Raw genomic sequence first — 72,089 nt, 5'->3', positions numbered from 1 at the left:
GTGCTTATAATCTCATCCGCATCAGAGAGGGGGATGAATGGAAAACGGCATTTAACACCAGAGATGGACACTTTGAGTATCTGGTCATGCCCTTTGGTCTATGCAACGCCCCTGCCGTCTTCCAAGACTTTGTTAATGAAATTTTTCGTGATCTCCTATACTCCTGTGTTGTTGTATATCTGGACGATATCCTGATTTTTTCTGCCAATCTTGAAGAACACCGCCAGCATGTCCGTATGGTTCTTCAGAGACTTCGTGATAATCAACTCTATGCCAAAATAGAGAAATGTCTGTTTGAATGCCAATCTCTTCCTTTTCTAGGTTACTTGGTCTCTGGCCAGGGACTACAAATGGACCCAGATAAACTCTCTGCCGTCTTAGATTGGCCACGCCCCTCCGGACTCCGTGCCATCCAACGTTTTTTGGGGTTCGCCAATTATTACAGGCAATTTATTCCACATTTTTCTACCATTGTGGCTCCTATTGTGGCTTTAACAAAAAAAAATGCCGATCCCAAGTCTTGGCCTCCTCAAGCGGAAGACGCCTTTAAACGACTCAAGTCTGCCTTTTCTTCGGCTCCCGTGCTCTCCAGACCTGACCCATCTAAACCCTTCCTATTGGAGGTTGATGCCTCCTCAGTGGGAGCTGGAGCTGTCCTTCTACAAAAAAACTCTTCCGGGCATGCTGTTACTTGTGGTTTTTTTTCCAGGACCTTCTCTCCGGCGGAGAGGAACTACTCCATCGGGGATCGAGAGCTTCTAGCCATTAAATTAGCACTTGAGGAATGGAGGCATCTGCTGGAGGGATCAAGATTTCCAGTTATTATTTACACCGATCACAAGAACCTCTCCTACCTCCAGTCTGCCCAACGGCTGAATCCTCGTCAGGCCAGGTGGTCTCTGTTCTTTGCCCGATTTAATTTTGAAATTCACTTTCGGCCTGCTGATAAGAACATTAGGGCCGATGCTCTCTCTCGTTCCTCAGATGCCTCTGAAATTGAACTCTCTCCTCAACACATCATTCCTCCTGACTGCCTGATTTCCACTTCTCCAGCCTCCATCAGACAAACTCCTCCAGGAAAGACCTTTGTTTCTCCACGCCAACGCCTTGGGATCCTCAAATGGGGTCACTCCTCCCATCTCGCAGGTCATGCGGGCATTAAGAAATCTGTGCAACTCATCTCTCGCTTCTATTGGTGGCCGACTCTAGAGACTGATGTGGTGGACTTTGTGCAAGCCTGCACTATCTGTGCCCGGGATAAGACTCCTCGCCAGAAGCCCGCTGGTTTTCTTCATCCTCTACCTGTCCCCGAACAACCTTGGTCTCTGATTGGTATGGATTTTATTACTGACTTACCCCCATCCCATGGCAACACTGTTATTTGGGTGGTCGTTGATCGATTCTCCAAAATGGCACATTTCATCCCTCTTCCTGGTCTTCCTTCTGCGCCTCAGTTGGCTAAACAATTTTTTGTACACATTTTTCGTCTTCACGGGTTGCCTACACAGATCGTCTCGGATAGAGGCGTCCAATTTGTGTCTAAATTCTGGAGGGCTCTCTGTAAACAACTCAAGATTAAATTAAATTTTTCTTCTGCATACCATCCTCAATCCAATGGACAAGTAGAGAGAATTAACCAGATCTTGGGTGACTATTTACGACATTTTGTTTCCTCCCGCCAGGATGACTGGGCAGATCTTCTACCTTGGGCCGAATTCTCGTATAATTTCAGAATCTCTGAATCTTCCTCCAAATCTCCGTTTTTCGTGGTGTACGGCCGTCACCCTCTTCCCCCCCTCCCTACCCCCTTGCCCTCTGGTCTGCCCGCTGTGGATGAAATTTCTCGTGATCTTTCCACCATATGGAAAGAGACCCAAAATTCTCTCTTACAGGCTTCTTCTCGCATGAAGAGATTCGCAGATAAGAAAAGAAGAGCTCCTCCCATTTTTTCCCCTGGAGACAAGGTATGGCTCTCCGCTAAATATGTCCGTTTCCGTGTCCCGAGCTATAAGTTGGGACCACGCTATCTTGGTCCTTTTAAAGTTTTGTCTCAAATTAATCCTGTCTCTTACAAACTTCTTCTTCCTCCTTCTCTTCGTATCCCTAATGCCTTTCACGTCTCTCTTCTTAAACCTCTCATCCTCAACCGTTTTTCTCCTAAATCTGTTCCTCCCACTCCTGTTTCCGGCTCCTCGGACATCTTCTCTGTCAAAGAAATCTTGGCCTCTAAAAAAGTCAGAGGAAAGACTTTTTTTTTAGTGGATTGGGAGGGTTGTGGTCCAGAAGAGAGGTCCTGGGAACCTGAGGACAATATCCTGGACAAAAGTCTGATCCTCAGGTTCTCAGGCCCCAAGAAGAGGGGGAGACCCAAGGGGGGGGGTACTGTTACGCCGAGCGCTCCGGGTCCCCGCTCCTCCCCGGAGCGCTCGCTACACTTCCCTCACTGCAGCGCCCCGGTCGGTTCCACGGACCCGGGGCGCTGCGTTACCACCTCCGGCCGGGATGCGATTCGCGATGCGGGTAGCGCCCGCTCGCGATGCGCACCCCGGCTCCCGTACCTGACTCGCTCCCCGTCAGTTCTGTCCCGGCGCGCGCGGCCCCGCTCCCTAGGGCGCGCGCGCGCCGGGTCTTTGCGATTTAAAGGGCCACTGCACCGCTGATTGGTGCAGTGGTTCCAATTAGTGTTTTCACCTGTGCACTTCCCTATATCACCTCACTTCCCCTTCACTCCCTCGCCGGATCTTGTTGCCCTAGTGCCAGTGAAAGCGTTCCTTGTGTGTTCCTTGCCTGTGATTCCAGACCTTCTGCCGTTGCCCCTGACTACGATCCTTGCTGCCTGCCCCGACCTTCTGCTACGTCCGACCTTGCTTCTGTCTACTCCCTTGTACCGCGCCTATCTTCAGCAGCCAGAGAGGTTGAGCCGTTGCTAGGGGATACGACCTGGTCACTACCGCCGCAGCAAGACCATCCCGCTTTGCGGCGGGCTCTGGTGAAAACCAGTAGTGACTTAGAACCGATCCTCTAGCACGGTCCACGCCAATCCCTCTCTGGCACAGAGGATCCACCACCTGCCAGCCGGCATCGTGACAGTATTATTATCATTATTTTGAAAGAGGTCTGAATACCTTTCTTGTAAGACATAATATTCCAAGAAGTTTCTGTAGTAGATTGCTTGAGATGACAAATGGAACTAGTGACCAGTTTTTATGGGATTGGACTACTATGTAATGTAGGGCTCAAGGATGTGGAAGAACAGAAAACCTATGATTTCCCTAACTAGGCCATATATAATTGCTGACCAGTATACAAGATAGACTAAGACCCTTAATGTTGGATGACCCTAATTTCAATCTTCTGTTATATCACGTCCAGTGATAACCCTCTTGCTTTGAACTTGAGGTCCACTTGGTAAATATTATTGAGGTTTGTACCTAAATACATTTGTAAATATAAAAATGTAAGCATATATAACTTCACCACGGCTGTCCTGAATTTGACCTTTCGGAAAAAAAAGGATCTGTGGAATTCAAGGGAAACAAGAAGCAATGAAAGGAGGAAGTGTGTCTGTTATCTGTGCAGGAGTTTATGTATGTTTGTGTATACCACAGCTGAAAGCCAACACCACTTACAAAAGACCATGTTCCCTTGACATAATAAAAACCAAAGCACCAAAATCAAGGCAGAAAAGTGAATGAGGAAAAAATATGAACTGTGCACACAACAGATATTACACCAAAAAAAACACTGATCACAGTAATTTATAACGAAACATTAAATCCTTTATTGAAAAAATCTATTAAAATACAACATGCAATAAAATACAGCTCCCCACCCACCCCCACAAAATAAACACGGCACCATGAGGGGAGAAAAGAGAAGACACAGAATCACTACAGGACTCCGTTCCAGTTACCCAGCGCATGGCCCAGATCACCACTGGGAACTGTAAGTGGACCTGAGGAAGGCATCAGTGGATGCCGAAACGCGTTGTCCCCAATACATCATTAAAGTTTTTATTGTCCTGTGCTACTCGAGTCCTTATTTATCGACCGCACACTGAGCAGCGCCTTGCCGAACCGTTTTTTTTCCCCCTATCTATACTCCCATTACCTTTCTATCGGACACCACTTTGGGCAATCCAATACCAGTAAGAGTGAAGCAGCCAGCAAACCTCACACACCGCCGCCTTACCTAGCGCAGCCAAATCCAGCGCAAGTATATACAAGGTTGGTATATCACCCGGGGCACACACCAGTGGATACACCTTACCAGGGAGCACCCCTGTATTTTTCATCCCTTCTCTCAAGCAACAGTAAAAACAGTAAGAAGTGTGAGTACACATCATATGCTATATAACAGCATCTAGGACATGGAAGAAAAAAAAAAACTATGCAGAGTCAGCAAGAAAATCCACACACCTCTGGGTGAGAATCCTTCATGACAGATTTTGTGGTTGACTCTACATACTGGGTTCTATAGGGCACATAGATAGAAAAAACCTTGACAGACATTATATACAAGAAAAAACAATATCAGAATAGCTAACAAATAAATATATAATCTTAGTTTGTAGGAAACGGCCTGTTGGCCATTGTCTGTATCAGCGACCTGACGGTTTTAATAAAGCCTTCACTGCTGAGAACAAGTAAGTGCCATCATATAATTTCTACATTTGCAATATATTGCATGTGGCACTGAGCACCACGAAGATTACAGCAAGGCTGCGTTGTATAGGTGAGCTGGCTATGGACATTTGAACTCTGAGTATGCGGCAGTGTCGACTTGTCTTTTTCTTATGTAGGGTCTCATTTTGTCTTCTTATTTCTCCACTCATGGTGCCGTGTTTTCTCTGTGGGGATGAGAGGGGTGCTGTATTTTAAAGTATGCTGTATTTTAATAGATTTTTTTTCAATACAAGGATTTCTTGTTTTGTTATAAATTACTATGATCAGTGCTTTTTGGTTTTATAACAATAATAAAGAAAGAAAGAAAGAATGTATCTGTGACTGTAGAGATGCATGAAGGAATTGAAATGTGAATTAGAACCTGGATTTGGGTAAAATCACTCAGCAGGAAACCAGGTCAGGAGTCTGTACAGTTAATGCAAAGAAGAACGTTATTAAGGATGAGAGAATCGACTCTAATGAATCCAAATTTGTTGCGAATTTCAGGAAAATTTGGATTCACAATGAATGCGAATATCGGCACGATTCGATCGCGCAAATCGCTTCATTAAACTCCATTTAGTGCTGTCCAGGCTCCAGGGCATCTAAAATGGCAGATCCACATGTGAGGACATGGGGCAAGGAATCCTGGGAAGGTGGGAACAAGGGTAGGCGGCATGACCCTGAATCACATTCAGCATGCAGCCTATCAGCAGCCAGTCACCCCTGTGATGTCACAGCCCTATAAAATCGGCAGCCATATTGCGGCCAGTCACTTTAGCCTTTCATTGCAGAGATATAGATAGGGACAGACAACGCTGTGTGTTGGCCAGAAAATCTTTTTTCCAGCAGCGATTCACCTCCTAGTCACATCAGTGTTCTGTTGCACAGAGGGACAGAGAGCAGTGTGTTGCACAGGGCAGCAGCAATTCAGCTCAAGGCCAAATCCTTCCTAGAAGCACTGATAGGTAAGGGAGTGAGATTGAGAGAGATTGCAATTTTGGGTGTAGTAGACAGTGTGCTGCAGCACTGGTGTGTACTGCTGGTGTTGTACACAAATACTTTTTTAAGCATACTGGAGCGCATTGTACTCCCCTCACGTACATCTCAGTGGTGTACTATTTTGTTCCTTTTAAAGTCTCAAGGGCCTAGATACTATGAAAGGCCCGGCATAAGTACACACCGGCTGGTGTTGCACACAAATTATTTTTTAAGCGTACTGGAGCGCATTGTACTCCCCTCATAGGTGTATACCACATAGGTACATCTCAGTGGTGTACTATTTTGTTCCTGTTAAAGTCTCAAGGGCCTAGATACTGTGAAAGGCCAGGCAAAAGTACACACTGGCTTGAGTTGTACAGAGATACTTTTTTAAGCGTACTGGAGTGCATTGTACTCCCCTTATAAGTGCATATCACATATGTACATCTAAATGGTGTACTATTTTGTTACTGTTAAAGTCTTAAGGGCCTAGATACTGTGAAAGGCCAGCCAAGAGTACACACCGGCTGGTGTTGTACACAAATACTGTTTTAAGCGTAATGGAGCGTATTATACTCCCCTCATATACGCACTAAGTATGTTAGGCAGAGAAGTGCCACGAAATGAACAGAGGAGTGGAGGAGATCTAAATTCATCAGGCAGAGGTTGCAGCAGACGAGGGGCGAGTGGCAGAAGGAGTCGCAGCGAGAGGCCGGAGTTCTCGGTTTCAGCTAGCGGTCGTGTCTCGACCAGCAACCGATCTGCCGTCATCGATTGCTTAACACGGTAATCCACTTCATCACAGGTGTCATCTGACACCCCCAGTCAAGAGTCAGTGGATTCCTCAAACATAACCCTCAGTTGGCATGGCCCGGGAGCAGTCCCTGTCCTCTCATTGCCTCTGTCCTATGCTATTCCCTTCCCCCACAGAAGTATCTTATTGTCAGGATCTGGACTGGTATGCGGGGAGGACACTGGTAGTGGATCCTCTGTGCCAGAGAGGCGATGGCGTGGGCCGTACCAGGGGAACGGAATCTAAGGGGTTACTGGTTTTCACCAGAGCCCGCCGCAAAGCGGGATGGACTTGCTGCGGCAGGTATCCCCCAGGTCGTTCCACGCAGTAGCGACTCAACCCCTCTGGCGGCTGACACTGGCGCGGGATACAAGGACAAGGCAAAGGCAAGGTCAGGCGTAGCAGAAGGTCAGGGCAGGTGGCAACGGTTCGTAGTCAGGGGCCACAGCAAGGGTCTGGATACACAGACAAAGGGCTCACAAAAACGCTTTCACTGGCACAAAGGCAACAAGATCCGGCAAGGACAGGAAGGGGAAGTGGGTTTTTATAGGAATGGGAGTGATTACACTTGATTGGGCCAGGCACAAATTAGTGGTGCACTGGCCCTTTAAATTGCAGAGAGCCGGCGAGCAGAAGGAGGACGGGGCAGGTGAGAGGATTAGGATGCGACCCGCGGACGGGCGTGTCCTGCCACGCGGATCGCATCCCTGCTGGGGATAATAGAGCAGCGCTCCCGGTCAGCGGGTCTGACCGGGGCGCTGTACACAGAAGAACGCCGCGAGTGCTCCGGGTCCCTGTTCCTCCCCGGAGCGCTCGTGGCTTTCTTCTGTGTACAGCACCCCGGTCAGACCCGCTGACCGGGAGCGCTGCTCTAGTATCCCCAGCGGGGATGCGATCCGCGTGGCGGGACGCATCCCAATCCTCAGCGTAACACTTATGCTGTTGGTTCAGCTCCATTATTTAGTGAGAACAATCTAGAGGACATTCAGGAGCTACTGTCCAGCCAAGAAGTGGAGGAGACATCTGCCGCTTCCTTTGCTAGGCGGGCAAATAGTGATGAGGAGAGGTGTGGGTGGGAGGTGGTGTTGCGAGTGTTCAGGCTCCTGAAGCAGACACTGTCGAGGAACCTGAGGAGGACATCAATGACGTGCAGACGCAACTCGATTATGATGAAGCCGATCGCACTTGGGAGCTGGGTGCAGAAGGGTCTTCATCATCAGGAGAAGAGAGTTTCAGGATGCCCGTGGGGCAGCAGCTAAACCAGCAAGGTGGTAGCATGGTTTGCAGTCAGCAATGTGGCAGAAGTGGAAAGTCTGGAGCCAAACTTGCCCGGGGTAGACCACCTGCTTCATGGCAGCCTACCTTCCTGGGAGGTAGTGAAACAGGGGTTCCTGGAGTCATAAGCAGTAGCAGTCAATCAGTGCAGACTGTTGGTGGGAAAATCTGCTACTCGGCAGTGTGGCAGTTTTTCATTAAGCATCCAGAGGAGGATAACATGGCCGACGTCTGGAGCTGTAACTATGGTCAGGGACAATACGTGTCCTTTTCGGCCCACTGGGTGAATGTGGTTCCTGCACAGCCACAACAGCAACTTGGACAGGTCACGCCGCTTCCGCCTCCACGCTCTCAGGCCGTTGGTCCTGTGACAGTGTGCGACTCCACCTCCTCATTCTCCACCGTGTCCTCAGCCTCCACTGCATGGACAAGTTTCAGTGCCCCTCCACCATGTGTGCAGGGCATGGCGGTGTCATGCTATTCTTCACATGGTTTGCCTAGGCGAACGGAGTCACATAGTGGAGGAACTGCTAAAAATAATTTATGAAGAAATTGAATCATGTCTTACTCCATGAAAACTGGAAATGGGAACCATGGTGACTGACTACGGGATGAACATCTTGTCTGCACTGCGACAAGGAACCCTGAGCCATATGCCCTGCAAGGCACACATGTTCAATCTGATTGTCAAACAATCTGGCTGTTTCTGAAGTGTTTCTTCCATCTGCAAGACATCCTAACAATGGGAAGTAAACTTTGCATGCACTTCAACCACTCGTACACCGCAAAGCACACCCTCTTGAACTGCAATGTCAGAACGGCACACATAGTCTGATCTGCGACGTTTCCACTCATTGGAATTCCACCCTCCAGAGAAAAGCTATCACTGATTTCTTGATGATCCAAGCGGATAGGGGGACTCCCCTGAGTAACGTCAATGTCAAACAGTGGAAGCTCATATGTGATACCTGCCATTTGCTCAGGCCCTTTGAGGAAGCCACATAATTAGTCAGTCACCAGGATTACGGGATGAACGAGGTCATTCCACTGCTTCATCTACTACAACACGTGTTGGAAACAATGGCTGGTCTGGGCACTGGAGACATGGCACCTACATCTCATGGCCACATGAGCCCTGTGGGGGCTGAACTGGAGGAGGGGGAGGGGCACAGTGGAGCGCAGTTTAGGTTTTGTGAGATGGCTGCTTTTCTAGTCATCTGACAGGAGAGGAGGAGCAGGAGCAGCTAGAAGGTTATGAGGAAGGCAAGACAGAGGACCCAGACACATGGTGAAAGTATGCAGTGGAGATTGAGGCAGGATGTCCTTCCGAGTCACTTCACAAATGGCATGATGCATGCTCACTTGCTTGCGTAGTGACTGCGGAATTGTCACCATTCGGCAGCCGGATGACTTCTGGCTCTCCACTGTATTGGACCCTCGCTACCAGCACAAAATGGTGGCCTTTTTATTTCTTTACTTTATATTAAACAATTTTGAGATACAACAATACGAACATACAACAGAACCAGTGTATGGCCATGGCCGCAATATCAAGAGGTATATCTCTTACTAGGCAAGTACATAGGTAAAAGCAGGGGTACACACCCTCTCAGGTACAATGACAATGTAACAGTAAAACAAGAAAGAGTCAGACATGTGAGATCAGAGAAGTACAGTTAATAGAAAAACAATAAAAACGAATGGTCAGATGAATCCAAGGGAGGTACAGTAGGGTGTGTGACCAAGTCCATAGAAGTGGCATGAGAGAGAGAATGATTCCCTCAACTCTGAGAGGTACGGTACTTCATAAGAGACCGTGAGGAGAGGGATAAGCCATGACTGTAACTGTTGCAAGGGCAAACATAGGGAACGGGGGGGGGGGAGGGGGGGAGGGCATGGGGTGAGGAAGGTATATGGGCGAGAGGGAGGGGGGGAGCAGTTCAGGGAAAAAGGCAAGACAAATAAAGAAAAAGAGGGTAAGAAGAGAAGGGGCAGAAAAAGAAGAGGGGGGGGGAAGAAAGGAAGGGAGGGGAGGAGCGGTGGCCAGAGAGAGAAAGAGAGGAGCTGTGGAGTACAACATCTCGGGCTGTAGAAAAGGAGTGGGTAAGTCACCTCACATGGGGCGCCGACCAAGAACCAGCAAGCACACCTCGATCATCAGAGTGTTGAGTCCAGAACTCAGGAGAGGACAGGTATGTTAGCCAAGGGGCCCAGATCATGTGAAATCTGGCGTGTTGTTTTCTGGAGTCCGCTAGGAGTTCCTCCATCCTGCATATGTAGGAAACCTCAGTGAGCCAGGTCGAGAAGGTAGGAGGCACGGGGGACTTCCAAAGTCTAGGTATGACAGCCCTGGCTGATAATAGGAGAAAGTGCGCAAGTTTCTGGGCCAATTTGGGAGAGTCACATGGCAGTATTGAAAGCAGTATGGTGGAAGGGTTTTTCTGGAGGGGGATTGAAGTGAGCGTATGTATCATTTCAATAATGGACACATCTATCAAGTGATGGACACATCAGCCATATGTGGGACATTGTCCCCCCCAGGTCCTCTGCATCTCCAACAAATATCGGGAACAGAGGGATAAATGCGAGAGAGCAAGGAGGGTACTCTATACCACCTGGTAAGTATTTTGTAATTCGTCTCATGTGTCCTGCAGGAGACAGATGATTTATGACAATGGGTCAGGGTTCTATCCTAGTCGGCGTCCGAGATCTGATGACCAATTTCTCTTTCCCATGCTGTACGGAAGGGAGGGGGCGCTGCGGAGTCCATTTCCAACAGCAAGGAATACAGCAAACTTACTGCATGAGAAATGGGCTCCGTCCCTATACAGAGGGTCTCAAACGCAGTTAAAGCCCTGTGTATGTTGAGTTTGTTTTTTTGCGAGTGGTAGAAATGTCATAACTGATTGTATTCGAAGGGGTGTAGTATATACCTGGGGGAGTCACCCAGTATATCAGGGAGAGGTTTTAATCCCGTATCAGTTATCAGGGAACGCAGGGTAGTGCCTTCCGACCTACGGAAAGAAAGGAATGTCTTGGAGGAGAGGGCTTGGTGGAATGCTTCATTCTCAATTATGGGAATTAGAGGGCCATTAGGGTGCAATAATGGTAACCTTATTAGGTATTTCAAATATGTTTTTGCAATAGAGTCCATTACCGGAGGTAGAGACTGCAAAGATCGCAGGGTAGCTGAGGATTTAAGTGTCCACAGTAGGTTCATCTAGAAAAAGAAAGGAAGGCGCCTCATGTGCGGGATCAGTAGATCTTGCAGGTGGGGATAGGGGACGGTGATTCCCAAGCCGCTTACCGAAGTTGGTTGTGCGCCCACACACAACAAGGTTAAGAGCAGAAGAGATATGAAAGAAGGTCCACTGCAGCCCTCCTGGGTGAGAGTAAAATCAAAAACGAATGACTAGGGAGTCAGGAGTTTGTCTGGCGCAGAGAGGAACCATCAGGCAGCCAAGTAAAATCAATGGATTTATTAGATGCAACGCGTTTCGCTGCGCATGCCTGATGAAGCTGCGCATGCGCAGCGAAACGCGTTGCATCTAATAAATCCATTGATTTTACTTGGCTGCCTGATGGTTCCTCTCTGCGCCAGACAAACTCCTGACTCCCTGGTCATTCGTTTTTGATTTTACAGTAGGTTCATGGGTGCTTGCCCACTAGTTCCGCCTTCAAGCTTGACCCATAATTTATCTAACCTGCTACGATAGCTGTCAAGGACTCTAACAAGGACCGCCGCTAGATAGTATGTCAAACAATCAGGCATGGCCAGACCCCCTTTCGTTTTACGCCTATACAGGAGCCTTTTAGCTATGTGGGGTCTCCTATGGGCCCAGACAAAACCCGACTGAAGCGCAGAGATCTCCTTGAAAAAAGAGCGTGGAATATGCGTCGGTACACTAGCAAACAAATAAAGGAGTCTGGGGAGCACATTCATCTTAAATATGTTTTTCCGCCCCAGCCATGAAAAATCTCTGCGCTCCCATCTGGCCAAGTCCGAGCGTAGTATCTGTAATAACAGGGGAAAGTTCGCCCTGAAGGCATCTGAGAGATCAGAGGGAACATTAACTCCCAGGTATTTAAGAGACACTGGTTGCCACTTGAAAGGGTATGAGGATTATAACAGTTGTACCATCTGGGGGGTTAGAGTAACATTCAGAGCCTCACTTTTCGATGGGTTTAATTTATAGTTACTATAATTAGAGAAGGCGTTCAAAGTCGACAGAAGGGTCGGAAGGGAGATGAGTGGGGAGGAGATCTACAGGAGCACATCGTCTGCAAGGGACTGTACAGACGGGGAACGAGTCTGGTAAGCGGGCTGGGATGCTAGGGACACTATCGCAGCACTCCCGGTCAACGGGTCTGATGGGGGCGCTGCGAACAGTAAAACGCTGCGAGCGCTCCGGGGAGGAGCGGGGACCCGGAGCGCTCGGCGTAACAGTGGGGAGGTGGCCCTCTTTGAAATGGGTTTCCTGTAGGGCAATAATATGAGCCCTTTGTTTGTGTAGGGAGTATAAGATCTGGGCTCTTTTTTCCGGTATATTAAGTCCCTTAACATTAAGGGAGGTGACATTTATGTTAGCAGCCATGTGTGTGTTTGTGTATGGCAGTTATCTTACCCAGGGTGTGTTGGACATAGGCGCTGGTCGGTCCGAGAGGGTTGCACCATTCCAAATTCAAGAGCCTGTTAGTCAAAGAAAGAAAAAAGGGATGTAAGGACAAAAGAAAAGGAACAAAAAGTATCCGAGGGAAAGCGGATAGACAGGTACTAAGGAGAAAGGTCATAAGGACCTGGGACCTAGTCGGATCCAGTCCGACGTCCTCGCTATTGTGGGTAACGCTGTAGACAAGCCAGAGCACAGTATAAACAAAAACAAACATCATTATATAAGCCAAAAAATGACCGATTGGTAATGAAAGGAATCGCATCCACAAAAGAAAGAGGAGAATAGGAGCCAATGAAAAACAGGCAATGAATGAATCATGAGGGGTGTGTCGGTGTGTAACACCGCCCCGAAGATACCTATAAGTTCGGGAGGCATAATAACATGTAAACGCTTAAGATATACTAACTTCCCCAATCAACATTGTGAAAGGAGAGTAAATGGTATAACGGGAAGCAATAAAACTAATGTCACTAGAGTGAACAAGAAAAGCCCCAGGGTGAGCAGAGCTATAAATCAGCAATACACGGGGCTTAGATTGGATAGTCCCAAAAGGAGTAGAGGACTGAATACCACAGCAGTTCAGGCAGCACGATTCCGGCATTGAGGTTGGGGAGCCAGAGTCGATCCTCCCTGTCTTGTGGTGTCGGGAGGTTTACCCGTCAGGACCTCTGAAGGACCCAGCGGTGGAGCAATGAATAGACGGTCCTAGTCCGGCAGACAAATCGGAGGGAGCTTGAATTTAGAAAGAAAAGCAGGAAGATCTGCAGGACACCTGAGGATGGCCGTCGTCGCACCATGCTTGGTATCCCCACTTGTAGATGATCCATGCGTTCTGTAGGACTTGGAGTAAAGGCTTCAGAGAGGCCCGCAACCTCAAGGTACGAAGTGACAGGTCAGGGTACAGGGAGATCTGGGTGCCATTATTGGTGATGTTCCGGAGAGTACGAGCCTTGCGCATGATCTCGTCTTTTAGGAGGAAATGATGCACTCTGCAGATTACATCTCTGGGCTTTTTGGGATCAGGGCTTTTGGCCTTCGGAGCTCTATGAGCTCGGTCAAATTCGAAGGGCGAGTCCGCAGGTTTCTGAAGAATTTCATTGAAGAGCCTCTGGAGAGCGCCTGAGAGGTCTTGTGGCTGTACTGTTTCCGGCAACCCCTTTATCCTGATGTTATTTCTGCGGCTTCTATTGTCCATGTCATCCAGATGGTCCACTGTTAGAGCAGTCTGTATGGTCAAATTTGCCGTGGTCTCCTGTAGTTGTTGTATTTGAGAGGTGGCTGCCGAGTGCAATTCCTCCAGTTTATGAACTCTGTCTTGGAGCTTGGATACAGCTGTTTTAACTGGTTTTAGGTCATTCTTCCATGCTGAGCGTAGTTCTGCGGAGAGTGCCTGCATGTCTGCTTTAGTCGGTATTAGAGCCAGTAAGGCCTCCACCTCCGGATAGTGCTTGAGGGTGTTAACTGCCATTTCAGGTGTAGGCAGAGTGTGAGCAGGTGCGGCTGATAACGTATCTTCAGGAGCTGACAGGTTGGTCTCCGGGCAGGCAGGAGTCTGTCCGCTTGGCGTGTCACCTCGCGGAGTGTGCGACTCGTCAGATGAGGAGCATTCAGAGGCACGGCAACGTAGTCTGTGCAGTTTTGATGGCGTCTTAAATAGCTTTTTCTTGGCAGGTGGGCTTTCACCCCAGTAATCCAGTGCATCATTATCAGCAGAAGAGTCATGGGAGCCTGTGCCTGAATTAGAAGTATCTAAGTCCATTTTGCCTGCCCAATCAGTGACATCCCTGGCAGGGGATCCCGGGACTGGGATAAGGGACACCTGAGTAGAGGGTAGTGGGACAGGGTTAATAGGCAGTGTCCTGTGTTGAGAAGAGTTGGATCTTGATTTGCGTTTGACTGTCTGCCATTGTTCAGCGTCAGCAGAAGAGAGAGTATGGCAGTTAGGCAAGTCAGTGCAGGTAGGTACATGGGAGCTCTTATTAGCAGGTAGGACTTCTGGGCCTTTCACTGAGTGAGAATGTGAGGCATCCATAGCAGGGTTAATTATCTGCTTTGCAGTGCTGTGGAGAGGGTACTTAGGTTGCAAGTGTATTTGTGCCCCAGTGACTACAGCATATTTGTGTTCTGGTGGAGGTGCCATCCCCTGGGTCTGTGCTGGGGATCCCGTGTGGGAGAGGGGCTGAGAAGCAGAGGCGGCAGGAGGACCCGTCTGGGCCGCTTTCCCCAGGGTCGGGGATTCAGGTATGGCATCTGGCGGGATACTCCTTACTTGTGCTGGAGCAGAGTCCTTAGAAGAGCCGCTCTCCTCCATTGCTGTGTGCCCTGACAGCAGCGGCGTGCTGTCACGGCCTCGGTCTCCCTGCGCAGCGATCGGCGCCATTACATGCAGCGCAGAGCCCGAAAGCTGTGTGGTCACGTGGGACGGAGCTTGCTGTTCCTCAGCTGAGCGGCGCACCGTCTTCGCCGGTATCAGAGTGGCCGAGAGGGGCTTAAAGAAGTGAGTAATATGGCTTGGGGGAGTCCTGGGATGTTTAGGCTTCTGTTTCTTCCCTTTTCGGCGAGCTGCTCCTCCCATGAGTTTGGCTATCGCCTTTTGAATAGCCGGTCAGGACGGTGCTCACAGATTAGGCAGCCATACTCTAGCGTGCCTGGCCACGCCCCCATGGTGGCCTTTTTAACACCCACTGAGAGGGAGGACAAACTGACCTACTACAGAGACATCCTACATAGTCAGTTGGACGATGCCTATCTGCGCTATCGTCCATCCTCTTGCAGGTCTGACTCGGGGGTCCCTTTGCGCTCACCTTCCACTGCCATGGCTGCTGGGGAGGGGTGGGGTTGCAGGAGCACTACAGAGTCTACAGTTGCTGATGAGTAGCTTTCTTCACCTTCATAGTAAAGCAACTCATCAGCAGCAGGCCGACCTGGAGCAACACCTTAACCAGCAGGTGATGGCATACCTTTACATGACCATGCCAACACACCTTGAAGATCAGCTGGACTTCTGAGCAGCCAAACTTGATTTGTGGCCGCAACTAGCAGAGTTTGCCCTGGAAAAGCCGTCCTGCCCGGCCAGTAGTGAACCAACAGAGCAGATGTTTAGTGCCATGGGGGCCAAAGTAACCCCAAGGAGAACTCGTCTGTCCACAAAAAATGTGGAGAAACTGACCTCTGTGAAGATGAATCAGGCATGGATCCACCAGGATTTCAACCCACCAATGCCTGATGCATCAGAGTAGATTGACTATGGGGCCACACCAACACTTCACAAATATGGATAGTGCAAAACATATTTAAGGTGCTGCTCCCCAGTTTCAGACATTCCTCGCTCTCAGACCACAAGTATTGAGGATATGCATTAGCTAAAACTTTTCTTAGGATAAATATATGTACTCAAACTTTTTTTAAATTAAACAAAAAGAAAGGTGTGCAAAAAACACCATGTGCCACCTACACAACCAAGTATTGATGTGATGCAAAGACCTCTAAAAGGTGGAAGGGAACAACGTATTGTCCATTTTAACTGGTGGGGGTAAAAACCTCCCCTTTAAGGCCCTACTTTTGCATTATTAATTACCTTCTTTGCAAGTGTTACTCACCCTAAAGTGGAACCTCTCCCTATTTCCCCCTACAAACACTGCATTTTCCCAGGGTTTTTAGGTGGAAATAGAGAGAGTTTCCTGTGTGGGGCAGCTCTTTTTAGGGTAACACTTGCCAAGAAGGGAAGTAATAGGGCGAGAGTTGGGTCTTACAGGGGAAGTTTTTACCCCCACCTGCTACAATTGACAATACACTGTTCCCTTCCACCTTTTGGATGAAAGTGTTACTCGTCTTAAACAGGGCGGCCCCACACAGGAACCTATTCCTATTGCCACCTAAAAACCTTGGGAAATGGCAGTGTTTGCAAGCAGAAATAGGGAGAGGTTCCTGTGTGGGGCCACCCTTTTTAGGGCGTGTAACACTTGCCAAGAAGGGAATTAATAATACAAGAGCAGGGCCTTACAGGGGATGTGTTTAACCCCACCGGTTACAAAAAAAGGTTTGAGTACATATATTTTATTGTAAACATATTATTAAAAGTTAAGTTTTACATAATGCATATCCTCAATACTTACTTGTGCACACTAACACTTATACAAAAGACATCATTTTCTTCTGCCTACCTGCCTCAGCTACTATTCTGATCCTGCAACCCGCCTGATGCCACAAATCTGATGCCAAGTTCTCCTTTCACCCACCTACATCACCGGGTACTGGTCATCCACCGCACCACTCTGTCACTTTCAGGACTCCTGATGCTTCTAATGCAAACTCCAGGCTGTGTCATTCTGCCACTATTTGGTCTACTCATACTGCCGCCACCTCCAGGCTGAGTCATTCTGCCACCATATGTTCTCCTCATGCTGATGACACCTCCAGGCTGTGTGATTCAGCCACTATACGGTCTCCTTATGCTGCCAGCACCTCCAGGTTGTGTCATTCCACCACTAAATGGTCTCTTCATGCTTCTGCAACCTCCAGAATGTGTCAGTCAGCCACTATATGGTCTCCTCATGCTGCCGCCACCTCAAGGCTGTGTCATTCAGCCACTATATGGTCTCCTCATGCTTTCGCCACCTCCACGCTGTGATATTCAGCCACTATATGGTGTCCTCATGCTTTTGCCACCTCCAGGCTGTGTCATTCAGCCACTATGGGGGAGATTTATGAAAACTAGTGCTGAGAAAAAGTTGCACAGTTGCCCATAGCAACCAATCAGATTGCTTCTTTAATTTTTCAGAAGCCTTGTTAAAAGTGAATGCAACCACTATATGGCCTCCTCATGTTTCTGCCACCTCCATGCTGTGTCATTCAGCCACTTGATGGTCTCCTCATGCTTCTGCCACCTCCAGGCTTTGTCATTCAGCCACTATATGGTTTCCTCATGCTGCTGCCACCTCCAGGCTGTGTAATTCAGCCTCTTTATGGTCTCCTCATGCTTCTGCCATCTCCAGGCTGTGTCATTCAGCCACTTTATGGTCTCCTCATACTGCTGCCACCTCCAGGCTGTGTCATTCTGCCACCATGTGGTCTCCTCATGCTGCTGGTACATTAAATATAAAAATGTAAGTTAATCATCTATTTAAAATCTTCAATTTACATTTTTAAAAATATCTTTAATCTTTTCAATTGTGTGGCCCCATTGTCTCATCAGGCTGCTGCCACCTCTAGGCTCTGTCATTGTGCCGCCATGGGATATCCTTGTTATATTGATCTTGTAGTGGTAATTATACACTATTGGAGCTGGAATTACCGCGACTGCTGCTGCCACTTCTAGGCTCTGTCATTGTGCTGCCATGTGATATCCTTGTTGTAATGATCTTGTAGTAGTAATTATAAACTATAGGAGCTGGAATTACTGCGACTGCTGCTGCCACCCCCCAGGCTGTGTCATTCTGCAGCCATTTGGTCTCCACTGGCTCATGTCAGTTTTTTTTTATAGCTATTCCACTCAAATAAATTCATATCGGACTAAATTTTTTCCAAAAATTCTGCAAATGGGACGAATGAAATTTTTAATAAAATTGGATCATCGCTAGTCTACATATTTTATTTCTGGAATTACCACAAGAATCCAAAGAAACAGGTTGGAGCGAGAAAATGAAACCATAACTGATTAAATAAAACATTCAAAGTTTCATGCGGTGTTTCGCAGTACCAGCCGTGTTTACTTACACGTGCTTGGCTTGATATCTATCGACAAGCATTTTAAACTGGCAGGATCTACCCAGTAGTCCTCCCGGGTCAGGCCTGCACCGCTGAAAGGAAGTACAAACTGACACACTACTCTAAAATTGTGCTGCTCTGCTACCTACATAGGCTGCAGCCACCTCCAGACTGTGTGATTGTGCAGCCATATGATCTGCTCATGCTGCTGCCACCTCTAGGCTGTCATTGTGCCACCATGTGACTCCTTGTTAGATTGGGTTTTGTGGTCATATAGTATTAGTTTAAAGTAAACGCCAGGACATTAAACTTGGGTGACTTATATAAATCTTAAATTTTAACAAAAAAAAATCTATGTAATCTTTTCAAGACTGAGGCCCTTTGGTCGTCATCATATACTGTATTACCTGTGGAATTACCACAAGAATCCAATGAAACAGGTTGGAGCAATAATAATGAACCATAACTGATTAAATGAAACATTCACATTTTCACAGTCAGGGGGCCACTGAGAGGCAGGGGCTGGACCAGGTGGTATCTCGCCTGGCGGAGGACCGCCAGCTCGATACTCACCAGAATGGATACTCAAAAAATGTTAATAAATTCAAATTAAATTAAATTAAAATTACAAAAAACAAACAAACAAAAAATCTGTTTATTCTCTTTAATTTTGACACCAGATGCCTGTAATCTGCATGTCATACTGAATAACAGTATTAATTTACTAACACAGCACACTCACTATGCGTGTTAGGACAAGACAAAGTGTTCTACACCCCTATTGAGGCTATTTGGTCTCCTTGTGCTTCTGCCACCTCCAGGCTCTGTCATTCAGCCACTATATAGTCTCCTCATGCTGCCGCAAACTCCAGGCTGTGTCATTCAGCCACTATATGCTGCCGCCAACTCCAGGCTGTGTCATTTAGTCACTATGTGGTCTCCTAATGCTGCTGCCACCTCCACGCTGTGTCATTCAGCCACCATATGGTCTCCTCATGCTTCTGCCACCTCCAGGCTGTCATTCAGCCACTATGTGGTCTCCTCATGCTGCTGCCTCCTCCACGCTGTGTCATTCAGCCACTTTATGTTCTCCTCATGCTGCCGCCACCTCCACGATGTGTCATTCAGCCACTATATGGTCTCCTCATGCTTCCACCACCTCCACACTGTGTCATCCAGCCACTATATGGTCTCCTCATACTGATACCACCTCCAGGCTCTGTCATTGTGCCGCTCTGTGACAGTGATTCTAAAAACAACGCCTCTGATCTGTATGTCATACTGAATAACAGTATTATTTCAGTAACCCAGCACACATGAATAGCGATTCGCCGCAAATAAATTTGGAATTAACCACATTTTTTGGGAAAATTGGGCAAATCGGCTGAATTGAATTTTTCTAAAATTCGCTCATCTATAAATGTTATCATTGTTCAAAATTGTTATGCAATTAATAAAATACTTCATAAAACCTTACATACCATAAGTTATTAGCTAAAAATAAGTATAAACCATAGCTGTCACAACGAAAACCACAAAAAGTTCGTAAAATAAATTACATAAAAACACTGGGGCAGGTTTACTATTGAAATTTATCCAGATTTTTAGTACAGTTCATGATAAAATACTGGAATTCATGGCTCGCACCACAAGGAGAGGTAGAATGCAGATTGACAGAGAATGAGAGAGTATCCGAATGATAGGGTGGATAGGGAGAGGTATTAGCAGTAGAAAAGGGAAGTGCTCATGCCACTTTACAGAGCACTGGCAGAACCTCACTCTGAGTATTACATGCTGTACTGGAGGCCGTATCTCCAGAAGGATATAGATACCTGTGAGAGAGTTAGGAGAAAACCCATTGGGTTATGGTTCACCATAGAGAGGATAATAGTTTTCTTTACCTGTTGGCCAAAATCTCTTCTAGAATCAGTTTTCAATACTGGTATGGGTCTATACAAGTTGCCTTTTTTTGCACCCTTCCAAGGCTTAGGGATGACAACAATCACAACATTACATAAGGATGGAGGAAGGCAGCCCTGCTACTTTAAAGCAGCAAACATCCCTGCAGTTGGGGTTCGTAAGGAGGGAAATTAATTTCTTTTCAGGAGCCCACCAGGACCCAGGAATTTGTAAGGAAAGCTGTAGCCTCTCAGTGATGTCACTACTCATAAACGATCCTTTTCCATTCTTCTTATTAATTGTGAATGACTATTCCATGTGTATAACTGTCAATACACGACAATTATTATTACATTTGTACTTTTTAGACCAAACTCATTATCCTACCGAGTGATATTTCCGTATTTACATATGATCAATGTATATTTTCTTTTGTGTTTTATTCTTCTATAGTTTCTTGTAGGGCCATGAAGTTGTAATGGCCTGTGTTATATGTTTGTAAATTCCTGAAAAATTCAATAAAAAACATTTGAACACACACATAAACGTATGCTGGAGAGTCAAGGAGAGTCAGAGTAAGCAAATATGAGGTAAATATAAATTGTCCTCATAGGTGTATGAGGTATGCATACTATATAAAACGTTATATAATGCAGTGAAGGCACCTAGGATATCCTTGGGCTCATGGAGCAAGGTACAATATGGAGACAGAATCTCTATGACAACAGACTGGGATCTGTGTCCCAGGGGGCAGGAATGCTTACAGGGTTTCCTCTTAGCATTCTCCCAGCCCTCTGTCAGGGAGCACATGATTGGTGTTCACACTGGTGTGATGCTCTGTGGCGGCCATTGTTAATGTGATGCTTTGTCTGTGGGGTGGTGTGGCCTGGAGTCGGGGGCTTGGTCGGGCAGCAGTGGGGCTGCCCGGCCACTGGGTCATTACCCCTGTGGGCTTGGTGTTTCTGGGGCAGTGGTTGCCGCCTGGCGCTACGCCAGTGTTAGGTTAGGGACCCACTCTGACTAGGTAGCCTTGATGTGGCGAGTGGGCTTGTACTTTTTGATAAAAATGTATACTAACATCCTGTTAGTTTTTGAAATTATGCTGAGAAGCAAGTAGATCAAAATACAAATGGTGAATGTGCAGCAATGTTTCTGTTTCTCTATTTTTGTGTTAGATTTATAGTTTACTTTAGCAATCACCATGTTCAACCACAGATTTTTTTAAGAAAAAAATGTTTTGCGTGGAGTTGGAGTCGGTTGTTGGTGATAGCGGTAGGTAAAGGAATCCCAGCACCCACAATAGATGCTTGAATCACAAGTGTTTATTTGCATAATTCACATAAATAGCATAGATGTAGCATGGTAGCGACACACAGGACGCGCTTCGGCCAGCTTGTGGCCTTCATTAACTGATCTACCTGAACAGTGAGACATGCATATTTAAATTGAGGAAGCCATCCCCTTCCGGGTGATAGGTGAATACACCTATCAAAGTCAGAAGGTATCTTTGCTTTACAATTTAAGCATATGTACAGGTGAAAAACACTACACCACAACCATAATGTAATGAAAATATGTAGAGCATCAAATAAAAGAGGCAACAATGCATGTACTGTCATAGCATACAACCTGTACTGAGGCTATATAGAGATTCATGAGGAATCATTCTGACCGTGCTCTACACTTGCAGAAGTGGATAAATAGTCATCTCAGCAGTGTATCTAAAAAGAAATATAAATAGAAGAGATTAAAATACAATAATTAATAGAGACATGCTCACAGAATTTGACTCAATTCATAGTCCTGGTTGAGACCCCTGGGTTCTCTAGTGTTTAACCCCTTAAGGACTCAGGGTTTTTCCGTTTTTGCACTTTTGTTTTTTCCTCCTTACCTTTTAAAAATCATAACCCTTTCAATTTTCCACCTAAAAATCCATATTATGGCTTATTTTTTGCGTCGCCAATTCTACTTTGCAATGACATTAGTAATTTTACCCCAAAATGCACGGCGAAACGGAAAAAAAATCATTGTGCGACAAAATCGAAAAAAAAACCCCATTTTGTAACTTTTGGGGGCTTCCGTTTCTACACAGTGCATATTTCGGTAAAAATTACACTTTATCATTATTCTGTAGGTCCATACGGTTAAAATGATACCCTACTTATATAGGTTTGATTTTGTCGCACTTCTGGAAAAAATCATTACTACATGCAGGAAAATTTATACGTTTAAAAATGTCATCTTCTGACCCCTATAACTTTTTTATTTTTCCACATACGGGGCGGTATGAGGACTAATTTTTTGCGCCGTGATCTGAAGTTTCTATTGGTATGATTTTTGTTTTGATCTGACTTTTTGATCACTTTTTATTCATTTTTTAATGTTATAAAAAGTTACCAAAATACGCTTTTTTGGACTATGGAATTTTTTTGCGCGTATGCCATTGACCGTACGGCTTAATTAATGATATATTTTTATAGTTCGGACATTTACGCGCGATACCACATATGTTTATTTTTTTTTTTTTTTTTACACTGTTTTATTTTTTTTATGGGAAAAGGGGGGTGATTCAAACTTTTATTAGGGAAGGGGTTAAATGACCTTTATTAACACTTTTTTTTTACTTTTTTTTTGCAGTGTTATAGGTCCCATAGGGACCTATAACACTGCACACACTGATCTCTCATCCTGATCACAGGCGTGTATTAACACGCCTGTGATCAGTGTTATCGGCGCTTGACTGCTCCTGCCTGGATCTCAGGCACGGAGCAGTCATTCGTCGATCGGACACCGAGGAGGCAGGTAAGAGCCCTCCCGGTGTCCGATCAGCTGTTCGGGACGCCGCGATTTCACCGCGGCGGTCCCGAACAGCCCGACTGAGCAGCCGGGATACTTTCAGTTTCACTTTAGAAGCGGCGGTCAGCTTTGACCGCCGCTTCTAAAGGGTTAATACCGCACATCGCCGCGATCGGCGATGTGTGGTATTAGCCGCGGGTACCGGCCGTTGATTAGTGCCGGGACCCACGCGATATGATGCGGGATCGCGGCGCGATCCCGCTTCATATCGCGGGTGCCGGCGCAGGACGTAAATATACGTCCTGCGTCGTTAAGGGGTTAAGCGATTGATCCAAAATGCCTCCTTTTTAAAGGGGTTCTCCGGTGCTTAAACATCTTATCCCCTATCCAATGGGTAGGGGATAAGATGCCTGATTGGCGTGTGACGTCACGCTCTGCCCCTCAATGCAAGCCTACGGGAGGGGGCGTGATAGCTATCATGCCCCCTCCCGTAGGCTTGCATTGCGGGGCGGAGCGTGACGTCACACGCCAGCGCAGGCGTGACGTCACACGCCGCCCGCCCTGTAGTCGCCCGTAATCAGTCCTGGAGCGAACACGCTCCGGGGACTGATCACAAACGGGGTGCCGCGTGCATGATCCCAGGGATCCCCAGCGGTGGGACTCCCGCGATCAGGCATCTTATCCCCTATCCTTTGGATAGGGGATAAGATGTTTAAGCACCGGAGAACCCCTTTAAGAAGTAATTTTTAATATCACCTCCCCTGCGTGGTTTCTGTATATGATCGATTATTTGGAGCCTTAATTGGGAAATATTATGGCCCATTCTATCCAAGTGGTACAGGATGGGAAAGAGTAAGTTCTTGCAGCGAATTGTGGACTTGTGTCGATTGATGCGGTCTCACCAACCTACAGGAGACCGCATGAACACTTGATGGAATACACAACGTTTTTCAAGTCACATGTGTGACTTGATATTTTCTCCATTCTGGTGATGTTGGAGGATGTCTCCCTTGATTATGTGTCTACATTGAGCGCAGTGGAGACACGGGTAAGTCCTGTTCTTCCTACTCTGTTGAAAGGTCTGGTGTGGAATGGTAAGATTGGAATCTATGTTCGTGTGTTCGCCCTAACAAGTTTATCCCTTAAGTTGGGAGATCTTTTATTGCAGGGGGGGGGTTGTTAAACTCAGCAATTTTAGGGTACCCCAACTTACGGGATAAACTTGTTAGGGCGGACATAGGTTCCACTCTCACCATTCCACACCCGACCTTTCTACAGAGTAGGAAGAACAGGACTTACCCGTGTCTCCAATGCGCCCAATGTAGCCACATAATCAAGGAAGACATCCTCCAACATCACCAGAGTTGAGAAAATATCAAGATTAAATCTTTTTTCACATGTGACTCAAAAAACATTGTGTATTCCATCAAGTGTCCATGCGGTCTCCTGTATGTTGGTGAGACTACCCAATGTGTGGGAGACCACATCAATCCACACAAGTCCACGATCCACTGCAAGAACTTACTCTTTCCCATCCCATACCACTTCGATAGAATGGGCCATAATATATTCAACCTGGACTATTGTCAAGGATGGGTTAATCTGTGTGAGACTACTGCTATACTAATTTCCGACATAAGAGAATTCACACCAGGCCAGGTTGGTATGGGTTCCCTCCTCGGTACACCGGGGAGCTTTGCTTTAATTCATGAAGAAACTGTTGGTTTTAACATTGTGCAAAGTAGGAGGATTGATTGATTATGACATCACAATTAATATGTTACAGTTTGGTTGGTTGTTCAAATATTGTGTCCGTATATTTTAGCATATCTAGTGTCCATTAATTTCTTGGAAAAAGTTCTCTGCTCATCTCATCAGATGTTTAGTCTTTCCATGGCGTCATGGCAAGGCCTCGGTCCAGAGTCACAAACATGAGATAATATTCTGAGTATAGGTTTGAAGGTTAAAACTATGCATCATCCTATATGCTGATAAGTCATTTGTTGTAGCATAAGTCTTATCTTGCAAGGCTTCTAGCTTGAGATTTCTTCATCTTTCCCAAAGTCCGATGTTTAGACGTCCTGTATTCAGAGTCTCCATCTCAAGGCTCTAGTCTTAGTGAAAGGGGAAAGCAATAAGATGAAATGTTTTGTATTAAGCATTCTGATCAATCTGGGTTAAAGGGTGAGGGAACAGATATTTTTCCAGCAGCAATGGCATTTTAATATTAATATATTGATCAGTCATTTGAAAAATAAGGGTCATCCCTATCACTATGAATTGAGTCAAATTCTGTGAACATGTGTGGTAGCCCTTGGGGGATATAGTATAGTTGGTGTGTTGCTGTGTTGGAATATGAGGGGTTAATTTAACCCTTGTCACTTGTGATGCCAGGGTGAGGGTTAATACGCTGAGGTAGTTGCTGGGCCCATCGCCACCCTTCCCAGAAACGATAGGTGTGTGCAGAAATAAACGATTGTCCACGGCAGTGCTGAACTTGAACTTGCATGAACTTTACTGATGAATTGCGGTACATTCAGTAACGGTAACAGTTTTAGTAACAGAGTCTATTATCAGCACGGCAGTGACTGACAAATGCTTAGGACCGATAAGTTATCCTGAGATTAGTAGAATTAGGTTTTGCAGAGATCCGCTGGATTTACAGGTCTGTTTAGGTCCAGTGATTTTGCGGAGTAATAGGGAATTGAAGTAACTCACAGTTCTGGAATGATGGCCATTCGAAAAGTAACAGAAATCAAAATTTGCATATGCGAAAATTTACATAAATCAAAATTTGCATATGCGAAAATTAACAAATGCGAAAATTAACATAAACCAAAATTAGCATATGCGAAAATTCGCACGCCAGTCTCACACAGTAGTATTAGAACCTTCTTTACACCACACAAGCTGGAAGCAGAGAGGGATGATCACTGTGATGTTTACTGTGAACAAAAAAAAAAAAAAAAAATGAATATTCGTAATTACGAATAAATAGTGCTATATTCGCGAATATGCGATATTCGCGAATAAAATTTGCATTGCGAATATTCGCGAGCAACACTACTCCTCAGCAGCCCATGAGGAAAGAGAAAAATTAATGGCCACCGCTCCCTTATATGGGCAGGGGCAGGGCCGTTTTGGATTGGTCCATGTCAGCTGTCACTCACCGTTACAAAGCATGGTGGGTGATCACCTGACTACCTCCAAAGGTCCTTGAGTAAAAACCATAGAGTTCTGGAACGCTTCACGTGACCCGCAGGTCCTGTGACACTACAACAAGGTAAGTACACTTTATATACATATAGACAATTAGAATTTTAATAATTTTAATTATTAAAGTGGTGACTAGGGGCTAACTATAGATGAGGATCCCACTGGTACCTAGGGACTCTGACTTTGGGGACCTCACCACTAGGTAACGGATGCAATCCGGTACCGGGACACCACAAACCCCCTTACTTAAAACAAGTCGACCCCGACGCCTGTCCCCTAAGGCAGAGGAACTAGGGCAGGCACAACAGGATTGCTAACTAGACAGAATCTATATCCTGACAAAACTTTTATACACATTAGGTACTTTTAAACCTACTAGACATTTTCTAGACATTTGAAACATTTGAAGACTAGTAATCATACTAGACACTTATAAGGCTTCCTAGACAATTATGAAGCTATCTAGACAATTATGAAGCTTTAGTTTCTAGCTTTTTAATTAATCTTACTATACATTTTAAACTTACTATGCAATTAGGCAGCTATCTGACGTTTAGTTGCTAGCTCCTAAAACATTTTGTTTTAGCTCTCTTACACATTTTATGAGGCTAACTAGACATTTGTACATCCAATTGGTATAGGTCACAGCAAAAAGTATGCAGACTCCCAATTTCAAAAAAGGCTGTGGTCTTTATTTAGGTCATCAGCAGTGCAACGTTTCGGCTATAGTGTAGCCTTTGTCAAGCAACATTTGTACAGCTCTCTATACATTTAGCTTCAAGCTGACTAAACATTTTGGAATCTCACACATTTTTTCCTTTTTTGACAACAATGAGTTACCTGTTAGTACATGAAAGGTATACTGGCTAGCCGGAAGCTAGGTCACAGTAAGATTGGCTGCTAGGGTCTATCGGCTACACGCTACTTATCCCTAGAGCACATCAAAATAACCTTCCTAGGTTACCTTTAGAACAACGTGTTCAATTCCATACCCGCAAGAGCACCTACTGGTCAGGAGAGAAATATGAGAGTACCTAACAGTGGCAAAAATTGGATATCAATAGGCTACAATTCCCAAGTGCTTGTTTGAATGTGAGATACATTTTGTTTTTGTGTCTGTACTGAAATAGATTGAAGTAGTACATTTAAGTGAGTAGTCTAGAGTACTATGTGTGCAAGTACTATCCTAAGGGTTAGTTACCCTATCATTTTTGTTGAGACAGGTGCTGTATAGACACTAGGTTATTTTTCTATGCACAACCTTTACCTGTTTTCTATGTACACAGATACGAGGATACCTTCCTGTGTACAAGAACCATGTACATCTTTACTATACAAACTTACACAATTATCAACACTCCAACAGGGTTCAGGCGCATTCACATGAAAAGTGCAACATTTAGCATAAGAGTTCTTATGAAGCTGCTGGTAGATACATAAAACAGACGTGTAAGGATCAGCAGTCCACCTACACTAAGAGTCCATGGAAAATATACAAATTGGCGTGTAAGGATCAGCAGTCCACCTACACTAAGAGTTCATGGGAAGGGAAAGGAAACACGGGTTTACCACAAATCAGCCGGGTACAGTCCTTATGAATCTCCTACTGGCTAGGAGTCTCTTGACTTAATAGTCAGGCACAAAGCTTGATGGTTACGTTGCTGAACTTTGAACTGGAACAATCTTAGCACAGTCCTGCTAGGCACAATTCTTGAACTCAGTTGCTGTAAAACAAAAGTGGTTAATAAAACAACAAGACATTACTTTAGAGTATCGTTAGAGAATATTCTTCCTCACTCTTGTTGTGCCTCTCCTGGTTCCTCTGTACCTCCCAACATCAGGGGCAAGTCTGGAATTAACATAGCTCTGCCACACCACACTGGTGAGGGTGGAGTGGTTGATGGTAGGATTCAAAGAGGCCATAGGCTTGCTAGCTGGAATGTAAGTGGGGCAATAGGGCTTGAGCACCATCTCCAAACTAGGATGGACCCATGACCTTTTCGTCAGTACCTCAGGAACAGGCAAACTCTCATGGCTCAGAGAGGGCCTAGGTACATATGTTGGTACCTTGGGGACAGACAAACTCTCACTGCTCCGATAGGGTCTAGGTACTGACTTTGGTGGCCGCAACTTTGGCCTACTTTCCTGATCCTGCGCACGACTTGGCTCTTGGCAGGACACAGAAGATGATGAACTTGACTCTTTGCTGTACACAGAAGATGATGAACTTGACTCTTTGCTGTACACAAAAGATGATCCTTGCTGTTGAGGCTCCTCCTCCTTGGGTACATTGAAGGAGGCTTTAGGAGCGGACCATTTTGGCCTCAAGTTGAAGGGGTTGGACTCCCAATCAGTTGAGGGGAAATACTTGAAAGAAAGCTGTGTTGGGGCAGTTGGTCTTGTGACCGCAGCAGCCCATTCCCCTCAAAGGCTCTGGATGGGGGTGTACTCCACAATTTCACCCACCTCCATGGAGTAAAACTTTTTGTGTAGATATGACCTTTGTACTGCTCGCCGGTTTACGAGGATGGTCTGCACAGTGTGGCAGTCAAGAAGTGTCCCATAACCTCTGACCTTGTCGAACTTGGCCACAGTTGCTCTTCTTCTTTCTAATGACTCCTCCCCTTCTGGGGGATGATCCCATTTGCGTATGTACAATGCCTCCATTTCTCTGGTATTTTCTAGATACCGCACTTTTTCTTCATGAGGCAAATGCACGTGCTTAGGGGCATACAATTCTTTGTGTCGGGCCGTTAACTTTTCCATCAATTCGGCCAGCTCGGCTTCTTGATGGGCCCTTTCTCTTTGTGCAGTTGGGATTTGTGGGAGTGGCTTCCCAGGTATTGGCTGAAGTACCTTGTGCATATATTCGATCAGCTCCGGCTCATCTCCAAACACCCATTGCGGCAATATCGGTGAGCACGATCGTGCACTTGGCAAGCTTGATCGGGGTATGGCCTCAGGGCTGGAGGAGGAAGAGAAGTCCACCTCCAGCGGGGTACTCACTGCAGACTCCTCCGATGGGATCTCGGCCCATGAGCCCCAAGTTCTGTGGTGAGGGGACAGTCTCACCAGCGATGCACCTCCAGGTTTCCCTGCTCTCTCCACTGGAGGTGTCTCTGGCCAATCGTCATCATCATTAGGCAGTGGGGGAAGATTGCAGGCCCCCTCTTCGTCTAATGACAACCGCTGCAGACGGTCAGCAATTTCTTGGAATAGTCGGGCTGCGACTGCCACAACTTTCCACTGTTCCGGCGCCATTTTGCCATCTTCACCACGTGGAATGCTGCTCTCCGCCATGTCTGTACTCTCCGGCTCCCTGTGCAGACTGAAGAGGTCGCTCTGCGTGGTGTCTTTTATAGTGGGCTTCCCCAAAATGGCGGCCGGCAAGAAGGACGTCAATGGTGCAGCCCCGACTTCCGGTCCCTCCAAAGACGACTCCTGTATCTCCAAGTTCCCTTTTGGCTGTGATACAGCGACTTGGCAGGCACGCCCAGGGGCGTGGCGCAGCGCAGGCCTTATTTGCGCGCTTTTCTGGCAGCAGTTCAGCTCCGCCTGTGCTGACCGGACCAGAGGATCGCAGCATGAACTCATTGCGCAGTTTACACATCTTAGTTGTAGATGAATTTTCGCCTCCCCCTTACTTTCCTCGTGGCCCCCACCACAAGCACCGCTCCCATACACAGCAACACGGTTTACAGCACATGAATAAAGTTTGTTTTCTGGGGGGAGTACACTTTCACTAGTGGCGACTGTAGTAGGCACACACCCTACTGTTCGTGCGACGCCAAAAAGGCTTTGTGATAGGCCTCTGGGGTAGTGGTAGTGTAGTCAGGGTTTTGCTTTAGTATATCAGGGGTTAAGGTTAACCCTATTGTTCGTGATGCCAGGCTGAGGGCTATAATGCTGAGGTAATTCTCTGGCCTATTGCCGCCCTTCCCAGTAACGATAGGTGCATGAATAAAATGACTGAAGGTCTACAAGGTAGTTGAACTTGAACTTGGATAAACTTTACTTAAAGGCTTGCGGTACATCCAATGAACAGTAAGAGTCTCATTCAAACAGTCTCTATACACTTCAATGACTGACAGTTGTTGCGGACCTTGACTTTTGTTACAAGTTTCTGAATTTAGGGTAATTTGCGAAGATCCGTCCGGATTTAGGGGTTAGATAAGGTCCGGTGATCTTGCAGATTGCTTAGGGATTTATACACTCACGGTTTTGTGAAGATCAGCCGTTGCCGCAAAGCTCGGGCCTAACTCTCACTGATGACAGCAGCACAGATCCTTCCCTGCCAACAGCCCAGGAACTTTTTGGGGTTGGAATTGCAAAAAACAGCATTTTCACTATTTAATATTGCCTTTAAAGGAAATCTGTCACCAGTGTCACCTGCACTAACCTGTCGGTACCAACAGGTAGTGCAGGTGACACTGATGACAACGGTACTTACCTTGTCCCGTTCCGTGCAGGGGATTTCGGGTAATCTTCTCCGTTAGCTTGGGCTCTGGGCTCGGCTTGGGGCACGGGCAGAGCTTAGTGATGTCACTGCTGCTGTTCTCTAGCAGCGGGACCCAACAGAGAGCAGCAGCGGCTTGGGGCATGGGCGGAGCTTAGTGACGTCACCGCTGCTGCTCTCTGCTGGGTTCCGCTGCTAGAGAACAGCAGCAGTGACGTCACTAAGCTCTGGCCATGCCCTAAGCCTGGCCCGGAAATGAAGCTTATGGAGAAGATTACCGGAGATCCCCTGCATACATTATGACAAGGTAAGTACCGTTGTCATCAGTATCACCTGCACGACATGTCAGTACTGACAGGTTAGTGCAGGTGACACTGGTGACAGATTTCCTTTAAAATTAAGACATTAACTTTATTATATGGGTAGCTGCGGGCTTTTATATGTTAATGTATATATATATAAATATATTATTTTTTTATTTTTTTTAATTAAACTTCTTAAACTCCTCAAGGATAAAAGGCGTCATATACGCTGTATGAAGCTCAGCCCCCAAGTCCTGATTAATTAAAAGCATTATGGCTATTAGAAGGTGAGGAGGAAGATAGAGTAAGACACTTTCCCACACACCACATACCATGGTAAGAGCTGGCAAAAGTTTTCGCACGGAGAAACTACCCTCTCCTAATTAGAGGACAGCAAATAGGCACCTATAGGTATCCTCATCCCAGGGCAGGAAACAAACAAAGCATGATGGGAAGTTCCAGCTCTTTATACCTGCTGGTTTAAAAGTTACATAGTTCATAAGGTTGAAAAAACAACCAGAGTCCATCAAGATCAACCTATATCCCTCTTGTGTTCCTACTTAGTTGATCCAGAGAAAGGCAAAAAACCCTTATGAGGCTAATGCCAATTGCCACAAATTCAACTTCCCGATTTCAATATATCAGAACAAATATCGGATCAACTTCTTATCTCTATAAATCTAGTATCCATAACCTGTAATATTACTACTCTCCAGAAATGTATCCAGGCCTCTTTTGAACTCTTTTATTAAGTTCACCATGACCACTTCCTCTGGGAGAGAGTTTCCTAGTCTCACTGCTCTTACAGTAAAAAGTCTCATCCGTAATGGTGTAGACGTAGAGCAGTGGTTCTCAACCTTTTTTCGCGACTGTACCCCCCAAAGGGTGAAAGTGTGTCTGCGGGTACCCCTCGCGTTTAAGGTCGCATGTAACAAAACCAGCTGACAAAAAATTGTCATAAAAGTACTTAATTTCATAATGGCGTGTGCTTACCTTTCTAATGCGATACTTAATATCCTTGTGCCATTATTCCCCCCACCATCTTAATCCCCTTGTGCCATTATTCCCCCTCCCTCTGATCCCCTTTTGCCGTAATCGGATAATGGCAAAAGGTAATCAGAGGGAGGGTAGAATAATGGCACAAGGGGATTAAGATTGAGGGGGGGGGGGAGATAATGTTTACCCCCCTCCATTTTAATCCCCTTTTGATCCCCCTGGGCCAATATATGAGATACATACAATAACACCCTCCCATACTGCAGTGTTACACTTTGTTTAGCATGCTTACCAGGCCTGAGTCTAACCCGTTCGGTGGGAGTCGGAGGGCCGCACTGACGTGTGACATCCTTTTGTGCTGTGCCGGCACCTCCGCACAACGTCAGGGACGTCACACGTCAGGCCCGGCAGCTGCTGCAGCTCACGTAAAGTGGAAGTGGCTGCAGGTACAATATAGTGAGCTGCCGTGGTGACTGCGGAGTCCAATCCCTGCCCGGCGCTGACATACACTGGCCAATGCATGGCCGGTATTTGTCAGCAAATTGAGGTACCCCCAAATATTCCTTGGCATACCCCTAGGGGTACGCATACCCCTGGTTGAGAACCCCTGACGTAGATGATGCCCACTTGTTATAGATACAGTCCAGGGTATCAATAAGTCATGGGATAGATCTCTTTATTGCCCTCTTAAATATTTATACATAAGATTGTCTCGGACATCCCTGCTGTCTATCTTGTGGGCCTACTGCTCCATTGTCTGACATGTTATAATGTGATATATTGTTATGGTATGTTATGTATTAATTTATGCATTGTACCCATGTTGGTGAAGTATAAGGATAAGCGGGATGTCCTTATACTCACCACTATTCATGGGAACGGCAGCACCCCTGTCCCTGTGCGTATTCTGGACTACAATCGGTATATGGGGGGAGTTGATCTCTCAGATCAAGTCCTCAAGCCATATAACGCCATACGGAAAACACGGGCATGGTACAAAAAAGTTGCGGTCTACATGGTACAGGTTGCCATGTACAACGCTTTTGTACTGTCCCAGTACGCTGGCAACACAGGGACATTCCTCCAGTACCAAGAAGAAGTCCTAAGGTTCCTGATCTTTGGCGATCGGGAAAGATCAGGCCGGACTTCCCAAGGGTCTGGAGTTATAGGCGCCAGGAGTGCAGAGTGTGTCGCAGCAAGGGGATACGGAAGGACACCATCCATCAGTGCGACACTTGCCCAGATAATCCGTGCCTCTGCATAAAAGACTGCTTCAGGGAGTATCACACTTCCATGGAGCCCTGTACATTTTGAATTGTCCATAATTTGACCAATGTACCAAGTCCAGAGTACATTCCAAATTTTAACCCCATAAATCACTAAATTGTCCAAAAAACTGATAACACCTCTGGGGGTTTTTTCAAAAAAAATGGGTCAAAGGTCACTGAGTCACTATCATCGGGGACTTTTTATGTTGCCTCAAATGTGCAGCTCTCTCTCCACCTGAGCGGGTGCGCATTTGAGGCAACAGGTTAGGGACGGCCACACACATCACATTCCCAGAATGATGATTCAGAGCATAGGGTTTGGGGCGGGCATTATTTTTTTTAGTTTCGGGTATGCTCTGGGTCATCATTCTAGGAACATATCCTGTTTTATTATTTTATGATTTATTGTTTTCTGTTCTGGCCCACTGTACCCCATATTACGGGCCTCTGTACCCCACCTGTCTACCCCAGTTACGGCCCGTTGTCCCCCATAGTGTTCCCCTGTTTTTGGGCTCAGTGCTCCCCCCATTAATGCTCCTTGAGGGGGGGTCCCACATCCTGGCTGCTAAGATAAGCTCAAGGCCCCTGACTGACCTCCCACTCCAAGACCTGGTGTGCACCCGCGGAGCGAAAATCATCAAAAATTAAGGTATGCCCTTACTCCAAAGAAATGTATTTACAAATTGTGGGGTGTCTTTTCTGCTATTAACCCTTGTAAAAATGTAACATTTTGGGGAAAACCCACATTTTAGTGAAGAAAAATATATTTTTTTACATATGCAAAAGTCGTGAAACCCCTGTGGCACCATAGGGGCTTCCTAAATGCGACATGCCCCCCCCCCCCCGAACAAAATTTGCTCTCAGAAAGCCAAATTTGACTCCTTCTCTTCTGAGCATTGTAGTTCGCCCACAGTTACAAATTTTGGGGGGTATTTTCTGCTATTAACCCTTTCAAAAATGTGAAATTTGGGGGGAAAACACATTTTAGTGAAAAAAATTATTTTTTTACATATGCAAAAGTCGTGAAACCCCTGTGGGGTATTAAGGCTCACTTAATTCCTTGTTACGTTCCTCAAGGGGTCTAGTTTCCAAAATGGTATGCCATGTGGTTTTGTTTTTGCTGTCCTGGCACCATAGGGGCTTACTAAATGTGACATGCCCCCCCGAGCAAAATTTGCTCTCAAAAAGCCAAATATGACTCCTTCTCTTCTGAGAATTGTAGTTCGCCCATAGAGCACTTCAGGTCAACTTATGGGGTACCGCCATACTCAGAAGAGATTGGGTTACACATTTTGGTGGGTATTTTCTGCTATTAACCCTTACAAAAATGTGAAATTTTGGGGGAAACACACATTTTAGTGAAATTTTTTTTTTTTACATATGCAAAAGTCGTGAAACACCTGTGAGGTATTAAGGCTCACTTAATTCCTTGTTATGTTCCTCAAGGGGTCTAGTTTCCAAAATGGTATGCCATGTGTTTTTTTTTTTTTTGCTGTTCTGGCACCATAGGGGCTTCCTAAATGCAACATGCCCCCCAAAAACCATTTCACAAAAAACGTACTCTCCAAAATCCCCTTGTTGCTCCTTCGCTTCTGAGCCCTCTACTGCGCCCGCCGAACACTTTACATAGACATATGAGGTATGTGCTTACCCGAGAGAAATTGGGATACAAATATAAGCATAAATTTTCTCCTTTTACCCCTTGTAAAAATTAAAAAATCGGGTCTACAAGAACATGCGAGTGTAAAAAATGAAGATTGTGAATTTTCTCCTTCACTTTGCTGCTACTCCTGTGAAACACCTAAAGGGTTAAAATGCTGACTGAATGTCATTTTGAATACTTTGGGGGTGCAGTTTTTATAATGGGGTAATTTGTGGGGTATTTCTATTATGAAGACACTTCAAATCCACTTCAAACCTGAACTGGTCCCTGAAAAAAAGCGAGTTTCAAAATTTGGTGAGAAATTGGAAAATTGCTGCTGAACATTGAAGCCCTCTGGTGTCTTCCAAAAGTAAAAACACGTCAATTTTATGATGCAAATATAAAGTAGACATATTGGAAATGGGAATAAAAAAAAATGATTTGGAATATCCATTTTCCTTACAAGGAGAGAGCTTCAAAGTTAGAAAAATGCAAAATTCTCAAATTTTTCATCAAATTTTGGGATTTTTCACCAGGAAAGGATGCAAGTTACCACAAAATTTTACCACTATGTTAAAGTAGAATATGTCACAAAAAAACAATCTTGGAATCAGAATGATAACTAAAAGCATCCCAGAGTTATTAATGTTTAAAGTGACAGTGGTCAGATGTTCAAAAATGTAAAATGGCTGGGTCCTTAAGGGGTTAAAAATTTGCTAGTCAAGTAAAATGTTTGTAGTCAGGATTGCCTAGGAAAATGTACAGCCTAGACAGTCTTGTTCTTTTGTCCTAAATGCACCACTTCAGTCAAAACTGTTGTTAGTAAAAATGCTTTATGCCAGACAATTAATAATGTTTCCAGTCAGGAAATGTAGTCAGGATGCATTTGTTTGCTCTTTATTTGCTTCATGTGGTATTTGTCCCCTGTCTTCTGATGTGCAGTGGTTGCTCCTGAAATTCAAGGAATGCCCTGCGGATTAATTATTAGCACAGGAGGTGTCTGTTTGTTCTCTTGTCATGTCCCTTAGGTCTGGCCATGAGGTGTGCTCAACTTTCTTCAGTTGCGGGGAGAAAATGCTATAAACCAATGGGCCTTGTAGCACAGGACCTTGGAGTAGAAAGCCTCCAGCAGCTCCAGCACGATTGTCAGGGTCACCTTGTTCGTGAAAAAGCACACAACCAAAGGAGGAGCTTGAAGATTTCTTTCACATATGTTTGTCCCATGCATGTTTCTCTTACCCATTTGTATGTCCATGCTCTATGCAGAAATAATGGCAAGAAGTTGTAAAATGGTAAATGCAAATGTCACGATTCGGCTGGCAGGAGGTGGATCCTCTGTGCCAGAGAGGGATTGGCGTGGACCGTGCTGGTGGACCGGTTCTAAGTTGCTACTGGTATTCACCAGAGCCCGCCGCAAAGCGGGATGGTCTTGCAGCGGCGGTAGCAACCAGGTCGTATCCACCAGCAACGGCTCAACCTCTCTGACTGCTGAAGATAGGCGCGGTACAAGGGAGTAGACAAGAGCAAGGTCGGACGTAGCAGAAGGTCAGGGCAGGCAGCAAGGATCGTAGTCAGGGGCAACGGCAGGAGGTCTGGAACACAGGCTAGGAACACACTAGGGAACGCTTTCACTGGCACAATGGCAACAAGATCCGGCGAGGGAGTGCAGGGGAAGTGAGGTATAAATAGGGAGTGCACAGGTGAACACACTAATTAAGCCAGCTGCGCCAATCAGTGGCGCAGTGGCCCTTTAAATTGCAGAGACCCGGCGCGCGCGCGCCCTAAGGAGCGGGGCCGCGCGCGCCGGGACAAGACCGACGGAGAGCGAGTCAGGTACGGGAGCCGGGATGCGCATCGCGAGCGGGCGCCTCCCGCATCGCGAATCGCATCCCGGCTGAGAGAGGTATTGCAGCGCACCCGGTCAGCAGGTGTGAACGGGGCGCTGCAAATGCGAGGATGTTGCGAGCGCTCCGGGGAGGAGCGGGGACCCGGAGCGCTCGGCGTAACAGCAAATCTCAGGTAAAAATCTATGGCACTTAAACCAAATGTGAGTGGTCAACATCAGAGGCACCAACCACTCAGCGTTATCTCTTAGACAGTAACTCTTTGCACTTCCTACAAGTCTGCACTATTTTGTTCTGCCCTGCAAAGGGCTGCGCCTAAGTCTTGTCTTAGGAACATATTGCACTAAATAATAAAGTTACTAAGACAATACTTAGGCGCAGCCATTTGCAGGGCAGAACAAAGTAGTGCAGACTTGTAGGAAGTACAAAGAGTTACTGTCTAAGAGATAACGCTGAGTGGTTGGTGCCTCTGATGTTGACCACTCACATTTGGTTTAAGTGCCATAGATTTTTACCTGAGATTTGCAGGGTAGCTTTTCTTAAGAGGGGGAGTTTGTGGTGTCCCAGCACCAAAGGCTGTCCTGTGGGCCTAAGATTTCCTCGGGCATCCCTGCTGTCTATCTGGTGGGCCCATTGTCTGACCTGTTATAATGTGATATATTGTTATAGTATGTTATTTATTAATTTATGCACTGTACCTTTAAGGGATTGTGGCAGAGTGACCCTGTGACCCTGATGCCCCAATTGGAGACCCCCAAACCTAGCCCTTATGTAGTGTATGGGGGGTGGGAGGAGCTATTCAGTCAGAACTCAGTGTGAGCTGAAGTACAGTCAGTGATCAGTGCGTGAGGAGTCCTGAAGAAAGTCTCAAAATTCCCCAGCCATGCCAATCTCAGGAAAAACCCCAGCACACAGGTGAATGTCAAAGCCTGTAGGTAAGCAAAGCTCTCGGGGAAAATCTCTTCTTTAGTCAGTCAGTCAAGTTGAGTCTTTCAGCGTGTCAGTGGGGGTGATTTATCAAAGGATTTAGACAGTTTTTTCCTGTCTAAATTTGTCTCACAGAAAGTCACAGTCTAAATATGTGCGACTTTTTCGCGACTTTTGCTTTAGAGGCTTTTTTAGAACATGATGCATTCTAGTCTATTTTAGACAGAAAAATGCATTGGTGCTGAATTTATCTAAAGCGACTTTTCGGCAAAAAGTCGCATTGGCCGGAAGTATTCTGAAAGGTCAGACCATGCTGGAGCAGGTTTAAATACAGTCTAAAGCATAGATCACGAAGTCCGTGCGCAGAGTTTATCAAGAGCCGTGCGACTTTTGATAAATTAAGCGCACATAAGACCAGCCTAACCCTCTCAGGGATGTGGAAATCCTATCACCCGACGCCCGGGACAAGTAGTTTTGGGCGCCGGGCAGGTGAATTGTTCATAGATTTAGCCCTGTATCGGGCAGGCAGGGACAGACCGACTTCTCCCTTATTTTTCCTTCATGCAGGTGATAGGTGCAGGAGCGGATGCAAGTCTGCACCTCACACCGGCGCTCAGGGTGTATGGTGGGGGGGGGGGGCGGCGGCGGCGGCGGCGGCCTCCAGCTGACCGCAGAGCCTGAGGTCGCACGTTTGCATTGCATAATTAAGCCACGCCCCCTTATCTCCCCTCCCGGAGGATGGAGGACGCAGCTCAGAAGACACAGCAGGGTGAGAGAAAGGACGTCCACAGCTCGGTACACAGCTCCCCCCTCCCCCACACACAGCTCCATCCCCCTCCCCCTGCTCTGTCTCCACAGAACCTAATCCACCACGGGGAGATTGCATGTTTGCACGGGGAAAACACAGAGCGGGGGAGGGGAGAGAGGACGCCCGGAGTGAGGGGAGATTTTCAAACCCATGCAACCTCACACAGACAGTGTGACTACAGCTCTGATGTCCACTCATGGCCAGGTGAGGAGGCCGAGAATGCAGGTGGCGGCAGGAAGGGTGGTTGTATATGTAGGGTGTGAGTGTATGTGTGATGTGTGTATTATGTAATGTATGATGTGTGTATGATGTCTGTCTGTGTGATGTGTATGTAATGTATGATGTGTGTATGATGTCTGTCTATGTGTGATGTGTGTATGATGTCTGTCTATGTGTGATGTGTGTGTGATGTCTGTCTATGTGTGATGTGTGTGTGATGTCTGTCTATGTGTGATATGTGTATGATGTCTGTCTATGTGTGATGTGTGTATGATGTCTGTCTATGTGTGATGTGTATGTAATGGATAATGTGTGTATGATGTCTGTCTATGTGTGATGTGTATGTAATGTATAATGTGTGTATGATGTCTGTCTATGTGTGATGTGTATGTAATGTATGATGTGTGTATGATGTCTGTCTATGTCTGATGTGTGTATGATGTCTGTCTATGTGTGATGTGTGTATGATGTATGTCTATGTGTGATGTGTGTATGATGTCTGTATGTGTGATGTGTGTATGATATCTGTGTATGTGTGATGTGTATGTAATGTATGATGTGTGTATGATGTCTGTGTATGTGTGATGTGTATGATCTCTGTGTATGTGTGATGTGTATGTAATGTATGATGTGTGTATGATGTCTATGTGTGATGTGTATGCAATGTATAATGTGTGATGTGTATGTAATGTATGATGTGTGTATGATGTCTATGTGTTATGTGTATGTAATGTATGATGTGTGCATGATGTCTATGTGTGATGTGTATGTAATGTATATAGTGTGTATGATGTCTGCCTATGTGTGATGTGTATGTCATGTATATAGTGTGTAAGATGTCTATGTGTGATGTGTATGCAATGTATGATGTGTGTATGATGTCTATGTGTGATGTGTATGTAATGTATATTGTGTGATGTGTATGTAATGTATGATGTGTGTATGATGTCTATGTGTGATGTGTATGTAATGTATAATGTGTGTATGATGTCTGTCTATGTGTGATGTGTGTAAGTATGTGATGTATGATGTGGGGTGGGTAGCGGCGGGTGTATATATGGTGTATATGTATGGTGTGAGTGTATGATGTATGTGTGATGTGTGTATGTAATATATGATGGGGGGCAGTGGCGGGGGTGTGTGTGTGTGTGTATGTATGATATGGGGGCAGTGACTGGTGCATGTCTGATGTGTATGCATGAATGTTTTGTATAGGAGCGGACTGTCACGTCGGGCATTATGGCAGCTGCCGCCAGTTGTGCCATCTAATTTTATTTATTTTTAGTGTCTTCTGGCCACCCGCATTAAATTGCACCACCAGAATCCCACCCCCTTCATACTCACCAGACGACCAAGAGCCCCACGGATGTATGCAAAGACACCCGAATCAAAACTACAACTCCCAGCATGTTGCACCATAACCTGAACTGTAGAACTATAAAGTGTAACATGCTGGGAGTTGAAGTTTTGGTTTGGGTCAGCTGCAGAGCCATAGGCTGTATCAGGGCATGCTGGGTGTTGTAGTTACTAACTGTAATTCCCAGTATTCCTTGACACAGACTATGGCTCTGCAGCTGACACGGAACAAAACTACAACTCCCAGCATGGTACACAATAACCTTAACTGTACTATACAGTGCAACATGCTGCAACACCCACACAACCATAGGCTGTATTAGGGCATGCTGGGTGTTGTAGTTATCTAGTAACTAAATGCAACTTCCAGCATTTTCTGACAAAAAATGCAGCACAGAAACTGGAGAAGCAGAAACCCCCCAGTAACACATAAGTCCCTATTGAGACTGAAAAATAGTGATTAAAATATTTTACAAAGTGCGTATATATGTGAATAAGCCCCTTTCCTAATAAACATAAGTGGTATCTCTGCATGTGGAAATGTCCAGACTATTATAATATAATGTTAATTAAACCGTACGGGGAACGGTGTAAATGTAAAAAATAGTCCAGAATTGCTCATTTTTGGTCACTTCATATGAGACATTTTTTATAAGGTGATCAAAAAGTTACATGTAGACTTTTCTGGGCTTGTCTGGGGTGTAAGAGGAGCTACAGCTCTCCGGCCGCTAATAGCCTGGCATGCTGCGATCGCCGTGGCCGCTATTAAACCATTAGATCACTGCTGTCAGCAGTGTCTAAAGGGATCTTATATCCATCCCTGGCGGTCTAGTGGGGTGAATTGTACTATTTTGGTTGAAATGATTTTATCTACCAGGACAAGTGGATTTTCTTGAGGGACAAGTAGATTGTGTTCTGCTTTAGTCCCTTGTAGAGCGGGCTTCTAATCCAGGAATTGAACGGTGCTGACCGGGATAAGGACACCAGACAGGTAGTATACCTTCCAAGAGGGATTTATTTTGTTAATGCTTCCTCAGGCATGCAAATCAGCAGTAACAGCTTGGTTTTATATGCCGGGATTAACCCTTGCATTACACAGTTAAAATTAGAATACAAAGACAAAAATTATTATAATATAAACATATAAAAATGCCAGAAAAAAAAGAAGAATATACTTAAAACTATATATATATATATATATATATATATATATATATATACATATATATATATATATATATATATAGACAATAAAAAGGTAAAATAATTACCTATAAAAACAGATGTATGGAAAATAGATAAAACCGCATGGTGTGAATAGAAAAACGTTCTTACTCAAACAAGAAATAGAAAAGCAATTAGCATGTAGTTTCCAGGCACATGGGCTAATGTACATTCTCTATGGTCTCATAAAGACCCCCCCGTGACCAAGGTGGCAAGTTTGTGTATCCAATAGGATTCTCTGTTAATTAAACGTTGAAACCGATTTGGAGTGTTTGTTATGAGGAATACTTTCAATAATAACCAATTTGAATGATTCCATGGAGTTTTTATGTACAACAGAGAAATGTCTCGAAACTCCATGTAACATAAAACTGTGAGAAATATTAAAACGATGTTTATTTATGCGTGACCGCACTGTCTGTACAGTGCGGCCCACATATTGTAAATGGCAGCCGCATGTAATTAAATATACTGCAAAGGTGGATTTGCATGAAACTGTACCCTTAATGTGGAAAGTTTTACCAGTTTGCGATGAAACAAATTCTGTAGAGGTCTCTTTAATTAAGCCGCAGCAGAGGCAACGACCTTTGCCGCAGGGGCTGCAAGTAGGTGTAGTCTGAACCAGAGCCATCCTAGAACTACAGAATCTACCGGGTGCCAGAAGATTCTGTAGATTGCGTGCTCTTCTATAAGTGATCTGGGGAGTATGTGGAATGGATGTCTTAAGAGTGGGATCATTACTAATAATGGACCAATGTTTCAATAATATTTTTTTTATATTGGGGGATTCATTATTGAAATTAGTTATAAAGTTAAACCTGAATCTGTCTGTAGATGTTTTGGAATTTATACGGGAAGTTAGTGGTTCTGATTGGACTTTATTTTTAACTTTATTATAAGCCTGGGTGAGAAGTCTTTTGGGGTAACCTTTCTCAAGGAAGTGTTGCCTAAGGACAGCAGCCTGCGCGCAAAAATCTGTATCAATAGAACAGTTCTTACGTATACGCAGGTACTGTCCGTAGGGAATGCTCCTGAGCCAGCTAGGATAATGTATAATTGATATAAATATTCACTTCCCCTTTTTTGAAAAAGGTTTTCGTGATGATCTTATTATCAATGGTTTTGCAAAGTTCTAGATCAAGAACAGATTAGCATAACTAGGGGCGAATCGAGTCCCCATCGCACAGCCCCTCATCTGTTTGAAAAATAACTCATCAAAAGTAAAAATATTATGATCTAAAATAAATTGGATAGAATCTAAAATAAAACGTAACTGTAGAGTTAAAGGAGGCATCACTACCCAAAAAGTGTTCGACTGCCTCTAAACCAAGGTCTGAGCTGATATTCGAGTAAAGGAGGCACACGTCCAGAGTGAGAAAAGAAAAATTGGGAGGTAAATTAATATCTTTTATTTCCTGTATTAACTGTGTGGAATCTCTGAGGTAGGATGGTAAATTTAGAACATAATACTGTAAAAAAGATCAACATAATGGGATACATTTGCAGTGAGGGAACCTACTCCAGAAATGATGGGGCGTCCAGGGGGATTTAGTCCCTTGGACAGTTAGTTTTTTTTTTTTTATTTCCACACCCCTGCCTCTGTAGGTTGGTCTATAATGATGCAGAAAATAGACAGCTTTGATAAATATCCCCCAGTGTGTGCTGCTAATAATCTCAAAGTTGCGTTCAACAGCAACTTCAGCTCCCAAGAAGGCAACACGCTTCCTGGGTTCCACTCTGCCCATCCCTCTACACCAAAGACTGTATTGTACTGTATTGTAAAGATAGTTATCCATAACCTTGCATCGATGTACTCATTACCCCGTGCCTAACCCAGGAGAAGCTATCTCAACCTCAGACTGTGGAGGTCAACGGTGCCCTGGCATCACAAACCGATCTATACACCCTGCAGCCAGTTAGTACTAGTACTCCACATAAGGCCAGGTCACCTCTAAACTTTCTTTCTTTTATCTACACTAAATAACCCTAATGTTGATAATCTTTCTTGGTACTGTAGTCCTCCCATTCCCAATTTTACTCTGGTTGCCGGTCTTTGAACCCTCTCCAACTCCATCCCATGTGTAGTTTGACTAGTGATTTGTACAGTGTTAGAATTATTTCCTTGTTGTGGGCATCTTTGCCCCTTTTGATGCACCCCATGATTTTAGTTGCCTTGGCAGCATCTGTCTGACACTGTATGGTGTAGTTAAATTTACTGCTAACTAAAACTCCCAAATCCTTTTCCATGTCAATAGTCCCCAATGTTTTCTCACTTAATGTTCCCAGCCTGATTTTTTCCTTCCCATGTGTATAACCTTACAATTTTCAGTGTTGAACTTCATCTGCCACTTCCTGGCCCAATCTCCAACTTATCCAGATCCATTTGTAACAGTGCACTTTCTTTTATTGTGTTAACCACTTTACACAGTTTCCAGTACTTGAAGGTGGATCCTTTCCTTATACTATTATGGGAAAAAGATACTCTACTTAGTAACAGGAGCCAACAATATTCTTTAACAAACTTTTTTTATTATTAAAAATAAAATTATGTAAAAAAACACTCCATGCATCATAGAACAATATCAGAATCATGAACATAACTTAAACAGAGGTATATTTGCTTTATTATTTTTTTTTGTATCCTTTGACCCTGTTACCCTTGTTTGTGTCTTAAACAGCGTACCATTGTACTTAAAGGGGTACTCCGGCGCTTAGACATCTTATCCCCTATCCAAAGGATAGAGGATAAGATGCCTGATCGCGGGGGTCCTGCCGCTGGGGACCCCCGCGATCTTGCACACAGCACCCCAGTTAAAATCAGTCCCCAGAGCATGTTCGCTCCCGGTCTGATTACCGGCGACCCCGGGGCAGGCGGCGTGTGACGTCACGCCTCTGCCCCCGTGTGACGTCACGCCTCTGCCCCCGTGTGACGTCACGCCTCTGCCCCTCAATGCAAGCCTATGGGAGGGGGCGTGATAGCTGTCAGCAGAGAGCACTGTGGTCAGACTGGAAAGAACTCCAGAAAGACATACAACTTCCTCTGGAGCATACAGCATCTGATAAGTACTGAAAGGATTAAGATTTTTTAAAATAAATAATTTACAAATCTTTCTAACTTTCTGGCACCAGTTGATTTAAAAAAAAATTCCCACCGGAGTACCCCTTTAAGGAGGCTAGCAACATGACTCAGTTCATCACTTAGGTTAGCAGCTAAACTAGAGACACCTGTATGTAAACAGCAGTGCTTTGGAGTTGTTGTTTTTTTTCTTTCTCCTCATCAAAATAGAGATAAGATAAGATTCTATTAAACATTCAGGCTACGTTCACATTACAGATTCTTCCAGGCAGAGATTCAGTCTGCTGCTTGGACCACTCGGCAATTGGTCTTTGTGCCCTTTCCGACTAGAGAATAAATAAGATAATTCTATCGGAGTCTGGAATTTTAATTCAGCAGTGTGCTCCGTTCAGCAGAATCCCATTGAAAACAATGGGAGGCTTCTGCACTCAAATTTCTGAGTGGAATTTTTCTGCTCACAAGTTCCATAGTGTGAACATACTCCCACATGTTGTTAAACAATTCTAGCACAAGATAATGAGCCTTTAAGGCAATGCTCCTAGGAAAAGTGTGCAAAACTGGAAACCTAGGGGGAAATTTATTAAAACCTGTGCAGAGAATAATTTGACCAGTTGCCCATAGCAACTAATCCGATTGCTTCTTTCATTTGAGAAAAGGCCTCTGAAAAATTAAGGAAGTGACCTGATTGGTTGCTATGGGCAACTAGTCAATTTTTCCTCTGAACAGGTTTTGATAAATCTCCCCCATGTTCCGTACTGACAGTGAGAAAAATCTCAACAGAAACAGTGCTGGCAGTCTCTAGTAAGCAATTTAAAGTGCCAGATAATACTGACCTACAGGGTTGTCACCTATGAGGGACAGCTTTCATACTTCTGAACGAGAGCTATTATACTTTTCCCAGGGGCATTGTGTTAAGAACTTCATACCTTGAGTTGGAGCTACACGAGACTACAAGGCCATGAAATGTTAGCAATTAAATATCTTCATAATAAAAAACATATACTCAACATAGCATTAAAACATGCAGTTTATACAAACATCAGAAGGGGGCCCCCAATATGTGTAGAACTAGGGGTTTGTATCATCCTGCATGATGAATCTAATCAACATGATCAGATATCACCCTCCATAATTCTTTGTAGATATATCTCACATTCAACTGAATGCTCTTTATATGTTCCCCTGTAGCTAACAAAGCCCAGTTTGTACTTCATATTTCCTACAAAAAACAGCAGAACATTAAATGACTGAGTATCTCCCACGTGACATTTTAAAACATGTTATGACAATGATACTTGAGATACCCTCACAAGTCATCACTGGGAGGGTTTTTGTTTTCATTCAGCAGGTCACATATATGAGTTGGGTTGAGAATAAAGCAAAGTAGGTGCTATAACTTTCTCCTGGTCATCAGATATTCCTCAATGTAATCAATAAAGATGTCAAATTCTCCGACTGCTTTGTAGATTCCTTGTTCTTTTAACTGGAAATAAACAATGGACAGTGTAAGAAAAACGTAGAATATACAGTTTATATTTGTAACGAATAGAAGACACGGGACAGCACTCACCATCCAAGTGATCTTTATTTCCAAGCCTTCAGAAGCATCCAAAGTAGACCCAGGTAGAGGCGGGGAGCACAGCTGGGACAGACTGTTTCACGCAATTAGCGCTTCCTCAAGCCGGTTACAGCGGCTTGAGGAAGCGCTAATTGCGTGAAACAGTCTGTCCCGGCTGTGCTCCCCACCTTCACCTGGGTCTACTTTGGATGCTTCCGAAGGCTTAGAAATAAAGATCTCTTGGATGGTGAGTGCTGTCCTGTGTCTTCTATTCATTACATTGCCATTCATCTTTTACAGACATTGCACCTCCATGTATCCATAGTCAGAAAGCCCACGCTGCGGCTTCACCCTATAGCAGACTCACCCTAGTCACGTCAGTGCCGGACCTTACTGTTCTCTCCATAGTGCTTTACAGTTTATATTTGGTTTATGTTAAAAACTAGTACTAAAACGCAGGGGCGTAGCTATAGGGGGTGCAAAGGTAGCAGTTGCATCGGGGCCCTGGTTCCTAAGGGGGCCCCAAAGCACATCTGCCTCACATGAGACCAGTATTATAATTGGCACATGGAGCCTTGTTGCAGATTTCACATTGGGGCCCAGAAGCTACAAAGTTATGCCTCTGCTAAAACAACTATTACTATGACCTCTATTGCTACAACTATTTAAGTTACACAAATCTCGAAGACGTGACATATTAATGTTTTGATTAGGGAAACACCCTTGTGCATCCTAAAAATAGCAGACATTGTCATCACAAGTGTGTTGACATAGCTATTGTAAATATCATTGTTGATGTCATATAGAGCGGAGAGCACTCATGTAAGGTATAGTAAAGGATGGTGTTGTAAGAAGTCATATGTAATCGTACGATGCATCATTAAAGGTTCATGTAATTTCCCATGTACCTTAGAGATTACTATACTACATGTAACAATGCTGACACTAGCTATAGTTTACACAATTCCTTCCCTGTATGTTATTGCGTATTTGGTGCTTTTAGAAAAGATGGTCAAACAGGAAGCATTAGCTAAACATGTTGCTTAAGACACAATGACATCTTGCAATGTTATTTAAGCTGGAAATGTCATTTCTTGTGCTGTTTATGAATGGGCATTTTGTTTTACACTTGGACTTGGATTTTTTGTTAAACACATTTATAATAAAAAGTTATATAATTGTCTAACATGTTTTGCATCTATTACTTTTAAGGCATTTACTGCTGTTTTTTTTAAGGGGACCTTAATTGTCTTTTTCCAGAAGCTGAGAAATTGTAACTAGGCAACAACGGAAAGAAAAAACACACACATACCGTACTATACTTTTTCTTTATTTGTTGTACTGCTTTGCTTTTTCTGTCACATGGGAGAAAATGTTGCTGTAAAGAAAAGAAGTGATACAGATAGTAAGCATTATTGTGGCATTATGGGATTTTTATTGGGTGTATGGCATAAATACTCAGCTGTAGTGTGTTCACAGTTACATAGTGACATAATGGGGGAGATTTATCAAAACCTGCCCAGAGGAAAAGTTGCCCAGTTCTTTCATTTTTAACAAAGCCTCTGCAAAATGAAAGAAGCCATCTGATTGGTTGCTATGGGCAACTGGGCAACTTTTCCTTTGCACATGTTTTGATAAATCTCCCCAATAGTTTTATAGTTAGTAAAAAAGACTTATGTTCATCCTGTTCAACCAAGAAGGGGAGAAGATAGATCAAGGGAAGGGGAATATATAGGAGAGGATGTGATTCTATATTTCTGCATAAGCATTAATGTTCTATTGTTCTAGGAATGTATCTAACCCTTAAGTGTTCCTGCTGTGACCAGTTCCTGAGGTAGAATGTTTTAAAGATTCACAGTTCTTATGGTAAAGAAGGTTTGTCACCTCTGGAGATTAAACCTTTTTTTTCTCCAGACGTAGGGATTGTCACCTTGTTCTCTGAAGGGGTTTTACCTGGAACAGTTTTTCCCCATATTTTTTCTATGGACCACATACTTAAATGGGCACTGTCACCAACTTTATTTTTTGATATGTTGTAGTACTTATGTACTACAGCATATCTCTAATATACTTTTATTATTTTTCCATTAAAAAGGTTTAATTTACATTTAAAAACCAGCTACTGAAAAAGGACTGATTTTGGAGTGGCAATCAGTCCTTTTTCAGTTAGGCTGCACTCGCTCCCTGCCTGTCAATCAGACAGGCGGTAGCGAGCGCATTGGCTCCCCGGCCACTGGCTGTGAGGCCACTCCTCCCGCACATCGTAGCCGCCGCCTCGTTGCCGCCGCTGTCCCTCCAAGCCCGCTGCCGGACTCTGCAGTAACTGCAAGTGTAATGAGGGAACGGGGTATGCGGGGGGGGGGGGAGGGAGGGAACGGGCTAGTGCCGTAGCGGGGGGCGGGGATGATGAACGGGCTAGCAAAAAAAAAAAATAGGATGGTGGGAGCTACCCTATAAATATGTTGTTAATATCTCCCCTATTAAATGTCTCTTCTCAAGACTAAACAAATATAATTATTTTAATCTTTCCTCATAGCTAAGATGTTCCTTGACCCTTATTAGTTTAGCTGCGTACCTTTTCAGCTCCTGGACTTTATAAAGCATTGGTGCAGCCTCACCTGGAATATGCTGTTTAGTTTTGGGCACTGGTTCATAAAAGGGCCACTTTTATGAACCAGTGCCCAAAACTAAACAGCATATTCCAGGTGAGGCTGCACCAATGCTTTATAAAGTCCATGCCTCTTTTGCTGCATGATAATATCCTGCTGGCCTTAGAAGCAGCTCCATGACATTAAAGGGGATACATGTATCCCAGGTGGTACCCATCAAGTCTTAAATGGGCACTCACTTTGTCCTCATGCTGTCCTTTAAATGTGCAGCATATGATCATATTATATCCTTGGAGGTACTTCAATTAAGTTTATTTAGGTAGGGAGTACTTGGATTTAGAAACATTGAGAAACACTGTCCAAGATTATATGTCAATCTATAAGAATTCTTATACCTCCAGTATACCCAACTCGACCCTCTTAATGGGCTCTTGTATCTCATTAGCATAATAGAAAACGTGGATTATTTCCTTTTAAATACAGAAGTTCACATCAGCAAAGGTATGATTATTAAAGTGGTACTCCGCTGCTCAGCATTTGGAACAAACTTTTCCAAACGCTGGAGCCGTCACCGCGAGCTTTTGATGTCATAGCCTCGCCCCCTCAATGCAAGTCTATGACAGCCATCATGCTCCCTCCCATAGACTTGCATTTAGGGGGCTTGGCGTGACATCATGAGGCAGCGGGGCCATGACATCACAAGCTCCCGGTGCAGGCTCCAGTGTGGGTTCAAACGCTGAGCAGCAGAGTACACCTTTAATGTTGTTTGAGTCCCTACCCTCAGGGGTGTCTAGTTTAAGGTTATGGGAATACTTGTAAATTATTATGCCCCGGTGGCCAACTGTACAACCTGAACTGCTAGTAAAAATCACAAATAGTAAATATAACTATTATTAAATAACTATTAACTGGTGAAGATCCTGTAGATACCATTTGTATTTGAACATGTTTTATTTACTCACACAGCGTTTTATTGTTTGTCTCAGGTCCAGGAGCTTGTCCTTCATGAAATGAACATTTGATTTGACATCATTTTTGTCGCCTTTTGCATGAGGTAGGACATCGTCCAGGTAGAAACGAATCATTTCAGATACAGTCTGGCAACCAATTGAACTCTGTAAGTACAGTGAGGGGATGTCAACATAAATGCCTTGTCTTTAAGCACATTTGTATTCCACCTCCTTATACAATCTCAATTTAAAGGCAGTTTAGAATTTATTGTTTGCTGCATTTTAGTAGTTTTTACACATAGATTTTTTGCACAATATGTATCAGGGCGAATTCGGGTAGAAAAACAGACATGGTGCACATCTACAATCTTGTATAATGATCTGATTGCTTCTCAGCACAATATCAAAAACTAACAGGTTGTTATACATTTTTGATCAAAAAGTACAAGCCCACTCGCCACGTCAAGGCCACCTATCCAGAGTGGGTCCCTAACGTCCCTAGCATAAAATGGCGCAGCACTGGGCGGCGACCACCACCGCCGCGACGCCAATGCCCACAGGGGGGGAACGACCCACTGGCAGAGCAGCCCCAATGCCACTCAAACCAGTCTATGGGCCGCACCCTCCCGCAGACACGATGCCACGGCAGCAACGGACACCGCACAGCACCACACCAGTGTGAACAGGGATGTAATAGCTCACTTACCATACTCTCCCAGTCAGACTGGGAGGAAGCTAGGAAAGAAATGGCCCATGTGCAGGGATCATATGCATTTTTACACATTTTATGCAAACAATAAAAGCTTTATATCTACTTTATAACTACTTTCAAATAAACAAAGAAAACAATGCAAAGATATGTGGAGGTCTCATACTTATACAAGAGAGAAGTACATACCTTAAAGTCATCCAGCAAATCTTTTTCAAGCAATATTGTGTCAAGGGCATTGTCTTTCATTTGCTAAAAGAGAGAAAAAAATTAAACAATTAATTGTGTTGTTGAAAAAACATCACATATCATAAATGTTGTATAGCTATTTTTTTCCAGGGTTGGACTGGCCGATCCGCGTACCAGACAATCCTCTTGGATGAATTCAGGCTCTGGCACAATCATGCTCCTCAGAGGTTCAGCATAGGACAATACTATTTTGGGTTGGCATTGAAGGGTGTTTTTTTATGGGTTAATTTCCAAATTACCTATTTGACCTCATTGATAATATGCCCTAATTGTAAAAAATGATAAAAATACATTTTATAACTAAAAGTGTACATGTAAATGTTCTGTACATATGAAAGTTAGAATATTTCTTCTGGTGAGCCCAAGGAACCATAGTCTGAAAACCAAGTAACCCACAAATGTATATTATTTAAGTATCAGGGAGGATTATCAACACTGAATTTATTATGTGACAGTCGTGCTTATGTTAACTATGAGTCACTGTGAAGATCAAAGATTTTATGTGAGAAATTCCGTCATAGTGAAAACGTTTGTGCTTCCTCTACTACTACTCACTGTCACGTTTGTTTCTAATATGTTTCAGTGCCTTTGCTTTACTTGTATTATCAAGAGCATTGCTAAACAGAGTTCTATTACAGAATATTCATAGAGACAAACCACCAGCATTACAGGAGATGTCTGTATGTCATTATGTAAGGGCAAGGATGACTTACAAATACTTTCATGTAACATTTATATGGAATATTAGGCATTTCATGGATATAGATCACACTTCCAGAAAATGGTGAGGTAAGTAAGGAAGCAATATAGCTTGCTGTACAATACGCTTGTCCCGTGACTTCATCTTGTGGTGTCTTTAGTATGTAGGTGGGGGGGGGGGGGGGGGGTCATGTTTTGTAAAAATGTTGAAAGAATACTGGCAAAATGCAAATTTGTTCACTGTTACATAATTTTTGTAGAGTACTCTAGGCTTGTGACACATTAGCTATATCAGAATTTTATTGTTAAGAATATATATATATATATATATATATATATATATATATATATATTTAGATCAAGCTGCTGACAACATCAGTATTTTCTGTATTTTTATCCTATCACCTATCCTCATAGCTGTCTTTATGTATGTAGAGGTCTAGCATTACTGTCTTCAGGTTTACAGATATAACAGAGAAGCAGCATTACATTCTTATAACTGTTTGCAGTTTTCTACAGATAAGAGAGAATCAACATTACATCCCCATAATGTATCTAGAGATCTATAGGTACTTACAGATCCGAAGCATTTTACCCACTTTTACCATTAATACAGCACAATGCACATTCATGTTGTTCAGGAGGCCTTTGACCGGCACTAAAGGCAAATACTCAACTCATAACCTTATCCCTATTTCTAAATATCCTGATTCCTGGACCTACAATAAAGTTATGATGGATGGACAAAATTCTATGTCTAATGTATTGCTGTATTGCAGAACCAAAAAAAAAAAAAAATTAATATATATATATATATATATATATATATATATATATATATAAAATTAAAGTTGATATACTATTGAATGAAAAGATATAATATAGAGTGAAACACTTACAAAATAGTCCTTGACTTTCTGGAATGTAGATCTCAGATCTCTGAGTTTGGCCGGGAATATGTTCATAATACGTTGACAGCTTCCTTCCTCATCTCCACTTTGACTCTTCACCTCCTTGAAGATGAAAATAAGCACCAGCAGCCAGGAGAAATGCTTCATCTTTCTCTCAGATAAACTATTTTGCACAAAAGCAAAAAATGATACAAAATACCAGAGTCCATTGTCCTGTTATATATTGAGCCAAAAATGCTTCCTGTTTCCGCCCACCACCCCCAAAAAAGGATGTCATAATCACTTTCCCTACTTCTAGTAAATCCTTTTCCATATTGGTTGATTCATTCAAATGTTGTTTTATTCCTGGTATGGTATAATAAATGTTACATTCTTATTTTTTTATGTAAACTACTTTTAAATGCTGGTAATCAAATTTTTGTGGCTTTTTCTAGTATACCATTAGCATTGTCTATACTGAATTATCCTCTGGCATTTACATCTTCATGATGCAAATGTATTTAGGAATAGTCATTTCCTGATTATTTCTGACAGCATTTTCCTATGTGTAAAAATAACTAAAAATCTAAACTCATTTAATCTGAAATTCCTCTGAAATGAGTATTGCCATTGGAATTTATCTGTGACACTTTCTGATGTTGCTTAGGACTCTATACCTTAATATCTTAATATCTTAATTTATTATACAGATATAACTGGCTAAGAAATTGCTTATATAACTAAAGCTGATAAAGCTACTTTCTTTTATGACTGAAATGCTACGATATTTGTAAATGTTTTATTCTATTGCATAATGTTTTGCCTTGGTATTAAGGGTGTGGAACTAGTGCAGCTATACTATACTCAGGGGAGATATACATTCTGGCCCTATAAGACCACTTAAAAATGCATACAATGCATCAGTGTAAAGTCTAACAATGGCTGGAAGGAATTTATCCCAGTACTCAACAGCTTTCAGGGTACCATTGGCTATCACATAGAGGTTTGGGCTACTCTCCAAAGATATGCCTGAGCCACTGCCAAACTAGTCATGCTGGATTATTTTTTAAACAGCATAACATTCACCACGGCATCTTCAGACTCATCCATGTCTGTCATGTGCTCAATGTGAGCCTTCTACTATCTGTGAAGTTGACGTGGCACCAGTGGCGGACCTGCCAATTCCAATTTGGCTGCACAATGCTGGGCTCTAAATGCAGATTCACCTAGAGGATCACAGACCCTCAGACTTCCCTCATGAAGTTTATTTCTGACTGTTTGGTCAGAAACACGCACACTAGTAACCTATTGGAGATGATTTTTATTTTGACAAAAGCAATAATGAAAACAAAAAAAATTGACATCTGTTGTATGCATATGTATTCATCCCGTAAGTCAATTCTTGGTGGAACCGCCTTTCACTGAATTTACAGCTGCAAGTCTTTTGGGGTATGTCTCTACCAGCTTCACACATCTAGAGAGGGAAATGTTTGTCCATTCTTCTTGGAAAAAAAGTTGAAGTTCAGTCAGATTGGATGAAGACCAAGTCTTGCCATAAATTCTCAGTACAAGTCTTTTGCAGACTGCATCAGAATTTTTCTTCTTCAAGGATTGCCCTGTATTTGGCTCCATCCAGCTTCTCAGCAATTGTGAACTTTTTTTTTTACCTGTACCTGCGGAAGAGAAACATCCCCACAGCATGATTATACCACCACCATGTTTCACTGTGAGGATGGTGTGCTCAGGGTGATGGGTAATGTTGAGTTTCCACCACACATAGTGTTGGCATAAAGTTATATTTTGGTCTCACATGACCACATGTTTGCTGTGTCTCTTACATACATGACTTGTGGCAAACTCCAAACTGGATTTCTTGTGGCTCACTTTCACCAACAGCTTTCTTTTTGCCATTCGTCCAATAAGACCAGCTTTATGGAGTACATCACTAATAGTGGTCCTGTGAACAGATTCTCCCACCTCAGCTTTTGATCTTTGCATATTCTGCCATATTATATCCATTTTCTGAAGTTGGGTTTCATGGAGCTCAGGTAGTTCATTACATAAATCCATACTAGTAGCTGCTTGATACAGTGTTTTGGGGCTTTTATCTTGTGCCTAGTGTTAGAGACATGTAGAGATACATTATAAACATTATACTAGAGAGTATCACTATCATTACATATATTGATAGTCTCATAACCACCATAAAGCAACATGTAAAAAAATCTATTTGATAAGTTTCAATTTTTTTTAACCCCTTAAGGACACAGTAGCTTTTACCATTAAATGTACAGCACAACAAAAAATATAATTTGTGGAGGGGGGGGGGGATTGAAACAGAAACTTCTGCAACTTTTTGGGGGCTTCGTTTTTTTGTGCAATACATGTTACGGTAAAACCAACACAGTATTTTTATTCTGTGGGCAAATACAATAACAACAATACCCATATTTACATAGCTTTTCTCTCATTGAACTGCTTTGTACTACTTTTATTGCTTTGAAGGGACTTTTTGATCTCTTTTATAAGGTAGTTTTCGATATATATTATCATCAATTTTGGCATTTTGAATGTTGAATTATTACATATATGCTGTTCACTGTGTGGGATCATTGATATCATATTTTAATAGTTTGGTCAATTTAGGCAACATGTTTATTTATGTATTTTACAGCTTAATTTTTTAAATGGGAAGAGGGGTTATTTAAAAAAAAATTTTTTTTCACTTTTTAAGACCCCATATGGGACTTTTATAAGCAATCACTGGATTGCTTTCGGTGTACAAAGCTATGCTTTTGCTTAACATTGCTCAGTGACATAGGAGCTCTGCTCATACAGTCTGCCTGAGGCAGATTATATCAGAAGAGCGACAATCAGTGGCACAAAGGTAAGGAGGAGACCTTCGATCGCCATTTTAACTCTGTGGACCCGTGTGATCATAAACCCCTACCAAAGAAACATTGGCTCCTCCCGATCTATGGAGGCGTGCACGATATAAGGATGTTAGACGGACCTAACCTTAGTGATCGCCCGTATCTGCCTTGGAGGTGGCACTGCGCTCCACTAGCAGGCTGAGTACGGGTGTGAGTTTTGCTTGATGGGCATGTGCTTTGTATGGGCGGGTGCTTCAGATGCTGGCTAACTTTATTGCAGCAGGCAGAGAGGCACCCCCATCAAGAGGGTGCTCTTGGCGGCAGCCTAATTTGTCTATAGGCAGAGCCGGCTCTGTATAGAAATAAATATAATATAAGTAAAGTGCAAATGCAAGTAACAATATTCAGATTATATAACAATTGAAGGATAACATGCTGCAGTGGGTCTAATGATTGCCGTCACCTCTTATTTTTTCCTTTAGGCACTGATCACAGAATCTAAAGGGTTAATGTGGACTTCAGCATCATTGCGGATGTCTGTCATTAGTGTTTGCTTCAGACAGTAAACACTGCAGGATGTTTGCGGACATCCTGGTGCATTAAGTAACAAGCGGACAGGGTGAACAAGTACACCCTGTGTTGTCTAGATGTTGTTAAAACATAGTCTCCAAATTATTTATTATCTTTGTCCTAATAATATTTATGATAATTAAATACAAAATAAATAAATGCAATAAAAGAAAGGATTTCCCAAACATACCTAAGAACTGAATAATACTTATTCATCAGTGTACATGTGATTTTATTACAAAACTATCATGCTCCCTGGAAAAGCCCAGTGTTTAATAAAGATATGCTGACTCATATTGTTTGATGACAGTGTTGTGGTTGAGCGGTAGGAATTCACTCCACAGCACATTTCAGATTAAAAGAAATTACATGGCAAAGAATGACTTGACGATTTGCTGAAATCCATTTGAACATTTTACATAACAAACTGGAGCTAATGCATATTGCCACTATAAAAACTGAAGCATATGTATTGAAATGTTTATTTCCGTGTTGGAAATTCTTTAATAAAAAAAACCCATTGAAAAGAAAAACAGAGCTACTTTCTTTCAAAAACTGCTCCCCGTCTGTCTCCAGATTGGCGGTGGTTATGCAGTCCAGTTTCATTGAAGTGAATGGAGCAAAGTTGCAATACCACACACAACCTGGGGACAGACGTGGAGCTGTTTTAAAAAAAAAAATTGCTCTGTTCTTCTATTCCTGGAAAACCCCTTTAAAGGGGTATTCCGGTGGTAAACTTTTTTTTTTTTTTTTTATTAACTGGTGCCAGAAAGTTAAACAGATTTGTAAATTACTTCTATTAAAAAAAATCTTAATCCTTCCAGTACTTATTAGCTGCTGAATACTACAGCGGAAATTCTTTTCTTTTTGAAACACAGAGCTGTCTGCTGACATCATGAGCACAGTGCTCTCTGCTGACATCTCTGTCCATTTTAGGAACTGTCCAGAGCAGAATATTTTTGCTATGGGGATTTTCTCCTACTCTGGACAGTTGCTAAAATGGACAGAGATGTAAGCAGAGAGCACTGTGCTCATGATGTCAGCAGACAGCTCTATGTTTCAAAGGGAAAACAATTTCTACTGTAGTATTCAGCAACTAATAAGTACTGGAAGGATTAAGATGTTTTAAATAGAAGTAATTTACAAATCTGTTTAACTTTCTGGCACCAGTTGATTACAAAAAAAAAGTTCTTCACTGGAAGTGCCTCTAAGAGATAGTTATACAGTTTCCAAAAAAGAAGCAAATGTCACAACATGTTACCATTATACTGATACTGACTAAATCCGGTATTTTGAGACCAATATTACCCCCATGTCGCAGGAAATCGCCGTCAATTCAGACCGACTATTTTTCGCAGATCCGGGTCATACCGATGTCCGGTGACCCGGAAAATCAGGGGGATCGGGGGTGTCCAAGAAGGGATAGGAGTTAGTTGGCAGGGGTGCCATGCCTCCTATCCCTGCTATTGGTCGTCAAGAATCGACGACCAATAGCAGATCGGGGGCAGGGGGGTTAAAGTTCGGTTCCCCCGTCCTGCCCACGGCAATCCGGGCAGAAAGGGGGAACTGTAGCGTGACCGGCAGCGGCGGCGGTGGAGGTCCCTTACCTGACCGGTGGCTGCGGGCGGAGATGACGTGCGGCTCCCTCTTGGCTCCCTGGTGAAGACTACGGAAGCCGGTGAGTAGTTGCCTAGCAACATCTGTGGGGGGGGCTAAAGTTTGGAGACCACTATACAGTGGTCTCTAAACTATATCCCCCCCCCCCAGTTGTTGCAAAACTACAACTCCCAGCATGCCCAGACAGCCGTTTGGGCTAACTGGGAGTTGTAGTTTTGCAAGATTTAGAGGGCTACAGTTTGGAGATCACTGTGCAGTGGTCTCTAAACTGTGGCTCTCCAGATCTTGCAAAACTACAACTCCCAGCATGCCCAAACAGCAAACAATTGTCTCAGCATGCTGGGAGTTGTAGTTGCGTACCTCGAGCTGTTGCATAACTACATCTCCCAACATGCTCTTCGGCGATCAGTACATGCTGGGAGTTGTAGTTTTGCAACAGCTGGAGGCACCCTGGTTGGAAAATACTGAGTTGGGTAACCGAAGCTAACAGAAGGTTTTCCAACCAGTGTGCCTCCAGCTGTTGAAAAAGTAGTTTTGCAACAGCTGGAGGTTTGCCCCCCCCCCCCTGCTTCATGTTTGAGCTGCGGCAAATTTTCTGCCGCAGCTCAAACTCCTTGCGGGAAACTCAATGTAAGCCTGCGCTAGTGCGAATGTACCCTAAAAACACTACACTACACTACACTAACACATAGTAAAGGATAAAACACTACATGTCCACCCCCTTACACTGTCCCCCTCAATAAAAAAAAAAAACATTGTACGGCAGTGTTTCCAAAACGGAGCCTCCAGCTGTTGCAAAACAACAACTCCCAGCATTTCTGGACAGCCACTGACTGTCCAGGCATGCTGGGAGATTAGGAACAGCTGGAGGCACCCTGTTTGGGAATCACTGGCGTAGAATATCCCTATGTCCACCCCAATGCAATCCCTATTTTAGTCCTCAAATGTGCATGGCGCTCTCTCACTTTGGAGCCCTGTCGTATTTCAAGTAAACAGTTTAGGGCCACATATGGGGTATTTCTGTACTCGGGAGAAATTGAGTTCCAAATTTTGGGGGGCTTTTTCTCCTTTTACCCCTTATGAAAAGGGAAAGTTGGCATCTACATCAGCCGGTAAGTGTAAAAAAAAACATTTTTTCCACTAACATGCTGGTGTTGCCCCATACTTTTTATTTTCACAAGAGGTAAAAGGAAAAAAAGACCCCCAAAATTTGTAACGCAATTTCTCCTGAGTACGGAAATACCCCATAAATGCTCTGCGGACGCACAACAAGGCTCAGGAGTGAGAGCGCACTATGTACATTTGAGGCCTAAATTGGTGATTTGCACAGGGGTGGCCGATTTTACAGCGGTTCTGACATAAACGCAAAAAAAAAATATCCACATGTGACCCCATTTTGGAAACTACACCCCTCACAGAACGTAACAAGGGGATTTTGAAGGAAGAGAAAATTTGTCCGGAATTGAAAGCCACGTGTGTTTACAAAGCCCCCATAGTGCCAGAACAATGGACCTCCCCCCCACATGTGACCCCATTTTGGAAACTACACCCCTCACGTTATGTAATTAGGGGTACAGTGAGCATTTATACCCCACAGGTGTCTGACAGATTTTTGGAACAGTGGTCCGTGAAAATTTAAAATGTAATTTTTCATTTGCACTGCCCACTCTTCCAAAGATCTGTCAAACGCCAGTGGGTTGTAAATGCTCACTGCACCCCTTATTAAATTCTGTGGGGGGTGTAGTTTCCAAAATGGGGTCACATGTAGGGTGGGGGGTCCACAGTTCTGGCACCACGGGGGGCTTTGTAAATGCATAAGACTTCTATTTCAACCAAATTCTCTCTCCATAATCTCAATGGCGCTCCTTCTCTTCTGAGCATTGTAGTGCCCCAGCCGAGCACTTGATGTCCACACATGGGGTATTTCCATACTCAGAAGAAATGGGGTTACAAATTTTGGGGGGCATTTTCTCCAATTACCCCTTGTAGAAATATCAAATTTGGGGAAGCCAAATGTGACTCCTTCTCTTCTGAGTATTGTAATGTGCCCACAGTGCACTTGACGTCTACACAAGGGGTATTTCCATACTCAGAAGGGATGGGGTTACACATTTGGTGGACATTTTCTCCTATTAATCCTTGTAAAAATTTAAAATTTTGGGGAAAAAAACTTTTTAGCATTTTAGTGAAAAAAAAATAATTCATTTACACGTCCAACTTTAACCAAAAGTCATCAAACACCTTTGGGGTGTTAAGGTTCACTGGACCCCTTGTTGTGTTCCCTCAGGGGTGTAGTTTCCAAAATAGTATGCCATGTGGGGGTTTTCTTGCTGTTCTGGCACTATAGGGGCTTCCTAAATGTGACATGCCTCCCAAAAACCGTTTCAGAAAAAACTCACTCTCCAAAATCCCATTATCGCTCCTTCCCTTCTGAGCCCTCTAGTGCACCCACAGAACACTTCACATCCACATATGAGATATTTCCTTACTTGAGAGAAATTGGGTTAAAATTTTAGGAAGATTTTTCTCCTTTTACCCCTTGTAAAAATTCAAAAATTGGGTCTACAAGAACATGCGAGTGTAAAAAAATTAAGATTTTGAATTTTCTCCTTCACTTTGCTGCCATTCCTGTGAAACACCTAATGGGTTAACAAACTTACTGAATGTCATTTTGAATACTTTGAGGGGTGCAGTTTTTATAATGGGGTCATTTGTGGGGTATTTCTAATATGAAGGCCCCTCAAATCCAGTTCAAAACAGAACTGGTCCCTGAAAAATTCAGATTTTGAAAATTTGTGAATAATTGGAAAATTGCTGCTATACTTTGAAGCCCTTTGAAGTCTTTCAAAAGTAAAAACATGTCAACTTTATGATGCCTACATAAAGTAGACATATTGTATATGTGAATCAATATATAATTTATTTGGGATGTACATTTTCCTTATAGGCAGAGAGTTTCAAAGTAAAAAAAAATGCAAAATTTCAAAAATTTTCATCAAATGGAATTTTTCACCAGGAAATTATGCAAGTATCGCCAAAATTTTACCACTAACATAAAGTAGAATATGTCACGAAAAAACACTCTCGGAATCAGAATGAAAAATAAAAGCATCCAAGAGTTAAATAATGCTTAAAGTGACAGTGGTCAGATTTGCAAAAAAGGGCTCCGACCTTAAGGTGAAAATGAGCTGCGTCCTTAAGGGGTAAATCAGTGGGCTGACCTTAGACAATAACCTCCTGTCACTTGCAGTGCTGCTGAGTACAGTTCGCAAACTGGGCAAACCAGTGGGCAAACCTGTATTTTAGCATAAATGAAAAGCACTGTGAACGTGGAATAGCCATCTTACACTCAGTTTAATGAAACATAGTATTTTTTACTTGGGTTTAACATAGTTACGCAGTTAAAAGCGCTGATGTTAAACGCTGCATTGCCATCTAAGTGTCAGTTATGTGTATGTTCTGTGTTTAAGCAAATATAAGAGTTTTACCTTGGTTTAACACAACTATGGAAGTAAAAGCGTTGAGAGTGAAAGTAGGTGAAAGACAAATCATCCCAAAAAATATAAAAATAACCTCCAAATATTTTCAACAAAAAAACTATGTCTGGTAAAGGAATTGTAGGACAGGATATAGGACAGAGCATCCCTGCCATGTCCTCTGCCACTAAGAATGTTGGTGGAAGTACCAGGACTAGTACAGGTAGCAGCAGCATCCAGGAGCCTGGTGATAGAAGTAGCAGCAGCAACATCAGCAAGCCAAAGTTCTCATTGTCTTCCAGGGGTTGTGTGGTTTTAGAGGATAGTATGGCCCTTGTGGATTAGTTGACCCGATCAAGGTCTTCTCAGGAGGAGGAAAAATAGTCACTGTCTAATGATATGACGTTAAGCCATGTGTAAGTGGATTCCTCCACTTTTAAAAGTGCTGAGATTGAACATTGCATAGCCATCTAAGTGTCAGTTATGTGTATTTTCTGTGTTTAAATGGCCACTATCACTAAATGTTTTTTTGTTAAATCCAATAGAGCACTATAAAATATGATTCTTTGTAAATAAATTCATAATTTTTTTAAATTGATTTAACTTAAAAATCTCCTGTATAAAACTGGCCACTAGGGGTCCTCACAAAAGTGGCCAAGAGTCCCACTCCGATCTCTGCCCGTCGCTATGTAAAATCCGACGGTGGCAAAACTCTGGCCTGTTGAAATACAGGAAGTGAGGGCGAGCTTTAGAAGGCTCTGTGCGCGCTCCCGGCTGGTCACTCAGCACAAGGAGAAACAGAGGGAGACCTTTATTCACGCGCTGCGCTGCAGCTGCTCGTCCATCCATCACAGGTACTGCCTGGGGCTATAGCTCTATCCCAGTCAGAGTACACGATTGGCTGGGATTTGTAGTCTCATTTTGCAATATGAAAGAGGAGCAGAATATAACATATATTATCCTCTGCTCCTCTTTCATATTGCAAAAGATATTGTGTGTAGGAGATTATAAATCCCAGCTAGTCATGCATTATGAAAGAGGAGCAGAGGATTATAAATAAATATATGTATATATATATATAAATATATGTATATATATATATTTATATATATATATATAATGCAATGTACGACTGGTTGGGATTTGTAGTCTCATTATGCAATATGAAAGGGGAGCAAAGGATAATATATATATTGTGAGAAGGTGAAAGGCATGATGGTTGATGGGCGATATGTAGTAAAGTAAGTAAAGGAAGTAAGAGCCGGAATTTTTTCAGTGTCTGTGCTGCGATGCAGACTGACACTGTGGCCATAGTATGGCTGGAAGGCTAATCCGGGACGGCTCTTACTGGGAATGGTCAAGTGTAGGGTGGGGATCATTCCCCACAATCCAGGCCACCTTTTGTTGGCCTTAAAGGCAGACTGCTCCACAAGCTGAGGGGGATTTGCATGTTGCAGTTCACACTGCAAGAGAGAGCTGAGAGTGGAGTTCTTCCCTGAGAGTTTGGAAGCTGATGAGCAGCCTGCCTGGAGGCTTGGAAAAGACTTGCTTGATGCCGCATTGCAGGGTCTCAGGTGTGAACAAACACCTAAGAAATACAGGTGGACTTTTTTTTACGTTTTTCTTTGAACTACATCTTAGACTGTTTTTGCTGCTTGCCAAGCGTGAATAATACACGGAACTTTGAAATTAGAAAAAGTAAACTAGACCTCCCTGTGTCCAAACATTATGTAGATGCTGGACACACGGAGAATGTTATCAGATCTATGGCAATAGATTTTATACCTGTGCCAGAGAGAGGGGGTGATAGATTCTCCTTACTACGCAAGAGAGAATTATGGTGGATCCATCAACTGGATTCACTTCGTCCGAAGGGACTGAATTTAGAGTTTAACGTCGTATAGCTCCATCCACGATATGGTCCTGTGAATTCATCTGTACGTGTGTGATGACTAGACACACATTATATATCTTTATAAATATTATATTTATTTTGTTTAAAAAAAATTATCTTTTTTATTTACAGGTAGAACATGAAAATATGATTGGATGGAGGAGGAGGAGGAACATCTCATCTGTTTGAAAATTGTTTAAATAATGTTTTTATACATAATGTCAGTTTAATATGTAGTGAATTTTTGTGTCATGGGGAGTGTTACTATAATACTTTATTTTTTATGAATAAAAAGATTTTTTGCACAGATTAATTTAGTACACATTTTTATAGGCAGATTGAAGTTAGTGAACTGCTATGGTATAGAGATTGGAACACATCTCTAGATGGACAATTTATATATTTATATAATTTATATATTTTTTGGGTTCTATTTTTTTATTCTATTTCTCTTTTTTTCTTTTAATTTGGATATACAATGCTTTAGAGGGACCCACTCAGGTTGATATGGCGCTGCTGAATAAGCGGGCGCTCTCCATTTTAGACTATGGTGGTGAGAGCCCCTGGACAGGGGTTTAGCGACTCAGTTCTGGGGACTCTCCCTTTGACTGATGCCTCGGGGTACATAGATAATGGGCCCCTCGACACATGGTGTTGGAAGCAGAATTAGAGAGTTAATATATGGGTCGCCTTTAATGTATGAGGTCCAGAGGTCAGTGTCATCGCAGTATGATACTAGGACCAATATTATTTCCTCTTTTCTTTAAAACTTTTTTTCCTTTTTCTTTAATTTTTATATGTATTTTTAATTGTAATTTTATTTATTAGTATTTTTTTATATATTTTTTTATATTTATGTTTTTATATTTTTATATATATTCTTTCATATATATATTTCAATTTTTATTACCTTTAAAAAAAATAAAAATAATTATATATATATATATATATATTTTTTTTTAAATATTTTCCATATAATGTGTCCCCATATAACCATCATAGATTCACTATTCTCCATTCTGACGCTATATAGGTTTCTTTTAGTTATTAAACATATATAGATTTACAACACATTTATTAAATTTCTAATTGTATGTTTTAGGTACTATAGTACACCTCCCTGGACACAGTACAATACATAGTTACAATATTAAGAACCGGGAATCATGGAGAGAGCGAGCGAAGGCGTCGGTTCACTCCATGACAACGGTCACATGATCTTTAAAAGCCCGATGACGCGGATCACGTGATCGGGAGAGTCATTTGACAAACCTCTCACGTATTCCGTTACGGCCTTTTTTCACCTGCGCAGTGGAGAACTGTCTATGCTAGTCGGCGCCATTACTGCTCTGTACAGGTGAGCGTTCCTCCTTCTTATCTTTTATCCTGTATATTGAAACACATGAATATAATTACAAATACAGGTGTATGTATTTAAAGTGTTATATGCTTCTGCATGAAATTCTAAGAGTTCATTCAAGAGATTTTGATGTTTTTAACTCACTATGTGCCACTTTAATATGCACTTACCACTGCTGCACTTTATTTATAATATTGTTTACAGTATATGCACTTTTTTAGATTGTATATGTTAATTGACAATGTAATTGTTTGACAATTGTGGAATTGTTCACATGGGTATATATTACCCCTTAATGTGTGTTTGTATGAGCTTGAAAAAGGATCATGTGTGATCTGAAACGTTGCTACTGATATGAAATGAAATAAACTTTTTTGCACCTTGAATTTTTTGCTGCATCATTTTTATGGATGGATTAACCTTGGGACTCTGATCAGGTCTTGTTGGGTGCTGGCACCCGAATTTCTTTCATGCTGTAAAGCTAAGTGGTGCTGCAAACCTTTTATATATACACACATATATATATATATATATATATATATATATATATATATATATATATATATATATTGCAATGCACAACTGGCTGGGATTTGTGGTCCCCTACACACATAATGTTATGCAATATGAAAGAGGAGCAGAAGATTATAAATATATTATCTGACTGCCAAGCTCCCTCTCAGACTCAGTGACACACAGTGAGGGCAGAAGTTTAGTCAAGTAGAGTGAGGACAGGAGAGGGACACCCCCCCCCCCTGCCTGAGAGAAGATGAGAAGCCAGACTGCAACTGATGTAAGCTGTTTATTAGAAATATAGGGTCTGAACACAAAAAACTTAGGTGTACATGATCAGGGAGAGGTACTGAGTAACGCATAACAGTTTTTTATTATTTGGGAGAGATGATAGGTACGCTTTAAGCATAACATTTTTACCTGGGTGTCACGATCACACCCTATCGGTCCAGCCAAGACATTAGAGAGAGTGTGATGGTGCAAGGGTTAAAGCCGCCAGACCTCTGGGTATCCACTACTAGACCCAGCAAGTCACCAAATTAACCCTGAGATAAATGTGTTTCCACCAGAGCTGCCTTCAGAAAGATGAGCTCATATATTTAGAGATCAAAGACCAGAGTTAATTAATTAAACATTTAATCTGATAAAAGGTATCACAGTGCTGACTATATAAAAATACAGAAACAAATTACATACAGGTATAAAAATATATAAAAGAGTTTGGCAAGACAAGTTCAGAAAACAAAAGATGAAGTTCTTACAGCATGATGGTATAGCCGTCCTTGTGAGTGAGAGTCCAGCTCTTGTCAGCTTTTTGCACAGCATTGAACAACAGTTGAGTCCAGCATTTTTAAATCTTATATCTGCTTCTTTGGAGGGAAACTCCATTCCCCCCCTCTCCTCTGATCCCACCAGGTGGGGCATCTCTCTTCCTGACCCCTTATCTCTTTGATTATTTGAGGAGACGAGAGTGCACGACTTCAAAAAAACACAAAAACACAGTCTGAATGACCCTCACCCCCAGGTCTTAGTTTATACACAGATACAATTATAAAACACATGGGTCTTTCACTGGGTTTACCACAACTATGGAAGTAAAAGCATTGAGAGTGAAAGTAGGTGAGTGACAAATCACCCCAAAAACATAAAAATAACCTCCAAATATTTTTTATAAAAAAATATGCCTGGTAAAGGAATTGTAGGACAGGATATAGGACTGAACACCCCTTCCATGTTCTCTACCAGTAAGAATTTTGTGGAAGTACCAGGACCAGAACAGGTAGCAACAGCATTCAGGAGCCTGGTGGTAGTAGTAGCAGCAGCAACATTAGCCAGCCAACGTTCTCATTGTCTTCCAGGGGTTGTGTGGTTTTAGAGGATAGTATGGCCCTTGTGTATTAGTTGACCCGATCAAGGTCTTCTCAAGAGGAGGAAAAATAGTCACTCTCTAATGATATGACGTTAAGCCATGTATAAGTGGATTCCTCTTCATCTACAGTTACATGGCGTGTTGGAAATGTTTGTCCTAGACGGTTTGTTCCATTATCTCTGCCTTTGCTTCCCTCTCTAGTGCTAAGCAGAAGGATAGCATTAGCCATATGAAGTAGTTAAGTGAGGACAGTCAACCTTTAGATTGTGTTGCAGAGGAGGTGGAAGCAGTGAGTGGGCATAATACTAGTGGGACTGGTGGTGGTAGACATCATACTGTAAGGCATCATAGTGGATATGCTGAGGGAGCGCAATCAGACATAAGAAATTCATACAGAGAGGAGTGGCAGGAACAATAAGGAGTTGTTTGATGATTATGATGTAGTGTTGGACAAGATGTGGGAACCAGGTGAGTGAAGGTGCCCTGTTCAGAGCAGAAGGGTAGTGGTAGTGTCAATGAAGAAGAGCATAGGGCAAGAACAGCTGTCAAAGTTACGGACAGGCCTGCTGGTCTGATCAATTCAAGTGATGGTGATGCTGCTGCATCTGTAGGGTCAAGAAAACAACCTTCCAGTGGAAGGGCAGGGTTAGGTTGTGGTGTACCTGTCTGGTATTCTGCCATTATACCCTACCTGATGCAGAAACATGATGCTGTGCCATCTCTGCAAACAGAAAGTAAGCAGTGGCCAGGGTACAAGTATAGGGACTACATGTCTATGTAGGCACACATAGCGGCATCACAAGGCCACATGGGACAGTCAAAGCACCCCACAATGTGAGGAAAACCTTGCAACTGCTGCTAATGCTGCTTTTCCTCCAGATCTATCCCACCTGTCAAGCAGTCAGGCTTCTTCCACTGGCAACGTATTCTCTGTCTTGTCTTTTTTGTTCTTGTTGTGTCCTCATCTATCCCGTCAGTTATCTATTAGGAAACCTATGTCATAAACACAACAGTTTTTGCTTAGTCAACCTCTTATAGTGCACCTGGCCAAGTTGTTGGTAGTACAGGCACTCCCGTACCAGCCTTTAGGCAACTAATGGGGGGGGGGGGGGGTGCTTAGCCCAGGTATCGCATGCCTAGTTGCCATTATTGTGTCAAAAAAGTTGCCTCTGCTTGGAATCATGTGGCAGAAAGGGTAGGCCACTGCATGCAATTGTTGGTGTGCAGCACAGTGCATGCCAAGGTATAGTAGTAGCTAAAGCCAAGGCCAATACATGTATTTTACAGTCCACTGGGTCAACATCCTGCAGAATGAAGCTCCGCCAATGTGCAATCCTGCAGTTAGGCTTGAATATATTCAAAACAAGGCTTGGTCCGTAAATGTAAATAAACATGCAGGTGACATACAGCTATACAGTGGCGATCACAGCTGACCCCTGAACTGCATCAGTGTATAGGTTGCTATAGACGTGGCGCCAAGAGTTGGAGTTAATGCGCTCTGTGCTGACAAAACATGTAGCCAGACATAACGTGAAAGCATCATAGCAGGAGGGAGACAAATAACAACAGTTTTACAGAGGGGGAGAAGTGTAGAGAGAAAAATTACAGAGGAGCTGGACTGAATGTAGAGGAAGTACTACAGAGCCTAGGATATCTGGCAAATTTATAATAAACTGATAGCAATGGCAAAAAAAGAAAAAAAAAGGAATAGAAAATTGATAATTATATACTAGACTGGCAGCAAGACATCAGTAGTGGTGCAGGGGAGTAAAAGTCAGCAGCCACAGGATCAGAGGGTTGGTAACTAGAGCATAAGTGGACCAATAAAGGAATAATGACAAGTGCAAATAAACACACAAACACACATAGACACAATAAATCCAGCGAACCTATGTAAAAGGGTTGCCATAAATCTTGTGTCTGCAATACAAGCACTAAAATCATAAAATCAAAACACATAAAAAAGGTAAGACAAGGTGCTGATGTTTTTTTTTTTTTTTTTTTTTTTATATAGGTAATCCACCCTGACATGAATCATCTCCAAAGGAATGTACACCACCCCCTGAACTTCCAAATTGATATATACCAAAGCTGTGCCCTTTCTCTGATCAACACCATAAACCCCTACCTCACTAGATTAGGCCATTTGCCACAACTTTTGTAGTTCGTCATGGGTGTTCTGTCTTATCTACTTTACAGTGCAGCATCAAAGACAGTGTTCAGCATGAAAGGTGTTGTCATCACCCCTAAGCATACAGGATTGTCTGCCAGGTGGAAAAAATCATGCTTTTTAAAAAATGAATTAGGCATGGATCAGTGAGGATTTTAACCCCTTATTTTATCCATACACCCCTGTTTCAAAGTCCTTAAGGACTGAGGGCGTATGGGTACGTCCGTGGGAATTCTGGTCCCTGCCGTTCGCTAGGCAGGGACTGGACCGGGATGCCTGCTGATATCGTTCAGCAGGCATCCCAGCATATTTCCCTGGGGGGTCCTGAGACCCCCATATGTCAGCGATCACGGGAAATCGCCAGTCAATTCAGACAGGCGATTTTTGGCGATTCCCTTCCCACCGCTCGCCGGCGGGGATCGGAGCCGGATGCCTGATGAAATCATTCAGCAAGCATCCCGGCAGAGTGCCGGGATCACCGCAGATCGCCAGTAAATACTAACCGGCGGTCTGCGGCGGTTTCGGGTCATCTGGGTCACGTGTGACCCGATGACTCGGATAATGATGATGATCGGTGGTGTAATATACACCACCAATCATCATCCGTACTTTACTAGGGGGCGGCACTGTTGCCACCCCCCCCAGTACAGCAGTGATTGGGCAGCCATAGTGACCGCATCAATCACTGCAGAATAGGGAGGGGGGAGGTGGGATCAGGAGCACGTGCCCACCATTTCCTAGAGATCTGGTGTGCTGGACAGCGCCCCGTGGTGCCATCTCCCCCCTCAGTTCAAAAAAAGTTTAAAAAGTGCCCCCTTTCTGTGGCCCCTTGGCACAGAAAGCAGTCAGGGAAAATATTAGGTTAGGTAGGGACAGTTAGGGGTTAAAAAAAAGATATATATTTTTTTTTGCACACCGTTTGAAGGTGTCCGCGGGTCCGTAGCACCTTTAGCTGCATGACCCCGGCCCTACAGTATCGCTACAATCTGCCCCCAGCTTTATTTTGGGGGGCGCAGACCCTTTTTTTTCCAGCGTACTATCTGAGATCTGGTGTGCAGGAAGGCGCCCCGTACTGCCATCTCCCCCCTTAGTTCAAAAAAAGTTTAAAAAGTGCCCCCTTTCTGTGGCCCCTTGGCACAGAAAGCAGTCATGGAAAACATTAGGTTAGGTAGGGACAGTTAGGGGTTAAAAAAAAGATATCTATATTTTTTTTGCACACCGTTTTTAGGTGTCCGCAGGTCCGCAGCACCTTTAGGAAGTGAGGGCGGGCTTTAGAAGGCTCTGTGCACGCTCCCGGCCTGTCACTCAACACAAGGAGAAACAGAGGGAGGCCTTTATTCACGTGCTGCGCTGCAGGTACTGCATCCATCCATCACAGGTACTGCCTTGGGCTATAGCTCTATCCCAGTCAGAGTACACGACTGGCTGGGATGTGTAGACTCATTATGCAATATGAAAGAGGAGCAGAAGATTATATATATTATCCTCTGCTCCTCTTTCATATTGCATAATGAGACTACAAATCCCAGCCAGTTGTGCATTGCAGTATATATATATATATATATATATATATATATATATATATAAATAAATATATATATATATATATATATATATATATATATATATTATCCTCTGCTCCTCTTTCATATTGCATAAGCTATTGTGTGTAGTAGACTATGAATCCCAGATAGTCATGCATTTTGAAAGGTGAGTAGATGATAATATATATATATATATATATATATATATATATATACATATATATATATAATGCAATGCAAGACTGGCTGGGATTTGTAGTCTCATTATGCAATATGAAAGGGGAGCAAAGGATAATATATATATTGTGAGAAGGTGAAACTTTAAAAAAATGTTTAAAAAAGTGCCCTCTTTCTGTGGCCCCTTGGCACAGAAAGCAGTCAGGGAAAACATTAGGTTAGGTAGGGACAGTTAGGTGTTAAAAAAAAGTTAAATTTTTTTGCGCACCGTTTGTAGGTGTCCACGGGTCCGTAGCACCTTTAACTGCATGACCCCGACCCTACAGTATTGCTACGGTCGGCCCCCAGCTTTTTGTGGGGGGGCGCAGACCTTTTTTTTCTCAGCGTACTATCTGTAGGTGTCCGCCGGTCCGCAGCACCTTTAGCTGCGTAACCTCGGCCCTACAGGGTCGCTGCGGTCTGCCCCCAGCATTTTTGGGGGGCGCAGACCTTTTCTTTTTTCTTGCCAAATGTGTGGCGGACCCTCTTAGCTATAATAGAGCGGTCCGCCACTGTTAGTCCCGTAGTACTGATCAGTGTTTTTTTGTGGTGAAGGCGCTTTTTAGGGGATTAAAGCATCTTTTTTATTTTATTTTTTGCACCTATAGGCGGTCCGTGCCACCAGTAGCAGGCCTGTGCTGTGTGGATGAACCGTACCTGTGTGTGTGGCCTGCCCCACCACTGTCAGTGATTTATCACTGATCAGCGTTTTTTTGGGGGAGTTCAGGCGGATGCTTTTTTCGGGTTTTTATATATTTTTTTTCGAGTTTTTTGTGTGGGGCTCTGTGTACGTGCCACCAGCCACTGTTCTGGGCTGAGTAACCAGACCCCCCATTGACTTCTGCGCCCCCGGTCGCCACCAAGCGCTAATCAGTGTGCACACCACTGATTGGGTAAATGCTTTTTTTTGGCGCAGGTTTTTTTGCGCTAGAAGTCTTTTTATTTTTTTTTAAGTTTCCCCACACTGGAAAGAAGGGACGATCCCAGAAAAAATGCAGAGTGTGTGACAGGAGGGGGATTCGGAAGGACACCACCACTCAGTGTGACACTTGCCCCGATCATTCGGGCCCCTGCATTAAAAACTGCTTCAGGGAGTATCATACTTCCATGGAGCACTACATTTTTAATCCTTTTCCCTAATTTTAATTCCACAGAATTCGACTCCAATGTACCAGTCCAGAGTACATTGTCTTCCAAATTTTAAAACCAACCCCCCCCCCCCAAAAAAAAAATTATCCCAAAACCTCTTTACCAATACCCCTCTCATCTTTTCTTTTCCCCACAAAAATGGGTCATGGGACACAGAGTCAACAGCATTGGGGGTTTGCAGTTGCCTCAAATGTGCAGCGCTCTCTCCCCACCTGAGCGGGGTGCGCATTTTAGGTAACAGATTAGTGACGGCCACACACATCACATACTCAGAATGGTGATTCAGAGTATAGGGTTTGGGGCATAATTTTTACTTTCGGCGATACCCTTGGTCATCATTCTGGGAACTGGCATATCAGTACTAAAATTGCAATTTTCATCCCCCCGCATAGTACACTTCATCCATTCCTGGAAAATAAATTTAGGGAACACCCGTCTGTTCCAACTCACCACTTCACCCCTATACACCTTCCCTAGGGGGTGTAATGTTTGTAATAGGCTCATATGTGGGTGTTCCTTTCTTGCATTTTCCTCTGAATGTATGCAACTGTTAGGTCCGTAGCAAACATCCGCCTCAAATGCGAAATGTTCTCACTCATGAGCTCTGTCGTATTTCCAGGTGACAATTTGGAGTCACATGTTAGTCGTTCCCAGAAAGATGAAGCAGTGTGCAGGTTGAAAATTGCATTTTACAGCCCACTGTTCAAAAAACCTGTGGGGTGCAAATACTCAATGTACCCCTTTTTACCTTCCTTGAGGGGTGTAGTTTAAAAATTGGGGTCACTTTCCATTTTTTTTTTAAGATTTTCCATCAGAACCTCAACCATTGCAGTTCAAAGCACCACTTTAGGCCTCAAATCTCATCGCTGCTGTCTCACTCCTAAGCCCTGTTTTGCACCTGCATAGAGCTTTACCGCCATATATGGGGGTATATCCTTATTCTGGAGAAATTGGGCTACAAATTTTGTGGAGCTTTTTTTCTCTTACTACTTGTGAAACAAAACACATTTTGGTTAATACCAGCAATTTAGTATTAAAAATTTCACGGCCAACTGTTCAAAAAACCTGTGAGGTTTAAGTACTCACTGTAACCCTTGTTACATTCCTGGAGGGGTCTAGTTTCCAAAATGGTGTCACATGTGGGGGGTTTCTGCTATTCTGGCATCATGGGAGGTTTGAAAATGCACATAGCCATTGACTTCAATTTCAGAAAAATTCTCTCTTCAAAAGACCAATGGCACTCCTTCTGTTCTGAGACCTGTAGTGCGCCAGCAGAGCACTTAACATCCACATATGGGGGGTATCGTTTCCAAAATAGTATGACATGTGTTTATTTATTCATTTTTTGCTTTTCTGGCACCCTGGGGACTTTCTATATGCAACCTACCCCCCAAAAACCATTTAAGCAAAATTCTCTTTCAAAAAGCCAAATTTTGCTCCTTCTCTTCTGAGCACTGTAGTGCGCCAGCAGGGGACTTAACATCCACATATGGGGCGTTTTCTTAAATGGGAGAAATTTGGCTACAAATTTTGGGGCCCATTATCTCGTATTA

General features: G+C 43.5%; 1 protein-coding gene and 1 long non-coding RNA gene across 2 annotated transcripts; one reads left to right on the top strand and one right to left on the bottom strand.

The window, feature by feature from the left end:
• Window positions 1-45,222: 45,222 nt before the first annotated feature.
• Window positions 45,223-63,773, bottom strand: IL10 (interleukin 10). Its single transcript, XM_056560704.1, has 6 exons — window positions 63,488-63,773; window positions 51,795-51,969; window positions 50,137-50,199; window positions 49,251-49,403; window positions 46,992-47,057; window positions 45,223-45,604 (listed from the first exon to the last, which is right to left on the bottom strand). Exons 2-6 carry the CDS (start codon window positions 51,951-51,953, stop codon window positions 45,512-45,514), a joined length of 534 nt encoding a protein of 177 aa, XP_056416679.1. The 5' UTR covers window positions 51,954-51,969; window positions 63,488-63,773; the 3' UTR covers window positions 45,223-45,511.
• Window positions 47,001-62,919, top strand: LOC130357940 (uncharacterized). The gene is made up of 4 exons (XR_008889329.1): window positions 47,001-47,084; window positions 49,275-49,405; window positions 50,780-50,985; window positions 62,348-62,919. It is a non-coding gene; the product is annotated as an uncharacterized LOC130357940 (long non-coding RNA).
• Window positions 63,774-72,089: the final 8,316 nt, after the last annotated feature.

The sequence above is a fragment of the Hyla sarda genome, chromosome 2 (genome assembly GCF_029499605.1).
Source record: "Hyla sarda isolate aHylSar1 chromosome 2, aHylSar1.hap1, whole genome shotgun sequence".
NCBI lineage: Eukaryota > Metazoa > Chordata > Amphibia > Anura > Hylidae > Hyla > Hyla sarda.
Note: the sequence above shows the minus strand (reverse complement) of the source record. Positions and strands in the feature narration are given on the sequence as shown.

What these genes read in the sequence shown, in the direction of transcription:
- IL10 (XM_056560704.1), bottom strand. Translation starts at nt 51,953, where the DNA reads ATGAAGCATTTCTCCTGGCTGCTGGTGCTTATTTTCATCTTCAAGGAG. An exon ending in AGAAAGTCAAGGACTATTTT is followed by an intron (nt 50,200 to 51,794) that starts GTAAGTGTTTCA and finishes TCTCTCTTTTAG; the next exon opens with CAAATGAAAGACAATGCCCT. An exon ending in ATTTGCTGGATGACTTTAAG is followed by an intron (nt 49,404 to 50,136) that starts GTATGTACTTCT and finishes CTGTACTTACAG; the next exon opens with AGTTCAATTGGTTGCCAGAC.